The sequence below is a fragment of the Buteo buteo genome, chromosome 15 (assembly GCF_964188355.1).
Source record: "Buteo buteo chromosome 15, bButBut1.hap1.1, whole genome shotgun sequence".
Lineage (NCBI taxonomy): Eukaryota > Metazoa > Chordata > Aves > Accipitriformes > Accipitridae > Buteo > Buteo buteo.
The window spans coordinates 10423619-10495707 of record NC_134185.1 but is presented as its reverse complement, the minus strand read 5'-3'; the positions used below and the strand labels follow the sequence as shown (position 1 = coordinate 10495707).

At 43.7% G+C, this 72089-nt stretch overlaps 1 protein-coding gene across 1 annotated transcript; it reads left to right on the top strand.

The window, feature by feature from the left end:
- Positions 1–20452: 20452 nt before the first annotated feature.
- TBX18 (T-box transcription factor 18) lies at positions 20453–47451 on the top strand. The gene is made up of 8 exons (XM_075046551.1): positions 20453–20971; positions 21853–22036; positions 23618–23719; positions 26632–26803; positions 33294–33461; positions 34646–34710; positions 38333–38427; positions 41008–47451. The coding sequence occupies exons 1-8, from the start codon at positions 20701–20703 to the stop codon at positions 41730–41732; spliced, it is 1782 nt and encodes a 593-aa protein (XP_074902652.1). The 5' UTR covers positions 20453–20700; the 3' UTR covers positions 41733–47451.
- Positions 47452–72089: the final 24638 nt, after the last annotated feature.

The window sequence follows — 72089 nt, the reverse complement described above, 5'->3', positions numbered from 1 at the left end:
TTAACTGCCTGTTAATGAGTGCAGCATGCTTTCTAAAGTCCAAATCTGGCAATTTGGATGGAGTTCAACAATAATCCCACCATACTGATATGCTTTGACAAACTACCAAAATGCCTATTTGTGGTCTTCATGGAACAGTATAGTCAGTAACAGTATCTGGTGGTATCTCCACGTGTATATGACTTCTATATGATTCATGGTCCAACATGAGCAATCACTGCAATACCTGTAAAGTCATGGAGTAGACATATCCGATCGCTGTTTGTCAATGGAAGTTGTCGCAACACAGATCAAGAGCTCATTTAACTCAGAGAGCTAAATTTTGGGAATAGATACAGCATTGAATCTGCTCCTAGTTTTGGTTCCATGGGAGACAAAGAACTGAAAAATTCACATTTCCTCAGAAATGTCATGAGTTGAGCTGTTTCTCCTAGATCTCCATATAGCAGAGAAGAATGCCTGTGGGCTGACAGTCTTGCACAATATTTAATACTTGGCACTTAATTCTCAGGAGAACAGTTAATTGCATTTTGCTTTCTTCAAGTTTGACCCATAATCCTGCTAAAGGCAGAATAAAGCTGCCCCATGGCTGAGAGGGACTTTTCGAGGTGCAGGAATGGAAGTTCCACAATATTCCAGCTGAGCATTCCCCTCCTTGCAGACAGCACCGGGATACTTCGAGAGTACCAACCACGAACTGCCATACACAAGCACATTTCAACGACAGCATCTGAGCCAGACTCCTAGCCTCCCCGAGGAGTTTACAGGAGTGTGATGTGCACTTTCAGATGTGTTACTATTGCTACCGTCTTTATGCAAGTGTAGGCATACAGCTATGCATGTACGACAGGTCACTGGAGTAAACAAGCGCACAGGGGTCTTGAGACAAGTAATTCTTATTAAGGAAAAAGGGGTTTTACCTCACTTGCCCCTTTTCGCTCTTATAGGACAATAGCTAGAGTAAATCTGCACAACAATAGAGTCAGATTTCTAATCACAAACTAATGTCTCCATTCTCAGCACATCAGATGGGGAAAAAAAATTCTGTTCCCTTTCCCATTGTTGGCCTCCGACCAAGTTCCATGTGGGTCTAATACTGCACTCTTCATTCAAATAAGAAGAGATTTATCAAAGTAAGGATCAGGACTTTTGTCTATAAAATCAGCTGGTTCCCGTTAGAAGATTCATTCAATCATGATGACATTTGTGATATCTCCACCAAAATCAGCAAAACTCATTCCTTTTGCTTTGCAAGATTCATCTCATTGTATCTTATCAAAGTCTTTTTGTTACTCAGCCCAGTGACTGTAAAGAATTATCAGAAAAAAAAATTCTGGAACTGCTTAAGACTACTGATTTCATGAGGGGGATGGGATGACTGCATAGAAATCCCCTTCCAAATTAATAGCATTTGAATCCTGCAACAAATGTAACACAATAAAATTGTCTCCAATATTACAATAAATTTAATGAGCCTTAGAGCAATTCAGTCACAATAATAAAATGCAGAGTCATGCAAATAACACTAACAGTAACAGACAAATTCTAAGAACAAGTATTGCATCTATCTGAGAATAATAATGGTAAGAAGATGAGAAATTAAATCAAATCAGAAAACAAACTTTCAATGGAAAGCTTACCATCCAGGCATTTTATAATTTAAATTATGTCTAAAATAAAAGTAGCAAGAAAATGTTAAGTATCCTATTATACTATTCATATTTTGATTTTTTTTTTCAGTTTTATATCTTCCATCTTTGTTTTCAATATTTAGGCAAAGCTTCCTGGGAATGCTTTTCATGCTGACCTTATTTATCATTTCTCTTCTGTTATTTGATCCTAGGAGGTAAGAAATGACAGTAAAAGAAAAATAATGGGTCAGTGAAAGAAAAAGAGAGAAAAAACTATCTAGCTTTAGTCCCATTTTCTGTAATATTATAGGTACTCTTCATTCATGAAAAATGGGAGATAACATGTTATAGTTCCTAGATGCTTTTAAATCCTGACTCTACCAGTTCACATTCAAAGAGTACCAGCAACGTTTTTGAGAGGACTGCTACCGAAGAACAAATAATATCTACACTTCAGGAAACAGAATTAGTGTCCTGAAACTTTCTCCAAGAAAAGGGAGAACATTACCCCCTATCTTTATGGGTTTCTGAAGACACATTTAATCCATGAGCTAATTGATTTATTTTGGCAGGAGAGCTGTCATTTTCTCTTTCTTTTTTTTCTTTTTTTCCCTGTAAAACAAGCAAGGCTATCAGGATAGCTTTTTAAAATGTGAAGATCTGCTTAATAAAATCCTTTGAGAGTAGTTGGGACACAGATGTTTCTTATAATTATTAGTTATAGCTTAAGATAAAACGATGCTGGCAAATTAGAAGTCTGAGTTTTATACTGTGTACCTATTAAAACTCTGTTAGTGACCTCATCCAGCAGTATGCAACAAATGTATTACTGCAAAGCATGCATGAAATATACCACACATATGTAGCCTGATAGTTGGATGACATATAAGCAATGCAAACATTTGCACTCTTCTTCCATGGGGGAAGCGTTTACTTCTGCAATGTAGAGCATTTGACCAGTTAATATCCCAAAGTTCATCCGGTAGGAGAGACGATGTTTCTTTCTTTTTTTTTTTCATGGCAAATATGTAAAACTTTCCCTGTGGATGTTTTCCTATAATGCATAGCAGCAAAGCTTATGTCGCTCAGCCCTCTCACTACAGAAATAGGACAGCACTCTCTTGCTGTCGACCAGCACAACTGGCCATGTTAGACCTTGACCTTTGGAAACAGGTCTTCAGTATTAGCCGTCTTGCTGGCGCTCAGGGATCTCTATCACTGATCAGGACCTGGCTCTTCCAGGCACCTCACACACACATAAGAACAAAATTTTTGCTTCCCTGAAGAGTTCACAGGCTTGAGAAAGTCATTTTTTCCTCAGCCAGCCAGTGGTGGCTGGTGCAAGCTCCTCACCAAAGGCAGGTGCACATCTCCCAGCTGTGAGCAAGGGCACGCAGCCTTCGGTTCCCCTCGAGGCTGTGTTCTTAACTGCTGCCCACAAATAAGTCTTGTTTTCTCCATTTTTACCATGTCAAAGCTCTGTAGCTGTAGCTCCCTGATTTCCCTTTTTTTTTTTTTTTCTCATTCCCTTTCAAACCCAATCGCTTTGTCCCCACAGAACTCGTTTAAGCCATCGGGGTTTTAAATTTAGCCCTGGTAGAAGTCAGAGGGTAGATTTCCGTGCCCTCCTCCGGTGATGTAAGGCTAACCTCGGGGTCCGCGCTTCCAGCTGAGCCCGGCGCTCGGTGCTCAGCTGGTGCTGATGCTCAGCCGAAGGAAAGCTGAGCGCGCCAATTTTCCCATGCCCTCAGACTTTGCCTGCCGAGCTGCCTGCAAAGCCTCTCTGGCCTGCCTGGTGGCAAGCACTGCAGTAAACAAAAAGCAAATTCAGCATGGTCAGTTCTTGTTTAATCCTTATGTATCAGGAGCCCAGGCTCCAGGTGGTGGAAGCCAGGGCAACCCAGTCCATCGAAGCACGGCTGTGCCAGGTTATGTCACCTGAGGACCTGGCACCTGGTCTCAGGAGCCTCTCTTGAAGTTCACCAGGAGATTTTCAGCCAAAAGTCTTCACATTCCCTTTCCAATAATGGCTGCTTTTTCCACTGCTGAGAGCAGAGTTCTCATAAAACATGTGCTCTTATTATTATGGGACAGTAACGCTAATATTATAGTAGTACCCAGAGGCCTGGAACGAGGTCCCATCACGTTGTACGCTGAACAAACATAGCCGTGGGTTTTGGCTGAGGTGTCAGCCCTGCCGCGGCAGCAATCACTGCCACGTGCCCGCAGAAGAGCTGGAGGTACCGAGGGGGAGGAGACCCCCACGACAGCCAGGTAAGTATGCAGCAACCCTGTCTGTCTTCAAATACTCACCCTTTTGTGCCCTGAGGGTGGGTTTTCACCCTCCTTCTTACAACCTAAAGAAACCTACTGGAAAAAAATCTTATAAGATGCAACATAAGACAGAGGGCAACACAGGAAGGTCGTCATGACCCTCGTAGAAGAAATAAGAAAATATCTGATCTGTGTACCACCACAGGCTTATTTGATTTGTTTTTCAAGAGAAATACTTCAGTCATGAGCTGGCCCTTCCAGAGAGACTTTTAATGGCTTAGGGTAACCAGTAACTGGCTTACGCTCTCTCCTGGGGTGCTGAGATCACCCTTTCATATCCAAAAGGCAGTGAGAACGTACACGCTCCCAGGTCCTGTCTCTCGGACATGCCTTTAAAAATTGTACGGTGCCCTGCAAGCAAGAGGGTAACAGGGGAGATGTCACCCGACAGAGCCTGTCTGAAGGAAGCTTTCCACGGTTCCAATACGTGATCTGCTGGAGAGACATGGGAGCCCACAGTTCCTTGGTTTGTTCATTTATGTCAAGAATTCAAAAAAATACATATTTCATTAGCTTTAACATATTTAGTTAAATATTTAACTATGTTAGCATGAGAAAACTCCAGTTAGTGTGCCAGTTGGTTTACTGGAGAAGTAATTATCAATTGATACATGCTCTTTATCAGTACTCTCTAAACACTACATGTTAACTGATGTAACATTCCTCAAGCAAAATTTCAATCCCAGTACTGCTATTTGCTGTCTGCCCTGGGGTACCTGGAGGCTGTCCCCACACTTCGCCATTCTGCAAGGTACTCCACAGGCACATAATGTTTCGCAGACCCTGTTTCAAAGACTTTTAAAATTACGTTCATGGTTTCTGGACTGGATTCTCTGTTAGTTTAGATTGGCAACCCTGCATTGACTTCAGTGGAAGTCTGGTAATTTACACCAACTGCGAATTTGGATCTTTATTTCTTCTTCTTTTTATTTCTGAGGACAGATTGGTTTATTTTAAAAGCTGGCTGCTGACTAGAAATGTGTGAAATAACTTTTTTTGCTGCATAAATATTTTTAAACAGTATTTTCAGGGATTTTGCAATGAGTTACATGAAGTTGGCAAAGCTCTGGTACCCTCTTCATCTTGTGCAAACAGGATTATGTAAAGAACAGGCCTTTGGGACATTAGCATGTTCAGACAAAAAGAACATTAAAAAGCAACTTTTTTCCCAAAGACCCTTAACCTTTCCCCATCCTGGCCCCTGGAGTGACATTGCACCATCCAGAGATGTTACCTGATTTATCCTGACCACATCCACTAAATTTTTTTTGTAACCCAGATAGGACCAACTGGCCAGTTTAGGCCTTGCGTTTGCCATCACTGCAATGAATAATTAATCTCATATTGTGAGTCCCTCAGTCTATAAAGCCTACTCCAAATTCAATTAAATTTCTAAGTGTAGGCACAAAGCCATCTAAAACTTGTTTTTCCCTTGAATTTTATAGGTTTTGGCCTAGAAAGCTGGTCCTCTGGCCTGGTAGTTTTTCCCGCATAAGGGAGGCCTTTCTCTTTCTTCGTTATTCAGAATTACCACGAGATCTTCTTAGCAGTAAGCACTCACTTAGCCATACACCTCCCCAAAATATTTTAATGTGATGAAGCCACTGAGCATTTCTAAACATGGGCACAAATATTTATGACCGTACTGCAAATGGTTCCTGCATCCCTTTGAGCATTGTCTAAGGCCAAAACTCATAGCCAAGGAATCAAGTTTAAAAACTTGACATGAAAATCAGGACTTGGCATCTGGTCCTCGAAGGAGGGCTGCACCCCTGCTGAGGCTGCAGGGATGCTTTGCCTTCTCCAGCGCTGCCTCTCGCCCAGCTCTCTGCATATGCCTTGGCATCCTCTCTCCCATCCAAGGTTTTTTTTCCTTTCTCACCGGTGTTTTGGGGAAGTCAGTCCTACTCTGTGCAATATCCAGTCTCTCTCCTGCTGCTGAAGCAATTTGCCTCCTCGGCTCTAACCACTCCTGTTCCAGGTTCCCAGTTAGTTGCACACTGGTATTGCCAAAGTAAAAAGATAATGATTTGGGCAACAGCAAGACACGGACACCACCATACACCTACATGTATGTGGGATGTCTTTGATGCCTCCTTTGAGCTTGAACTCCTTTCGTTTCCTCATCTCCAAAGGCTGCGGTGGGCACGGTGGTGCAAGGCTGCGTGCGGTGTTGATGGCTCCCTCTGGCCTTCGCTTCATTTGAGGACCCTTGCATTGGCCCACCTCTCCATCTGACAGCAATGGATGCTGCTGCCTGACCCTTTCCACCCACCCCAGATCTGCCTCTCGCCTGCCCCCGCTGCTCAGCCCCATCTCGCTTCGCCCTCCCAGCCCTGAGGGGCTGCTTCCTCGGTTGCACACTGGTTCCTCACTCGTGCACTCCCGTCACACGCATGCACACACGCAAAAAAACATCTGCTTCTGCAGCTCTCCGCCCGCCCTCCTGCTCCCAGTTCCCCCATTCCCAGCCTGGGAGCAGGGGCTGGCCGGGAAAGAGGGGTGCAGAGAGCCTGGGGATGTGCATCCCCCTGAGCTGCTCCCTTCTCCTGGAGGTGGAGGGCAAGGCACGAGGGGCCAGGCGAGGAAGGCTTCCTCCCAAAGGCAGAGCTGACATTTATAAGAGGGCTGGAGCTCTGCCTTTAGATCTTTTCCTGGCTCTGCTCCCGAGAAAATCATGTCAGTGAGAAGAGCTGGCAGCACCGCTGGCTCCCCTCCGGCTCCTCAGCCCTGGACGACCCGCTCAGCGCTCGGCCCTCCGGCTTCTGAATCGCGGCTGAGCTGCACGTGGAGCTGGCCGTCGCTCCCAGCCTTTGCTTTACCCCTCCGTGCGCGGCTTCTATGAATCACAGGTGTTGTGCGTTTCCCTCGAAGGACTGAAAGGAGTTTTCAAGAGCTCCAAAATCACTCAGAGTTAATGGGAGCTGGGAGCCCAAAGCACCCCTGAGGAGCTGCGCTGCCCCAGCGCCGCTCGAGCCCTGATGTGCACTGGAACTGGGATTCCCAAGTCACAGGATGCTTTTAAAAATGTGTTTCGCTCTCTCACACAAGTAGGAGCCAAGAGCTTGCGAGTTCTGGTCTTGCTTCTGCAATTAAACTGTTCTGAGCCTTTTAGGCAAGTCACAATCCTACCGAGCCTCTTTCACCATCTGTAAAAGGGAGATAACAACATTTAACATCCTTCCAAAATAAATGTTAATAAGACTTCAGCAGCTTATGTCTGCACAGGGTCTTGAAGATACAAGGCACTGGGAGAGCATTATGTGTTGTTGTTACTAATTGTGAATATCCTTCGCTTTAGTTTGTTGTCAATTATTATTAAAAGTGAGAATTTGTGATCCAATGTAATATTACTCTGAAAAGATTTAGTATCTTTCACAGCCTGTAAATAACTTCGTTGTATTTGTCTGATGCAGAGATGGTAATAGGAAACAGATTTCAAAAGTGGTGCAAAAAGGAATGTGTGGTTATTCTGACAATATAGTTTTCTTAAATTTAAACCTGATAAATAGGCTTTGGGCTCGTATTTTCTCCGAGGAGAATATTTTTAAGGGAGGCAACATACATGAATTCCTTAATTGGAACATAAACATTAGCACTATGTTTCTACCCTTCCATTCATTCTAATGAATAAACAGACACATGTCGGGGCTTTAAACAACACTTGGCAAGGCAGTGTAGGGAATTTGTTCACAAATTGCAGAAGGAATCTGATGAAGGTCTTTCCGCTACCAATTTTTCGCCCCAACAAGTGAAAAGTGACCCATGCATTGCAAGGCTAGACACACTGGTGTCTCAGAGCGCATCATGACATATCAACTGTTTACCAAAAACATTTGTCTTCATTACCATGAAATACCTATCTGAAGCCATCTAAAATTTGGCAAATGAAAGGTAATTGAGCTGCAGTAAAGACATTAGATCAACTGATCCCCTTGTGTGGGAAGTTACTCAGGGACAGGAAAGCTCTGCTCAATTTCCTTCATCTTGTTCCTTTTTTTTTTTTTCCCCCTCAGGGATGCTAGATACAACCACTCAGGCTCTGCATCTCCAGCATGAATATTGTTCCCCCCCCCCTCCTGCTCATTCCTATGGATTCACACTGCCATGGGCTTCCCTCTAGTGGGGGCTAGCCCTAAAGATCAACCTTAATGTAAAGGGTGGAGTAGCTCTTGGCTGTTGTGCCATGAAGAAGCCAGTTCAGGAAATGCAGAAATTTTCTCAGGGATATGGGATTGCTGGTTTGGGTTTTCCTCTTAGAGATTTCCATCCTCAGTTAACTGAGTCTCCATCCCCTAACACCAAAGGGTTCCCAACCCTTCTGGGTCACGGTGCACCAGCTGAAGGATTGTTGATGTTGCTGTTCTTCTCCTTTTCATTGGAGCGAGTAAGCACACAAGTATGGGTCACTGATGCAAAGCAGCCAATTTGTCTGCGGAAAATGAAGTCTGGACTCTTTCTTCCGTGGCTGAGGTTTCTTTTATGCTCTCAAGCCTCATAAAGCCACTGTGTAGCTCCAGGTGTATGTATGGTTTTGTGTGTTTTTAATGCAGCTTCTTAGAACCTTTAGATTAAAATCCATAATATTTTTCTAATATAATAGCAGTTTTGGAAGGGTCAGCTCTAATGAGTTCTATTATAGTTGGTAGCAGCTCTCGGCGTATGTGGATCTGTAATGGAATCTCAACTTCCGTGGAGCTGAAGCAGATAGGAATTTCTCAAAAGAACAGAAAGGAGTGAGAATGCTAGTCTTTTCCATATTTCTAAGCAGCCAGTTATTTTGGAATCTATTGCAGATGTATCCCATTAACTGTCAAGTTACTTAGTAAACCCACCAAATTACTGCACACTCACTCAATAAAAGTGCTAGATATATAAAAGAGCAAGGAAGTTCTCAAGGTTTTTCTTAAACCTCACTAGGAAAAAAAGAATTGTTTGTTCTTTCTTTCTTTCTTCCTTTTTTTTTTTTTTTTTTTTTAAACAAGGAGTACAGCCAGGGAAAATGAATGTTAAAAAACAAGCAGCACAAAATGAGGGCTTACATTTCCAAACCTCGACATACCACATGTGCCTATAAAATACAGGAAATGGGTACAAATGTGAAGCTGCACACAGGATTAGAGGCACATGAACACATTTAAAGCAGGTGGAAATAATGTCAGCTGGAGCTGTAATGTTAGGTTTGTACCAGGGGGCAAAGCGTAGATGGGGCTATGCTGCTATTAAAGTACTCTCGATATAATTTTCTGAAAAGAAATCATAAACACAAACAATTTCTGGCATCCTTAAACAAACATACAGATGTTAGTTGCATCTCTTCCCATTGCTTTTAAAACAGGAAAGCCTCCAGGCCTTCAGCTCAACTGCAAAGCCTTCCAAATCCAGAGAGCTACTTTGTCAACAAAAGGAGCCTTGGGGAACATCACTGAAGTGACTTCTTTGTCAGCTGGCGTTACAATATCATGGGAGGCCAACATATGACATCAAGCTATTGGGAAATCTGTCGCCTGGTGCTAAGTTATCCTCAAAGAAGCGTGTCGTGCATTAAAACCCCGACGGGATGCAGACAGGACAAGAAATAAGATGGCCTCTACTGCCCCCGCAGACTCATCCCTGCAAGATCAGGATGGGCGGGTGTAATCCTGCGCAAAAATGTCTCCATTTTCCCCTACCAATTCCCAGTTAGGACGCTTTGGGGTAAGCTACGTCAGGAAGAGCCCGGCAGGATCAGTGCAAGGTCTACAGAGGAAACATTTGCATCTCTTTTCGGATAATCCTACCAGCAGTGAGGGTAAAAGTAACTTGTCGTTAGCTATGCCCAAGGCTACAATCTCCTCTCTGAAGATCCCGGGGGTAGCTGGCGAGAGCCTGGCAGCCGGGGCAGAGGGCTCGGAGCTGGCACAGAGGCACAGCAGAGGACGGTCCCGACCCTGCCTGCATCCTCTGGGATATGAGTCGCTCTGTGCGCACAGTTGGTAAATTTACTGCATCCTGTGCCTCTCCTGCCAAACTCCTGCTCACAGTGAGGATCCAAATCAAAGACTCTCCTGCCTCTACAGCCCTGCCTCCTCGTAGCAGCTTAGATTACACATTTTCCACGAACTAGAGGAGCACCCATATCCTACGGCTTAAAAGCAAAAACTCAAGAATTGCCTGGGTCCAAAGAAATTTGTGTTTCCAAAAAAGACAAAATGTGAATGATTTCAGAGTCTGGAATCCCTTCAATCGATGCCTTCCAAAAGCAACCCTAGCCCTGCATCCAAAATCTACTGAGGGAGAGAAAACAAGCAAACCTTTCCCACTTCTGAAGATACGGCATACTTGCTTCAGTGCCCATTAAATGAGATAGTAAGTTTTCCTCCTCTCTGCCAGGTTAAACTACAGATACTCCTTCCCATTCTCTTGTACTGTCTTCCAGAGCACAAATAAAGCACCATCTGGCCCTTCATTAACTCTATTTGATTTCCTTTGATCTCATGTAAACGATGAGAAAAAGATCTAAGACTCGCTTCTCCTCTTTAGACATGTGCATAACTCACATCAGTGTCAATGGGAGTTAAACATGCCTATGGAGAGGAAGAAATAGAAACCACTCTGTGTTTCATCCACTGCAGCATCTTTGCATTTGCAAAATGGAAACAAACTGGTCCAAAACCTAATTCCCAGATCACATTCCTCCAAGTCTGAAAGTGGACCTTAGAGAGGATGTAGAAATACCAGGATACTGTGACAGGACACAATAGGGTAGCTGATGTTCTTATTCATAAAGCAAACCATCTCGGTTGTCATGAATTCAAGTGTCTGCAGCTCAAAGGAAAAGAAAAAGAATAAAATTTAAAATGCATTTTGAAGTTTTCCACAATTTACATTATCTTCTCTTTATATAGAAGACAAAAATTGCTGTCAATTAAAGCCTGAGGTCACAGAGCCTTCCAAAGCTCCTCTTTTATTTGCCCCCCTCCCCTTCTCAAACCGCACCATCATTCTCTGGCTGAAGGGAGCAAGTTCAGCATTATCTTCTCTCACTGCTGGTCAAGTTTGTAAGGGCAAAAGATGCTCTCTCTGTTTTGCCTTGGCCAAAGAAGCAAGAGATCTGGAGAGCTGGCTGTTGTCATTTAACACCCCACACTTCCTAAGGCGTGTGGGGAAGTTTGTGCCTATATAACATCACTGCTGGTGAAGGTCAGGGGGACGTGCACCCCCAGGAGAACTGCACCCACCCAGGCAGTCGTGGTCAGGCAGGGGGGCAGGGATGCTGCGTGCCCCCTCACATCGCCTGGACTGGGGTGCTCGGCGCAGGTGCTAAAGGAGGCCTTCACCCCAACCTGCACCAGGCCCTGGCACTGCGGTTCCTGCTTTGTCCTGCTGCCAGGGGGTTTCTCAGCCCCCATCCCACCCCTCAGCATCCCCTGCTGCCCCTTTAGTGAGGCTTTTCACGGATCAAGTGATGGATTTAGGGGTGAACGAGCCTGATGAGAACTGACAAGTCTGCCCAAGAGCTCATCAGTCTAAATACCTGGTTCCTTCCGCCCAGGTGAAGTCCTATATATGCGTGTGCGTACATTTGTGTATATACACTTACACACACATATATATAAGGAAGGTCTGTTTCTGCAGTCTGTCCCATCCAGGTGTTCCCAACTCGAGCACCGACTGCATAGCCCAGGCACTGTCGCAGGACGCGCCGGGCGCTTTGCTGCCGGACCAGGACCAAAGAAAAGCGCGGGAGAGGGGCTGGGGGGAGCGGAGACCCTCGCCCTGCGCACAGGCAGTGGCTGCGGGGGGCTCCGTGGGTGCGCAGGCGGGCACGGCCCACGCCTGCCGAGCTTTTAGCTCGTCCCGCTATTCGCTGGGAGCCGGGGGGGCAGCCGGGCCCTCCCAGACGGTCCATTTCATTTCCCTGGTGTTTAATGCGGGCTCTGATCTAGTGCAATAATCAATAACCATCCTTCAGCCTTTGAACACCAGGGGGCTGAGAGGACTTTTCAAGACAAATTCCTCGGGCGATGATGTATACTTCACACTTACTGTGCACTTTCCACTGAGAAAAGAGAGAGAAAGAGAAAGAAAGAAAGAAAGAAAGAAAGAAAGAAGAAAAAAAGGGGGGAAAAAGAGGGGGGGAAAAAAATCAAAGGAAAGAATTGCATTTATCTACGGATACCAATGGGTGACAGAATCCCGACCATGAGGCGTGCCTCTATTTAACGGAAAGACTTTAGTCGATATACATGGGTGTGCGTGTATATATGTTTATACATACGTATAGATTTATATTATTATGTATGTGTGTATGCATATACACACAGGCATTTGTTTATTTCTAAAAAGGCGCCGAGGGGCTTTACACAGGCAAACCTTAAAGGAGAGCGACTTTAAAGCCCCACTTCGCGACACGTAGCTGGAGTCTCCGCAAGCGCCTCGCCCTTGCCCCGCTCCCCGGGTAATTACAAGCAGAGTGCTCGCACAGTTTTTAATAACTGTCTCCCTTTCAGCACATCGAAAAAGCAATATATTTAAAAGATATATTATGTATGCAACACTTGATAGGGAGCTCGGGGGAAATGATCTCCTGGATGTTACTCTGAAAGTATTTTGGTCTGGCTGATTGCAGAGGAATTTAATTTTGACGAGCCAAATCCCTTCTTTCAGGTGATAGGGGGGGATCGGCCGGTGCTCGGGGGCTCGGCCGGCACCCTCGCTGCAGCGGGCGAGCGCCGGCGGCGGCGTGGGGAGAAGGGCGGGCGTGGGCTGCGCGGCAGAGAAGCCCCTTGGATGGCTTCTTCCAAAATCGCTGCCCAGATGGAGCTCAGCTTTCTCCTGGAGAAACAAATGCCTTTCTACCCCTAAACCCTATCCGCCCGCCTCTTTTCTCCGACGGCTCCCCGCAAACGCGCTCGCCCGCCGCCGCCGGGGTGTCCCGGCCGGGCTTCGGGACGCGACGGCCCCGTTCCCACGCGGAATCCCCCCAAAAACGGGCAGGCGGAGCCGAGGGAGCGCGGCCGCGGGCGGTGTCGATGCCCCGGCGGGGAGCCCCGGCGACATCCCGGGGTGCGCGGTGCCCCGTCACCCTCCCCCGGCGTGGGCCGGGGGTGTTTGCGGGGAGAAAAATACAATAAAATTAAAAAAAAAAAAAAAAAAGGCAAAAAGCGAGTGCTTCCCCCCCCGGGTGCGTGGGTTTGCGCTCCCCCGCGAGAGAGGGACGCGCGGGGCTGACCCGAAAATGCGGGGGTGAGGGTCCGAGGCGAAGCCTTCGGGCTCCCACCAGCCCCGCGTTCAGCTGCTGGGGTGAAAACCAGGCGGCGAAGGTGCGTTTCAGTCAGCGAGACATTTCAATTCCCCTCGCATATAAACACAGGAACGGCCTTTCAAGAAATTCAGACAACTTTGTAAAACACCATCCACTCACACGTTCACACCGAAAAGAGCAGTAAAAGACTATGAGTGTAGGGTCTGGATTTTATATTTTCCTGTCCTCTGGGGTCTGGTTTTAGATGGAGGGAATTGTTTTTTATTTTAGGGATTTTTTTTTTCCTTTTTCTGTATGGGGAAAGATTAACCTTTCGAGCCGAGAAATACAGGTGCTCCCAGGAATTTCTCCCCCCCCCCCCCCAACGCACACTTCTAGGCGAGAACCGCAGAGCCGCGTTCTGCGGGACAGCGAAAGGGAGATTACAACGTTGAAAGCTAAAACAAAGGGCTCTCGTATTTCCCACTGAGCAGTACCGGGCTAGTTATGGCAGGGAAAAAGCCAAGTCCTTAGCAAGTGAGAGAAGCAGGAAGAAAGCCAGTTCAAGGCGGAGGGGCAGGGGCTTTCGTTCAGAAATCGATCTGCGCTTGGAACAGGAAAAATTGACTCTTCCCTTCACATCTGTCCGCTTATTTCGGTTTATTTATAGCTGATGGGGAACTATCATCTTTTCCTTCCCCTCCCTGGAAACGGGAAAAAGCCCTGGTAGCTCTCTCTCTCCTACGGGATCGGCTTTCCCGTCGCTGAGAACAAGCGCTGCCGGCGAGACCCGGCGGCGGCCGGTCGGGGCTGGGGGCGGCCCCGCGCACCTCCCGCCCCGGCCCGGCAGGACCCCCGCTCCCCTGACCGCCCCCCGCCGCCGCTCTCTTTCTTTCCAACCAGGCCTCGTAACGCCTGGAGGGTGGCAGGGTCGCGGTTCGGGGGAGCCCTGCGAGGCGTGGAAGGGGAGGCCCGATCCTGCAGTCAGACTCGCCTAGCGCTCAGAGGAAGCCTTAACTAAGCGGAGGCTGTAAGGTCAGCTTCTAAGGCAGCCTACTGGGTTGTTTTGTGGCCATAAAGTCCTTAAGTAACCTTGCATGTAAAAAAAAAAAAAAAAAAAAGAAAAGGAAAAAAAATAGAAGCCTGCTTTGACATGGTTCAGTAATAAAACAATCGAAAAAGCTAAACCTCTCCCACTCGGGCGCTCCAAGAAGGGAGTTTGCAATTAGCTGCAAAATCCCCCTGCGAGTTAATGACCTAATTTGTGAGGTATAAATTCACTAACCGTCTCTGCTTTCTTCTTTTTCTTTTTTTTTATTTTATTTTTTCCCCCGGACCTCCATGGAAATGTCTTTCTTCATTTGTTTGTAATATACAAAAACTATGACTGCGACACTTTGCCGCGCAGTATTCCAAGAACGGAAAATACTCGCTTGGGTACCCTTGGCTTTGTAAATAACTGCTTTGCCAATAGATGGCATAGTGTCCTTTCCATTGTGAGGAAGCTCCGCTTCCCCGTTTATTTACCTTGCTTGTTTGTTTCGCTCGCAGCAGTTTTTTTTACGCGTAAACGTCTCTTTGCATTTCCTTCCCTGGAGTACAGAAAACATAGGTATCTTTAAAAAGGTATATTGCAAAAATTAAAATTACAGATGTAATACATACTGTGAAACCTATAAAAATGCGTTTACAATGGTTACTTAAAAAAGAAATTTATAACTTTCATATGTACCTTACTCGTGCAATATGCAACTGCCATATGTTTCCTAGTTCCATAATTCAGTTTTTCCTGGACAGCTGGAGCAGGTAGTACTTCTTAAAGTACATTTCATGTAATATGAGAACTAGCCCTGACTAAAGACCGAGGGTTACCATAAAAAGACACAAGCCTTGCTTAAAAAATGTTGTTTAACTACACATCATTTCTTACAATGGTATGATATAAATGTTCCCGTAGACCCACGTTATGATAAAACGGGGATACACCGTATCTTTTTACTACTGAAATCCCAGCCTCGCAAACATAAATATTTCCAATTAGTGACTCTACCCTAAACTATAGTGATTTAAGGCTACCTAATTTAATTTAATTTAATTCCATACATGTTTTCATATTTTTCCTGAGACAATAGTGAGAATACGAGTTAAATTTATAGGAAAGCAATAAAAAAGTAAAGCCAGAGGTTTCTTCAACCCTCATTTAGCGTTCGAGAATGTTTATTTTGTGACCGGAGTAATGAAAAGGCAATTTTTAAAAATCGTTTGTCTGAAACGAACAATAAATGTAAGTGGGAGCGTCGTATTAAAGACTGGAGATTTCCTTAAAAATTGCTCATACTCGTGGCTGCGTAATTCCAAATTAAGGTAGTAATTTAAGAGCTATAAAACGCAGTCACCAGAATATTTATAATTTTAACACGGGTGCCTTTAAACTGCGTTTTCAATTCTTTAATGCGATTCCTCAGCATTTTCGCCCGTCTGGAAAGCCGGTCGGTTGGCTGCGCATGTATTTCCGTACGCTGATCTTATTTATACTCCGCAGCAGGGGAGCGAATATTTTTTTCCGCAGTTTTAAAACGAGACGTGAGGCTGCGGGGGCACCGGCCGGTAAAGACGGCCGGGCCGAGGGGGCTCGGTGGAATGCGCGGGGAAAGGCCGGTCGCCGCCGCGCGGGAGGGGACGCGCGCCTGCCGGCGGACCGGGCGCCCCGTCGGCGGGCACGGCGGGCCGGCCCCGACCCGTTGGCTTCCTCGGTGCGCGGTCGCCCCGGCGCAGCGCTGCTGAAGCGGGGACAGAACGTGCCCCGCCGCACCGATAAGCCCTCCTCGAACTCCGCTCACGGCGGCCGTTTGAGGGCCGCCGTCGCGCCGCCGTGGCCGCGCTCCTGGCAGGTTAGGCTTGGCTTCGGGGCGACCGGCGACGGCCGCAGCGAGGCTCCCTGCGGTCCAGGTTAACTCTGGGTCACCGCAGGCGACAAACGGCTCCGTGAGCGGTGAGGGCGCCGGGGTTCCCCTCGCTTCCCCGGCCCGGTTCCCATTCCTCGGCTCCTGAGCTAGGAGCACGGAGCGGGATGCTGCACGCACCCTGGTCCCGGCGGCTGGGGCCGTGTCGCCTCCGCCGTCCCCTTGTTTTGGGACCCGCCAGTCGAGTTCGAGCCCGGGGAGTCTCAGGTGTCGGGGAAGCCGGTCCCGCTCCCTCCCGCCCCAGCCCGGCCGCGGAGTGTCCGGGACAGGGCCCCGGGACGGGGACCGGGGGCCGAGCCCAGGGTCGCCGGGACTCCGCGGGCCTGGGCCCGGCGCGGGGTTGAGCCGGTGCCGCCCTGGCCGTGAACCGCGCTCCTTACGCGCCCGCGGAAGGCGAGGCACACGAGCGGGGCCAGGCTGCGGAAACCGAAGGAGAGCCCCGCCGCCGCTCCGGAGGGCCGTTCCTGCCGGCTCCCTGATGCCACCACCTCCTCCGCCGGGCTGCAGCCCGCTTGGAAGCGGAGGGAGCAGCCCGGCCGGAGGGACCGCGGCAGAGCGGGACGGGCAGGCTGTAATACCCCGCCGCGGCCAGGGGGGCTGAGGGGGGCTTGCCTGCCTCTTTTAAATTTAAAGCTACGCTCAGACCTTCTCTCAAGGCTGGGCTGGAGGTGACCTGTATCTCGGGGAGAGTGGCTTGCCGTGGGACCCCACTACAGGAAAGCTGGAATTGCTAATTCGCCCCCAACAGCCCTCCAGTCCTCCCGCTCAGCCGCAACCGCGGAGAGCAAGTAAGAGAGACGGGGGCGAAGGTGCGCTTGGGGTACACGGAAACAGGGCTTACACGCGATTTTCTCACCGGCGTCTGTAATTTTTGCTCCACTTGGTAACGTTTGACCGCCTAGCCCCCGGCAGCTACCTGCTGTCAGTTTTACACGCCACGTCTCCTTAGGGTGAAGCGATTAGGCTCACTGGGGGGAAAAAGCGGATAATGATCTAAATATGTTTTCCTTAGTGACCGCTCCTATGGTCCCCTGCTGGGAAGTCACAGAAAATCGTGTCTTTGAAGAGAAAAGGACGCCGTGGATATTTTACTCTCTGATGGCACCCGGCTTTAATGTTCGCGAAGATTTGAAGAAATCACACTGTGAATGGCAAAACATGGCCATAACCACCCCCTAAATGTCACTGGAGATTTTCGAAGGGACCGCAGGAAAATCTCTTTCTGGTGGAAAACAGTTTAAACATTTCACCCCCCAGGAAGTTTAAATATGCGATTCTCCTACATCAAATAAGTAGCGCCTCACCCAACTGCCTAAAAACCCGGACTGCATTTGAAAGTCCGGAAATAAAAGTAACCCCAGAAAGGTGTTTTGAATATATATATTATTCCATTAGCAGATCACTATATATAGAGATTCTCCTCTCTTTCATCATCCCATAAAAAAATTAATCGGACAGACATATGGATCACAGGTTGTTCGATAAATTTAAATCCACCCAGTTATTTTAAAAAGTCAAGAAATGAAAACAACATGCCACATATCAACCTACAGAAATCTGGGGGGGGGGGGGGGAATCAACAACAAGCGCCCACCCTCCCGGAAAAAAAAAAAAAAAAAAAATCATCCGGCGATTTGTCCCTCCGCCGTAGGACGGGCAGGCTGCGCGCACCCCGCGGTGGGGCGCGCAGCGGTGCGGAGCGAGGGGTCGGGGTCTCCTCCGCGGGAAAGCGCGGCCGTTGGCTCTAGGGGGAGGGAAAGGAAGAAAAACCGGGCAGGACCGACATCCCCCCCCCCCTTCCGTCCGTGCCCAGAGGCATCCCCGGCTCCCTCCCCGCGGCACCCCCGCCGCTCCGGCTCCCTCCCCGCCTGTGCGCCGAACCCGCGCTCCGCCGGCGCTGCCCCGCGGAGAGCCCGGCGGAGGCGGGGGGGGGCATCTCGTAGCCCGTCCGTCCCCCCCCCCCGGCAGGTCCCGGCGGCCTCTCGGGGCCGAGCCCGCTCTCCCCGCCCGCTCAGCCTCGGCCTAAAGCCCCCGGACCCCCCTCCGGTGTCCCCCCCCCCCCCGTACCGCTCGCACGCCGGGCCCCGCCGCCGCGGAGCGCACCCTCCTCCTCCGCGCACACCCCCCCCCCACTCCCCCCCGGTCCGCTGCGGCGGGGGTCGGTACCTGCTCCCGCGGGCCCCGCCGGGGCCGTCGCACCGGTGGCAGGGGGCGCGGGTGGCCCGGCGGCGGGAGCGCGGAGCGGGGCCGCGGAAGGTGCCGTCGGAGGTGGGCGGGCGGGAGGGGAGGCTGCCGGGTCGCCCTCGGACAGATAACATCCATTTCCTTCCTTCCTCTCCCTATCGATCTCATCCCCACCGCGACGGCGTTTACACTCTCGCAAGATCCTCTAGCTTAGCACGTTTCGATCACTCCCGCACATCTGATTTCCTTCAGATTCAATCACGGCGGGAATAGGCAGAGCAGACAGACTTTAGACCACGGAACAGTTAATATGTCCCAGATTTAACGTAAAGATAAACTAACTCCACAGCACTCTTCGCCGGTGACAGGCGGTGGGCATTTTCCGCTTTCCTATCGATTCAGAGCGACAGCCACTGCGGGGGAATTTTTTTCGTAGTGGCGAATTTTTCTCAGACAAATTGCCATCTCTTCCAATGTGAGAGAGAGTTAGTGCTCCTGCGGCCGTTTCGGTTTTGTTGTGGGTTTTTTTTTTTTCTTTTTCTTTTTTTTCTTTAATCAATTATCTCTTTGTCACATACCTATATTTTCACGTCCGGAAAGCACTTCTACAATTTTAACGCTGATAACCTTATTTGAAGGGATAATTTATCTCTAGGGAATATTCATTAATCAGCCCCTTCCTCAGACTCTCTGACGAAGCAGCTATTGAAATTAGGGATAAATTTGCATTTTAGGGATAGGTAAAAGGCGATAGTGGAAACGGTTACGTCCCCTAAATGGCAGCTATTTCCTTTTTAGATTACGATCAGAAATCTCAGCTGTGCCACTCGACGGCCCGCACAGGACCTCCGAGGCTGTAACACAGACAAACCACACCGCGAATTTCTCTCTCTGTTGCCCAAACCAGCGCAGTCATCCTGTTCCCCGAAGCGGTGAAATTTGCCCCATGATTTTTTTTACAGAAGGAGGATTTCTATTCTGTTTCCCTCAACGGAGCATGTCACCCCATTTAGTTCTGCGGAAAAAAGAAATGAAAAAGGAAAAAAAAATTATCTCCCAACAAGAGGAAAAAAAAAAAAAGAAAACGCAACAAAAAATCTGAATAGCTTTTTCGTTTCCCTGGGCATGCAAAGAAAAGGATATCCGGCTCCAAATCTTTAACAGTCTTACTCGCTGGACAGATACGGAAGGATTTTCCCCGTAACTATTCTATGCACCTGAATATGGTTATTATTAAAGTTGCTGCGGCTGGATGCCTCGATGTTCGTACAAGGTTCGGTTTAATTCTCTTTTTATTGCAGCTTCAGCGCCTAATGGGTTGGGTTTAACGGGGGCCACGGGTCCTGCGCCGAAACCCCTCTGCAGCCAGTGTTCGGCTAACAGCGCGATGAACCTCCGAGCGCAACAGCTGAATAATACTAATAATTACTAATCCCTAACAGCAAGAAAGGGCACAACGTCATTTTTATTATTTTTTTTTTTAAAGTCCGAACGGTTTTCCCGAGCGAAACGCGGCGCTCCGGGAGGGCCCCCCCCTTCCCTCCACGTTTCGGAGGGAGCCGGGGCTCCCGGCCAGCCCGCTCCCCCCCCCCCGCGGGAGGGGGAGATTGCGAAGTCCACGGGTGGGTGCGTGGGGGGAGGGGGGGGTGTCTCATTAACGTTTATTGCGGGGCGCATCTGCCGCGGGGCTCTTTCGGCCGGGGGGGGGGCGGGACGGCGGGACGACACCCCCCCACCCCCACCCCCGACACCAACTCGAGTGGCCGGCCGCCGCGGCGGGGGCCCCCCGGTAAGGCGGCGGGCCGGGGCCGGGGCCGGGGCCGGGGCCGAGGCGGCGCTGATTGGGCTGCGGGCGGCCGGGCCGTGGCAGCCCCCGCCCCGCGGCTCCGCCCTGCCCCCGCCGCCGCAGTGACACTAATGAGCGAGTTCTTCCCACCGGTCTCCTGCTTGGAAGTGCTGACAGATCAAGGCAACAAATTTCAATTACAAGCCCTAATTTGTGTCCGCAGAGCGTTTGTTACCCATGTCAGTCCTGCCTGGCCCATCAGACGGGGCAGAACGTGGAGGAGGAGGAGGAGGAGAAGGAGGAGGAGGAGGAGGAGGGGGAGAGAAGGAGCGCATCTGCAGAAAGGAATAGATTTTTTTTTCTTTAAAAAAAAAAAACACCCCCCCCAAAAAAAAAAAAAAACTTGGCTGATAACTCGGATTTAAAAAGAAAGGCGAGGAAAAGCCCCAGCCCCTTGCCTGCGCGGTCGGGAGGACGGGAGGGCGGCCGGCGCGGCGGGCCGGGCGCGGGTGCCGGTGCCGGCGGCCGCGGCGCGCCTGGATGCGCGGGCTGTAGGTGGGGGGGGGGGGGGCGGGCATGGCCGACAAGCGGCGATCATCGCCCGGCACCACCATGAGCCTGAAGGCTCACGCCTTCTCCGTGGAGGCGCTCATCGGGGCCGAGAAGCAGCAGCAACAGCAGCAGCAGCCGCCGCGGCAGCCCAAGCGGCGGAAGCTGGGCGGCGAGGACGAGGCGGCGGAGGACGAAGGGGGCAGCGGCTGCTGCGCCAAGAGCTCCCCCGCCACCGCCACCGCCGGCAGGACCTGCGGCGACATGGAGCTGGGCTGCGCCGCCCGCGCCCCCGCCGGTGAGTGCCGCCCCGCGACCTGCCGCCGCCCGTCCGCCCCCGCCTCTCGCCGGGACTGCCGGGCGGCCGGCCCGCTCCCCCCGGCCGGGCTCCGGCTGCCCCCCCCCCCCCCTTTCCCCAGCCGCAGCCCCCTTTCCCCGTTATCCCTTCTGCCTTTCCACGCTGCATGCGCACCCACGTCCCGTCCCGTCCCGTCCCGGCCGGCCGGCGCTGCCGCTTAAAACCCGCCGGGCTGCCCGGCGCCCCGGCCGGCCGCGGGTGGGGTGGTCGGAGCAAGAGCGGGGGGTTTGTTTGCGAGGAGGGGGAAAAAGCGTTCGTAGAGCACGTACGCGGACTGCTAGGAGTGCATAGGCGACCGTGCGGGGGGGTGGGGGTGTGTACATATATATATATATATATATAAAAAAATCTCGGCGTATCTCTTCGGCACGCACCCGCACGTGCGCGTGTGCCACCGCGGGCGGACGCGGGTGCGTTTCCACGCGGCGGGGGCAGCAGGCCGCGGCCGGCGGCGCTCACGCGAAACGCGCCCAAACGAAACGCGCCGCCGGCCTCGCACCACGGACCCGCTGCCGCCCGCTTCGACCCGGCCCGGCCCGGCCCGGCCCTCCGCGGCCGGGACCCCCACTCACCTCCCCCCCCCTCCCCGCGCGCCCCCTCACGTCCTGGCGCGGCCGCCCGGCACTCGGGTCGCCCCCTCACACACCCACCCCCGTCCCGGCGCGCAAGGCCGCGGCCCAGGCCCGGGCCCGGCGCTGCCCGGCACCCCCGCCGGGCTGAGGGAGTCGTCCCCGCGTCCGCTCCCCGCCCCGGTCGGGGGGTCCGCGATCTCTTCCCCCCCCACGCCCCGGCCCCTCTGGCTTCCTCCGCTCTCTCCGCAGGCGGCTGCGAGGAGGGCTTCCCGGCGGCCTCCCCGCCCGCCTCCCCCGGCGGCTCCCCCAAGGGTTCGAGGCCCGGTTCGCCGCCGCCCACGCCGCAGGCGCCGCGGGTGGACCTGCAGGGCGCCGAGCTCTGGAAGCGCTTCCACGAAATCGGCACCGAGATGATCATCACCAAGGCGGGAAGGTAACGGGAACCCCGCGGGGCCGCCGCCCGGGCTCTCCCGGGGCCAGGCGGGCACAGGACGGAGGGCAAAACACGGGGGGAACCCCCCCACTCCCCACCCCACACCCCCAAATTTACGAGGCGGGTAGATGGCGATCGTTTTAGGTGGGCGCGGGAGGATGTGGCGTTTGGGGCTTCCTGCTCGTGAGGGCGAGGTCTGGGAGCGCCGTGGGTCCTTCTGAGCGAGGGGAGAGTTTTTCCCCCTTTCCAGTGGAGACACGTGGTGAAAACCTGGGTAGTATAAAAAGTATCTGAACTTATTAGAAATTACAAAAACATATTTTATTGAATCCATATGCTACCTTCTACGTTTTCAGAGAGGCTTTACTAATGATTGAAACGCAGTCTTAAACAGCACAAAGCAACATTTGTCTTGAGAGAGTCCAGTCGGGGAATTTCTGTTTTATCTTACAGGTGCACTGAAATAACAGCGAAAACTAGTTAACCGCAGTCAGGTTTACCCTCCTGCTTATTCAGAAATAACGGAGATAGGATTTTTCTTTCCAGTAACGACTTTTAATTGATTTTTTTATATGTGTGTATATATATATATTTTTTAAGAACAGCAGCAAACGCTGAATAAACTGGAATGGCTTTCAGGTTTATAAAATGCAGAAAAGTACCTTTCATTAGCTTGCAGTCAGCTCGTCACTAGGACATTTCTTTTTTTTTTTTTTTTGGCTTCAAGAATGAACTTTCTTGATGAAAGGCATGCCAAACGTGAGCTAAGAATGCATTTTTATGTTAAAACCACCGCGTCGGTTAATTACCCCGTTTTCTCCGTGCAAGGATCCAAGTCGTGAACTTTTGGTTTTTGTTGGGAGTTTTTCTGAGTGGCTTTTTTTTTTTTTTTGAGAAATTGCCTCGTAGATTCGTTTCTGCTTTCAATAAAGAAGTTTTACTATACCTTTCAAAGACAGAGTAGCTCTTGCACTTCACCTTTAGTAAGTTGCAGACAGGAAGTCCCGTCTCAATAAAGACCATATTGTTGGGTTACAGCATGGCACGTTGGCTTTTATAACTGCATCCTTGCGGTGTTATAATTGTATCACCGTGGATTTAGCTTTCGAATTTGCTGCTACAGAACTGATACACCGTTTAGCTGCTGTCAGTTGAAGCTTCAGTGGCATTTTGCATTTCTGTAAGTATTGCTCTGCCTGTGTGGAGGTGGTGTTTGCGCATCTCCAGAAATAGATTTCTAGCTAATATCTCGAACGGGCTTTAAATGCGCGTACTGCTGAAGTAAAGTCTCAAAACCAAATGATTTACTGTCTAACAATAAAGTTGAAATGATGTGGTAATAGCTGTACTCCCAAAGCGTATCCCAAAACATACGAAGCATTGTTCGAGTAAATGCACTTTAGAAATCTGTTTTGACATATCGAATGGGCCATTTCATGGCTATGTAACTATAATCGTCCAAAAGGACTCTGTAGGCTAAAAGGAAGAACGAGAAAAATCCCACGAACTGGTTACTTTTCCTAAACAACTGTTCCCGAGTCTGTTTCATATTAAACATGACCTCTCTCTTTCCATGTTCAGGCGGATGTTTCCCGCAATGAGAGTGAAGATCTCAGGTTTAGACCCACATCAGCAGTATTATATTGCTATGGATATTGTGCCAGTGGATAACAAAAGATACAGGTATGGTGACTTTAAGGCAAAAAACATATGATGCAAGCCATAGGGAGCTTGGCTATTGGAAGAAAACATTAACACTATATAAATTAGCAGAAGGTCGTGTTTAACTCTCCCTCGGATTCCTATTTTCATCCCCATGCATTTAAAAAAAAAATTGTGCCAAGTATGCAAAAACAACTAAAATTGCTGTTGAAGCTCTTTATACATCTGCCTTATGTTGTGTAAGTTCAGGTTTTGGCTTTCAGAGAGTGCAGTTCTAGTGCGGTCAGGAAGTGTTATCATGTTTTATTCCTCATCAGGTCAGTGGGAATCATCTCCTATTAACAAACACATATGAAAATGCTCATTTTTCTAGTGCTAAATGGCATTAACATTAATTAATAACATTAATAGCACTGATGTCTGTTTTAATGGCATATAAGCTTTCTTGGTCATGCTTCAAATTGATTATATAATTTAACGTAAAAGCTGTTTATCATTCAGATACTTGGTTGCTTAGATTCACAAAGGGTAATGTTTCTAGTTACTGTTTTTTAAAGAATTAATGGGTTATTGTCTGAGGAATAACGTGAGGAACAAAAGTAGTTGTTCTTTGAACATTCGAGAGTAGGAATTATGTGCTGAAACTCTCACTGTTTGGAGGGCAGTCATGTTTCGAGGCAGCTAGTTGGACTCTGCTGAGACCACTGGTCCTGTAGAAATGTTTGCAGGATTGGGCCCGCAGCAGTTATTATTGTGAATTGTAGATGTTTTGTAGGTCTTGCTTTACAGATGCGAGCTTGTGCTCCATAGTAGCCAGGAGGACCCTGGCCAAGTAGTTCAGGGGAGGCAGGATCAGGTCCTTACCAATTGCTGGTTTGATTGTTTCAACCCTATACTTAGTATAATGTAGGGAAAACCGCTGCAGATTTAATTGTAGAACTAGGAATATTTCAGACTAAGACTAAAAGCTTGGTTCTGCAGGAATGCTGCCTTGTTTCCTAAGCAAACACTGCCCTATGTTTTTTTGCATGTCCTTACCTCATTGACTGCAATTTTGTCCTTTTCTCCTGTGGTGTAGAAGACATTTCTTAGGACCATTTTAGATTTTGTGTTTTTCAGCAAGGTGCAGATACCAGTGCTGAGGAAGTCCAGTACATACAGTTAGGGGAGGCTTTTCTGACTGTACCATAGCGGAAAAAAGTGTTTCTTTGGACCAGGGCAGTGCAGCTCAAATGAAAGCCCTTTTCTTGCTTTGTGTGGCATGTGTGCATTTACTTAGCAATCTAAGCATATCATTCCTAGAAGGTCTGAGCAATTCCTTAATTCTTAGAAAAAGGGAGGTAATTATTCCAAATGGAATAAAAATGTTAATATTTAAAATTAAAAAGAGTTACATGGAATATGAGTTGTTTAACCCTCATTTCATTTAAAAAAAATACAGTCGTAATGAGCTGCATTGTCTGCCCAGTGTGATACGTGGTGCCCAGATAACTGAAGTAACTGAACAAAAGTTGTAGGAAGGGCAGTATTTTCTTAGTTAAATTTCTGTAATCATGTACTAGTACCACGCCTTTAACCTTCCCACTAAATATTAATGTTTCCCATGTTTTACTTGATTCCACTTTTCATTCTTTGCTGTGCAACCTATGATTTTTTTTTTTTAATTGCTGACTGTTATTTTAACTTTGGCTGTTCGTGTACAAACTGTCATGCAGATGTTTAGATATGAAAGACACAACAGCAGTCACATAGGGAGCCTAGTCTTTAGCTGTCATAGCAGAGAGCAAAATTAAATGGAAATGAAGAAAATTACAGCTAGGTCTAGACTTCTAGCAAAATTGGACCTTGTTGTAAATACTTGGAAGCTGAAGCTGTTGCTCAAAGTATTTTATGTGTATTTATGACTTTATTTACTTTTGTAGGGAAAGCATGTACTTAGTACAAACCAACAAATATCAAATAAATGAAGAATGTTGCAAACAGTTGACTGTGTGATCTGGGGTTGAGAATTTCTCTCTAGGAGAGAATTTCACCACCATTCTAGATCTTAGTTTTAGACCTTGATAGGAATTGTACAGAGCAATGCACGTATTGGATCATTTTGTTTCCATTTCCAATTATGTTGTTTGTCTTTTTCTAATAAGGAACTGAATTGTACAAACAAATTATTTGATAAAGTCTTTCTTGTTTTTATTAAAAAATACAGCTGAATTACTGGAATTTTACTATACTTGAAAAAAATACCTTGAAGTTTTTAATCAGTGCTTTTTAAATTGCCCTGTGAAGTGTCTGCCTTCAAAATAAGTTTTCTACCAAAGCAGGCACTATTTTTATTAGAAAATGACTTTGTCAGTATTGGCCTATCAATTGAAATATGGGCTGTGTTTTTTCATTTTTAAGCCTTTCTGCAATACTCTTCAAGAAAATTAATACGGTCTTGCAGAAATAGCAAGAGCATAGTTTGACATGGTTTCTTTATTTTTCCCAATCATAATGTTCTTTCCCTTCAATAGCTTTATTTATAGACTCTTACATTAGACTCAACATGTTAAATCTTCCAAATACGGAATTACTACTCAATTTGATAAATGAAGGACTAGATTCTTCGCTATTTGCTGATGCCTATTCAGAGCAGAGCCATAGCAATCAATGAACTGGCACTAGCTTAGAGCTCAGTGTGGAGCCTAGTGTTAAGGCTGTTACTGATTTTAAGAAGACTAAGGTCAGATCAGAGTGTTGTTTTTAACCTTGCTGTTGCAGACACCAGAACCACGTTTTGAAACTAAAAGAATTACTTTTATTTATTGTCTTTTTGCATTTTGTTAGTTGATGGGTACTTGCTGTATGTAATGGGCCCTAATTTGTTAATACTGAATGGGTCTGATAAATTATTTGGGGTTTTGCGGTTATAGGTATTTGTTTTCTTTTTATAGGTATGTTTATCATAGCTCCAAGTGGATGGTGGCTGGTAATGCTGACTCCCCGGTACCGCCTCGTGTTTATATTCACCCCGATTCACCCGCCTCCGGGGAGACGTGGATGAGACAAGTGATCAGCTTCGACAAACTGAAGCTTACCAATAACGAGCTGGACGATCAAGGGCATGTGAGTACTTGGTCTTCTGCAGTATTATATGTAGGTACATTGCTCAGCCCTGGAAGACTCTGACGTTCAGCTTCAGGGTGCCAGAAATAGGCTTGACTTTTCAAAGCTGTTTTGGAACTTTACCGTCCAGATCTAAAATCTGCTTACTTTCTGCTCCGATAATTAACTGCTTATTAGAGCCTGCTGTTTTACTCCCCCCTCAAAAACAGAACTCCTTCTGCAAAGTAAGACTTTACAAGGCTAAATTGCCTAATACGAAGGGGCAGAATTGCTCTCATGTTTTCCCACCGAGTGTGTTACTTGCAACTTCTGCTACGATCAAAAAGGACGCTTAAATTCACAAGTGGCTAGAAGAAACATTAATAGTGTGTAATAACTTCATGTGAATAAAAATACACTTAACTATTTTCTTAACCTAAACATTTGTGTGAAATCCCATGAGGTGTTAATAATTGCAGTCAAAAACGAACAACATGGGAGCTGGGTTTGCTCCGATAATGATTTATTACATACCTTATGAAGCAAGACCCTTTCACAGCTGAGGCTCATTACTTCTGAAAAAACTGGCGAAGACGTATGCAGTATGAGTGTTCTGTTTGCAAGTTCTAAATTGTTTAGTTATGACATTATCTAATGTGACAAAATGTGTTATGTTAATATTTCCTTTTCTCTTCAAAACTGTTGAAACATGACAGATGTAAGCCAGTATCTTTCCAGCAATCCCTAAAATAGTTTTACTTGACACCTTAGGAAATAATTAAAAAATGAGAATTGTTTTTAGTCAGGGTGAAGTCTTTAATTTTGCAAAATCCCCTAACTAAATGGCAAATGTTGGCTTCCTTTCAGAAGGATCATCGAGTTCCAAGTGGTAGAGTTTTAAGATGTTGGAGGCTAGTTCTGAGACAGGATGTGGATTCCATTGTCCTTAGCGTAGCCCGATTTATTCACCAGGATACTTTCTCCTTCATGGAAGGGAGTGAAAGAAAATGTACCTGGCACAGAGTACAAAGATACTACATGCATCTTTCAGGATAGTTGTAACACTGTGACATTAAGCCAGGTATTTTATCAACACATAGTCCAAGTTTAAGTATGAGATTTTTTTTCCCGTTTGTGTTTGTAAAAAGGATTAACGTGAGATGCCGGTCAAATTGTGCAGGAGCTACAACTTCTATGTTACAGAGGCAGGAATAGAGGAAACTGGCTGGACTGAGCTAGCAAATGTGGTAACAAGGATAAAAAGCCTCCCTTTCCTATAATACTGTTTATAATTTTATTGCATTCTGCCTTAAAAAGAACGTGGGGGTATTCACATCTCTTAAGTTAGCGGGACTTCTCTTCAGGCTCGTAAGAAAGACATTTTCTATTGCTCCTTTCCAGAACTACAGTTACGGGGTCTCATTTGGCAGTGTCCGCTTGAGTTAAGGTTAGCCCACGTAGTTCCCTTCGTTTCCCCTGCCTTCGTGTATTTGTGACTCTTCTTGGATGGGGGAGTTGCTTCCTCTGAGTCCTGAGTCTATCATAAGGGCTTTAAAAAGTGAAGTGGATACGAACGGGTAAAATGTTGCTTTTCCAATGGAGAGCAGGCCGGCTGGTTTTTGTACTCACGCATTTCAGAGGGGCGATACGTGGGTACTGTGGTCCACCCCTGCATTTGCAGTCGCAAACTACCCTGTGATAAAATCTCAGTTATGTAGAGAATTGTATTGCTGTATTTTTCCATCCCAGATCTTAGCTTTGTTTTTATTCTGAACTGAAACCTGTGTAATGTACACAGCACGCCATTATTCATAATGTGGGGGGATATAAATTTTCTGGTCTTTAGTTAAGTGTTTCGATTTGGAAACTAGTGAAGCAAAGCCCTAGTACAGTGATTTGAGACACATTGAACTGATTCAGAGCTATGGCAGCGCCCCTCCTCCCCAAAATGGAAATTTTAGCATTAAAATAAAAGGACAAAAGAAGGATGACTGTAAAATAATTTCGTATTTCTCAAATCTGGGAAATTGCAAACATGTCATTCATAATTACCAGAAAAGGCAAAAGCAGAAAGCAGAAAAGTGTCTCTTCCAATGGGTACATTTTTTCTTTTAAAGCTATGGTAGTGTGGAATGCTGTATTGAAAAAGCTATGTAGCCTCTGAATGCCTCCAGCAATAATGGAAAACGAATAATCATATTTTGTGATGAATATAAAAACCAATTGTTTCTCATAAGCAGGAAGAAACCATTTTTCTCAAGAGGGTACCAGGGAAGGGATGGGGGATTGCAAGAGCTAGGGGTCAAGGCTGCACTGTCCCTCAAATACTTGTTTTTACATCAAGTGTTCTGACTCTCCCACTGCTGTATGGGAGATGGAGTATATTTTAGATGATTAGAAGGTTAGAGGTTTTTTCCCCTCCTTCTTGGGCAGAATGGCTCAGAGAAACTTCGGTGGGATCTCCACACTCTGCCATCGCTCCTCCGGTAGTTCAAGCAGTGTCGGGTTTTAGCTGTTGTTCTTTGGGTGTGCTTTCCGTGCTGACTGGTTCTGGGGCTTTAATCCTTCTCAAAATTGTTCCTTTTTATTTCCCGTGCTCCTCAGAGGCGCAAGCTTTTGCAGAGTTTTTCTGTTAAAATCCCAGGGCTAGGTTTTGATCTTGCAGGTGTGGAGGTAGGGAGCTCGCATGAGATCAACCCAGAGCCCTTTACCTATTCCAGAGTATTAATTCTCAGAATCAGTGAGAGAAGTGACCCACGTCCATGGGAGCGGGAACAGTATTTGCAAACAGACGCTAAGGTCGTATTCCTGTGCAGTATTTATACTGTGGTAGTAGTTCGCGGCAGCCAGCTCCCCTTGCATCGCGTTGGCCTGGGATTAGCTTCTTGTGAAAGGAGATCAGCCACCTCTAAGACGACTTGCTTCGCTGCTCGAACGCTTTCTGGGCTTCTTGCTGCCTGCTGCTATTTTAATCAGTATTTTGAGTGGGAGTTTGTGACGACGTAATTTTATAGCGCTGTTCTGTGAAGAGATTTTGAAGTACATTTGCACGTAGGACACTCTCTGATACATGGGTTCCACTTGCAGGCTGAGGAGATCAAGCAAAATTTGTAAGGATATGTTTTCCTTGTGTGTTTTTGATCTCAAAAGGGAGTCCCAGGGTGAATTCCCTACTTCGGAAAGATTGTGTGCTTATAGAGGCATTAAGGCCCGATGGCGTCATTAAGACACATACTGTGGCATTTGTGTCTTTCTGATTTGTGATGGTAAGGAAAAGTAAACCTGCATTTTGCAGCTGACACTGAGAAGTGCGTGGTCTGGGCACTCTTTGTTAATGCCTCTAATCCATCTCTCATCTGTGGAGTAAGTGCTGCATTGTAAACGCAGTCTCTCCCTCTGGCTGGTTAGAGCTGGCTGATTTTTCTATTTTTATGCAGTTTTTAATCTGAATTTCAGTAGAGGGGAAAAGTCAATATTTTTGATGCTGTTTTCCATGCTTTTCAACTGAGTATTTTTTGATGCAGAGCAACATCTTTTAACTTTTAGTGAAAATGGGGCTGTTAGCGTGTTAATTGTTCCTTGGTGGTTGGTTCTTTTTTTTTTCCCCATTTGAAAGTGGGGTGAGGCTGAAAGCAGAGGCAGACTGTTACTCTGCCCAGACTTGGCTCCAAGTAGCAAGCTCTGCTTACAGTCAATGGGTAGTTATATGTTCTTGTCACAATGAAAAGCTGGGAAACATCAGCATTTGCACTTGCAATTTTTGTCTTTGTGAAGAGGCATGGTCCTCAGCCCCACACACTTTCCTGACTGCAGAAAGCCTGAATGCATGGGCTTTGCAGGGAGGATAAAGGAGGTTTTTTGGCAAAAAACAGCGGCAAGGTAAGGACCGTGCCAGTGGTGGGGAGGTGGCTGTGTAGTCTGTGCACCGCTGAGCTGCCGGAGGATTAGCATCTCCCCTGCAAAAGAGTATCGGGCCCTCGCTTGTTCTGGCTGTGATGGTTGTGCCACGGTGGTGCCCGAGCTCATGGTCAGCTCTGAGGCCTCATCATGGCAACATCTCTCAAAAGCCGTATTGCGAAGGGAATCCCAGCTTTGTGTATCTGCAGGTGCGTCGGCCGCCTTTGCTCTGCCAGGCTGTTGCCTTGCCCTGCCGCTTACCTGTGGGCTCCCTGCTGCGGCACCTCCTGTCTGATAACGATGTCTTGACAGCTGCTGTGGTCAAAGTGTAATTTTACCTTTGGCGGGAGAGGTTTGTTCCCCCACGAAGTGTTTTCGTCTTGCCCTTTTAGGGATTTATAGAGAGAGGCAGGCTCTTCAGTTGTGAGTTGAAAGTTATGCCAGTTGGTGTTTGGCATTTGGTGGGACTTGTTCGGGTTGGGGTTTTTTACTGTTGGCTTTGAAGGGTACAAAGGGAAAGTTGCTACCTCTGCAGGTAAACTGTTAGATCCCGTTTGTGCTGTTAAATGTGCAAGCACTTAGCTTTCTCTTCACAGTAGCTTTAGGTGATGCTTAGATTAATAGAGCTAAACGGTTTTTGGAGTGGGTGTTGCATCTCCCTCTGCTTTTATGTCCTATCTTCATAGTGTTGCTCTTTAATTCACCGGGGCTCTGCAGTTATGTATTTTTTAGAATTCAGAGTCCTGATCATTAACAAAGATCCCGTTGTACAAGGCACGGTACAAAATCCAGAAAAAAAAATATTCTTGCTATGGATTTGCTAATCGTCTAACAGTGTGTCAGCACAGGAAATTTCAGTATAGCACAGAGCCAAGCCAGGTTGCTCTTAAGAGCTGACAAGGATCAGTTTAGCTGTAATAGCCACCCAGATAAGGAGCGGGAGGTGTTCATCTCTATGCTCCTGTGACTTCACTTGTTCTGATACATGAGCAGAACTGTTCTTAGCTGCCTAGGTTATCATTGCGTACAGTCAAGTCTGCTGTGTAGGCAAGTGGTAGTTTGCACTGCAGAGCTGATGGGGTGAAATAACGGGTGGGAGCAGAACGTGGCATGCTCCGTGGCACCCAGGCAAATGGCAAGGCACAGAATAGCTTTGAACAGTGGAACGGAGCTTTTCTAGATCATTTTTTTCTGTTGCACTGGTACCTCCCCTGGTATCGCTGGGTGTTCACAAGAAAATAGGGTCGGGACTGTGCTGTCCTCTCTACATTTTCATTTTTTAGATCTTTGCCAGCGGAGAACTGAAAGGAGTGTTGTGAAAGAGAATACACATTTGCATGATAAAAATCTTGCTCTGAGCAAGATTTCAGAAACTGGGAAAAGGCTTCATATGAGAACATCCATAGGGCACTCCCTGAGCAAATTAATTGGAGCCTGTGATGTCATTGTCAAAACCTTACTTACAGGCTAATAAAACCCCTGATTATCCTCTAACTTGGCTTATCCAAAACGGGGTCATGTCATCTGGCCAGGACCAAGTGTATTAAACTAGCCAAACGCTAGTTTATCCAAATGAATGTAATGTCCTCTATGTCATTTGGATGAATGAACTTCCACGGTGTCTGGCATAGGGGCTCTGTCGGGTGCCTGAGCACATGCACATTCTGAGGCTACTCAAGGAGCAGGAAATTAAAAAGCTTCCCCTGAATGTTGATTAGTGGTTCCACAGGCCAATAGCCATAGGACTATTTATTTATTGAGTTACTCATTTCTTAGGCCTTCCAACAATAATAGTTGAGCTTCCAATTATTTTTTTGTTGAAATCTTCTATTTTAGTAGTGGTTATCTGAAGTGGGGTAAAACAGAGGAAAAATTCTGTATTTTAAATCTCCTCTAAAATTTGGGAGCAATAGCAAGAGGTATTTTTGTGTTTAATTTTATGCACCGTGAGTTCATATACCTCTCATTTATAATTTATTCTTAATTGAGGTTTTGTATGCTGAAAGGTGTTTGTGTATTGATATTCATTGTGTTATGAATCTAGGGTTATTAACACTTTAGAGTTTTGGATTTTGGTATTACTTTACTCTAAGTCTCTGCTTCTTCAGAGTGTGAGAGTCTCAGCTTGTGTTCAAAACAAGTATGTTTCCAGCCTTTGAGATATCAGGAAAAAAATTTCTCCAAGCATATCCCGAAGGTTCCAAAAACAAAAGGCAAATGCTGCTGCCCTTAATCCTGTTAGATCAAATCCAGGCTCCAGTAGAAAAAAGTGACAAAACTTTCCTAATTCCAGTGGGACCAGGACTTCACTCCTGTTTTTTGTTGGTTTTTTGGGGTTTTTTTTTTTTTTTTTTTGAGTCAGTCTCAATTGAGCCAGTCTCTGAATTTGGAGCTCCTGAGTGGTAATTTTTAAATGCTTAGGGTTGGCAATAACATAAACGCACAGGGATTAGACTACTGTAATAAGAACCTTCAGAGGTTAAAGAAAACATTTGATTTCCAGTAAGTGGCATGGTAAACACATACCGTAATCTGTTCCAAAAAGCTATTAGTCCTGAAACAGCAGGGTGTCCTTTCTAATAAATGTTATCTTTTTCCTTTCATGACTGCATAGATTATCCTTCACTCTATGCATAAATATCAGCCTCGTGTCCACGTCATCCGAAAAGACTGTGGAGATGATCTGTCCCCTGTCAAGCCTATCCCTTCAGGAGAAGGGGTGAAAGCCTTCTCCTTTCCAGAGACAGTTTTCACTACTGTCACAGCGTACCAAAATCAACAGGTAACTTGGGCTTTCTGCTTAGCACTTTACCGGCTTTTCAGAGTAGACCAGGGAAATGAGAGATAGGAGAAACGTGGATACTTTTTATTATACCACTTATTAAAAAGCATTGTCTAAACCCTTTTTGTGTCATGAGTAGCTCTTACTAGTAGTATTGCAGCAGCGCCTGGAGGCTATAGCTGAGACTTCAGGGCATGTGGGCTAGATGCCGCATGTAAAAAGTTGTTCTTATTGTGGTGATCATACAGTCTAATTAGCATAGTTACTGTTGTCTTAATTATAAATACAGCATTGAAACACAAGGCAAAGAACAGTCTAATTTTTAAAGGTGTTTTTGTACCTTTAATTGTAGATACATGTCTAGATAGAATTTTTAAAGCACTTTTGTTCCTGACTCCAGTGATTTCAAAAATCCCAGGACCTTAACAGAGAAGCTGAGGTCTGAAGAAAGTTGCAGTCGTTTTCATTAACTGCATTCAGCATATATTATTAATGGCAATTTATCTGGGTCCACACAGATTCAAAGTCAAAGTAAACTGCAGGTTGTGTGACTCCAGTGTTTGGCTCTTACTACCACTTGCTTAAGTATTAACATACATAGTGACACCATAGTTAGTGTTGTGACATTTTGTTAATTCCACGTAAGTTATTGCAGCTATATTTTTGGAAATTGCGTACGCCTTGCTATCTTTACAAAGAGAACAGCAGGAGGGCCGTGTAAATACTGAAATATAATTATTTCATACCTATCCCATTTATTTAAATAAATTACAAGTATTTTAGGGGGTGTGTGCTGTTGTTTTTATGGAGGATAATAGTCTAGAGATAATCTCTCTCTTCACATTTCCTTCTTGACCCATACAGAAATAAAATTTAATTTAAATTTTATTGCAGTTAGGCTGTATACTCTCTTAGGTGAAGAATGACATTTGCCAGAAGATTTTTCTCAAGAATTCCAACCTGCCATTTGGTAGCATTAAATACCGATTAGCTTCTCTGGGGATTTGTAAAAATAATGGTCAGAAGGCTGGCCCTTGTTTTGCTGTGTTTCAGGACAATCATCTTAAACCATACAAACATGAAGATATTTCTACTCCACTGTCAGCTTAATTCTGTCAGGATAGTAATTTGATGTGTTGGTTAGCCAAATTTGCAGGTAATAATTTCTTCAATCATCTTCACAGATAACTCGTCTGAAGATTGATAGGAATCCATTCGCCAAAGGGTTTAGAGATTCGGGACGTAACAGGTAGGTGTTGGGGAAGGAGGTGGGCTTGTTACTGCTGACAGAATCAGTTTGTGGAGGCTGGTAGAGGGGACTACCTGTATTTACAGACAAATTAGTCTGGGGACTGAGACTCCCTGCTGGAGCACTTAGGTTTCCCAGTAATGTTCTCTGTGGTGGGCTCCTGTTCCTACTCCTCTAACTATCTAGGTCAAGAATGGGTTGGCACATGGCTTGACTCATGTACTCGGGTTTCCTTTTGGTGGAAGCGGCAGCATACCACGAAGGCTGCAAATGGAAATAATGCATACTCAGGTCTGTGATTTCAGGCTGCTCCTGAAATCTCCTCTTTCTCCTGGCTGGAGACACAAATTGCAGATGCCAGTGTCAAACTATAAGCCCAGGCTTTCTTGCACGTAAGTGGCATTTCGTATGCATGAATGGCTCGTTGTTTTCTCTTAAAGGAGGAGAAACTAAGCTGCCTCTTACAGTAACCTTTCCTTTAGTACACTTGCCTAGGAGGTGGGACACCTGTGATCAAGTGTCTCTTTAGCCTAAAGAGATTTAAATCCACTTCCTAGGTGAGTGCCTTTCCTACTAGGCTATAGATGACCTTGAAATGGGCCTGGTTTCCACCTTTTCTGTTGAGGTTGGACTGCTTAATTGCTTGTTCTCTCTTGATCCATGAATCTTTCAAAATAGCAATGGGGAATCTGAGTAGTGCAAAGTGGAGACTTGGGTCTAGTCCCTGCTGCCAGTACTGATGACGTATTTTATCCAAAGACTGTTTAATGCAAAATACTTAAGCCTGTTATGAATTGTATGTTAAACCATTTCAGCTAAAAAAAGCAGCATTTAATTGTGGTGCATATTATACATCAGTTCCAGTGACCACATTGCGTTTGGTGTCTACAGCTGCTATATTTATGACCTAGCCTTGCAGAGAAGGGAGCAGGCTGTGTGCTGGTAGGAATGCTCAGAGAGTATCTTTTGGTAGCTGCTTTATTGAGCTTCTCTTTTAGCAGAGGCTACAGCATTAAAGCCTGTTTTGTGCTTCCGCCTGAGTGACATAAATGCTGAGACTGGACAGCAAATGAGAGTAGTTTTTAGAAGATGAACAGTTATAGAAGGGGTGGGGTAGTTGTAAAGATTTACAGGAATTCATTGTAAGTATCTTTTCAGCTTGCACTCTGCATTTGCTGCTGTCTAAGATTTTTGTCTTCTAGCAAGAAACAAATTAAGTGAACAGTAACTTCCAGATAAATGCAGTGACTGAAGAAACGAAACATGCTGTGTGTACTTGGGGAAGAAAAGAGTAGCCATACATGCCTTATTTGACAGCTCTCCGTAGGCAATGTCTCTGCTATGCATGCTTTTTGCAGAGCTATAAAATAAGTACTAAGAAGTCTCCTAAGAAGTGTGAAACTCTGACTCCTCTGTAATTTCTGAGTTTAAGTGGAGTTAGAATTTTTTCGATAATGTTATATGAAACAAGAGAAGATGCCCTTGAAAACAGGAGGAAAGAATCGTTCAGACACCAGTTTTGAACTGGATTTAACATGACAGGACAATCCTGGACATCCCCTACCTGAGGATAATGTAGGTGCAGTAAGAGTACTATATCTGCAACCATGCAAATCCAGTTGTAAGACTGGGGATATCCAGAGAGGTTTTTTGGTTTGACTGCTAGGAGTAAATTTGGTTCGGGCATTAGAAAAAAAGCAGGATATTTTAATTGAAAGACAGTTACAGTTTATGGAAATGGATTAGGAGGCCAGTCCTGTAGGAAGGGCCAGCCTCTGTAAAATGTTTCAGAACTGGCTTTAGGTGAGGTCTGGATGCTTTTAGTGTAACAAACACACTTGTTACAGAAGTGACTCTGCAAACTCTTGTCCATTGCAAATTGACCTTGGTGTACTGAAGTCAGTGTTGCTGTCTTCTTTGATAGGCTCTGTGGTACTGCATAAGTGTGTTTGGGAATGCAGCTCAGGTTTTTAATTGTTGAGGAAAATTTCTTTTTTTTATTTAAATTAGTTGTTTACTCAGTTGATTATTAATCTACTCTGTTGCTAAATATTGAAATTAAATGTTAAGATTCTGTTATCTTCATTGTTCTGGCTGGTGTGTTTATCAGCAAGGCATTTTAGTCTGCAACAAAAGTGTAAAAATATACTGTGGTACCATTGTATATCCAACTTTTCAATATTGCTTTAATTATTGCAGCTATCTCTACTCTGCACTGCTGCATGCAATAATTCTGTTTAATTAAAAATATTCCCTTTCAGGTCATTCCTGTTCAGTCCCCCAGGCTATTTTATAGAAATCAGTAGCTTCACCTTTTAAAAGCATTCCCTGTGCATTTGCAAAGCGCAACAGAATTTATGTGCTGAGAATAGTTTCATTCTTCAGTTAGGCCTTAAGTTTGACCCTATAAAAACTTTTACTCAGGAAAGGACCAGAATTTCTCCCTTTAAATACTTCAGGAAAAACATAACTGTTTTGTTAAATAAACTTGGCCATTTGATAGCGTAAATTAGGGTGGTGATAAAATGTGGAAATTGTTCGAAGGCATCTTGTATAAATTATCGCCTTGGCTGCACTCCTCCAGGAGGCGGCTTTTATCTTCACTTTAACTAGAAATGAAAATTCACCATTACTGCAGAAAATGAAGGCTATCTTTTTAGTCCAGGTTCAGCTAATAAATACTTTATAAATGTTTCCTGACATACATTTGTGATCCTGCTGGAAATGCAATGGGGAAGAAGCAGTATCAGAAGAACATGTTGGTAGCTTCAAATTGGGCTATTTGCATAATTTGAGTTTACAGAGTGCTGCTGCTCAAAGGCAAGGCCACTTGTATTTGGTGTGTGCCTGATTCTGACACTTAACAGGCTTTTGGGGCCCAGCAGCCAAAAATAACAGCAAAATAATACCTCTGAGGTGCATTATTCTTAAAATTATGTCAGAAAACAAACGAGCCTTTACCTTCAGGAAATAGAGATTCTTCTGAATACTGTCTGCCGTGATTTTCTACCCAGTTATTTCTACTTTGTCATGACACTGTTGAAAGAAAATGACAGAAGATTTTTAGTTTCTAAAGGCATTTTGCTCAGCACGTAATAACCAAAGCACAAATTATTTTATACATTTTAGTAGCAAAAGAGCTGTACACCTATGCCTTGCTCATGTTGTAAGTGTGATTTTCCAACTCCATTGGTAATGACTGGGAATCCTGTTTTAATGGAAGTTATCAGTGGATCACCTTTGTTCTAGGCAGAAATAGGAAGTCATTCCTCTGGCAGTTAGAACAGTTGCTCTTAAGGAAATGTTATACTAGGAAAACATTTAACGTCATTTTAGCCAAGTATCCCCCATCAAATAACCCTCCCAAAAAGGCCGAACCCATTGAAATAGAGAGCCAGACTCGTGGAATTGGGAAACTCTTTGCGTGCTGCCAGCCCAGTGGCTGCAGATCATAGTGATCTCATGGATAAGGATGTAAGGCTCTTTTCTAAAAAGCAAAATGAACTTCAAAAGAATCCTGAAATGTTACTACTTCGTATATGTTTCTGAGGTAAAGTATCCACAGACATGTGACAAAATACAGCTTGCTTTCATGACACCATGATGTTTTTGTTCTAAATAGAATGGGACTGGAAGCTCTGGTAGAGTCTTACGCCTTCTGGAGACCTTCGCTGAGGACACTTACATTTGAAGATATACCTGGGATACCCAAACAAGGTAACGATCTTCTTTGTGTTCTTTCAAAATAAAAGTGCATGAAGATAAAGATTCACCCATCGTGCTTTATGCAAGTCCAGGTAAGTGTGTCACTTGCAGAGAAAAAGCAACCAACCAACACCAGTGCAGGCCATCACCTCTCATCAGAGTTATTCTAAGTTAGAAAACTAATTCTAACTTAACCACTGTGGCAATAAAAATGTTAGGTTGGAAAGATGAATCAGATCACATGTGGAGGAGAATGCTGGTTATTTAAGGATGGAATAACCTATTCCTTGGCATTATGCTCTGGTTAGATACACCAGGTAGAGATCATTTATAGATGACTTCTGTTGTACACATCCAGACTCCAATGTAGGAATTACTTGTGTGTTTAAGAGAAAAAAAAAAAGGAGTGAGAGAAGAAATGACCTCTTAAGTAATGAATAAATAGTAGCAAGCTTAATTGGGTTTCTTCCTTGGAAAGCCTTCTTGATTCTTAAAGACCTAAAAATTGTTCAGTAAAAGTCCCAACAAACTTTATCTGCATCCTAGAGCTTGAAAGAATGGACCTCCTCTCCATTTTGCTTTTTCCTGCTCCCCAGTCCATAACCTCTTGGTTTCCGCTTTCCCATCATACAGGTAGTGCTGTGAGGGAGAGGGATATTTAAATGGCCTGTTTGGACAGAGAGGGGAGTCTCTGTACTCTTTTCTGAGTTCCTTTATTTCCAGAGTACCCCAATACATATAGAAAACCTCTCACCCTTTTCCCAACTAAATCAGGCATACTGCTCCTGATTCTTCACATTTCCTGCTACCAAATTTACAAACATCCTACCTGCTTTCTTGATAATGTATTGCAAAGTCATTAAGCATTGTCAGAGCAAAAATCCAGAAGATACAGAAATACACAGAAATGAGTTTTGTCAATTTCTCCTTAGCCCACTCTTTTGAGAAATCTTGAGCATCAGTGCTTGATGTGGGCAATTAAAAAGGAGTTTTTGTGCCAAGTCATAGATATATTGGATGAGGGTTGGCAGAGTTTTGGGTGGGGCATAGGGGTGAGGGACAGTCCTCATAAAAAAGGCCTGGAATGTGAAGTCAGCATCAGACGTGAAATACCTTGTCAGACTGTGTAAGACTGAAAGGCACCTCACTGGGAAGTTAATCCATCTAGGAGACAGACCAGCTGTATTGCCCTGTTTGTATGTAGCAGCACTGTTTGAGAGCAGGGGAACTGCTGTCATGAGCTGCCCGCTTCCTTTTCTTCTGTTGCCTGAGGTTAAGGAGCTTGTTGAAGTTACTGTTGATGTTCAGAGGATGGGAACTGGGATCCTTGCAAAATCTTTAGTCGTCTATACCTTGCACAGTAGGGTGTTTTAGAGACTTGCTGAAAGAACCCATTAGAAATTTGTCCTGGTTATTAATGCTGGAAGTGCCCATCTTCAGATAGCGGAGGTGTTGGCGTAGATTTGAAGAAAAATAAGTATGCCTTGCACCAGGTTTTCTGGAATGTGGCAGTGTCTCATGGTGCTTTGAGCTTGTGGTGTCCCATCAACAGAGCAAGAAGCAGCAGGCAGAGTTCACTAATAATGTATTTTTCTTTTTACTAGCTTACCTGTGAGGAAAACCTGTTAACTTATTGACATCATTTTGTATCTCTTTGCAGCATCAAGCTGCATTCAGAAACAGGAGAGTCTTCCTTGTTAAGTGCCTTCCACCTGGGAGATGGTGAAGGGCGCAAATTAGTTTTTCTATGCTCGTTTTTCAGGGAGATACAATCTCTAAGAAAAGGAAGTGTTTCTTGCAGCTGGGAAACTTTCAGTCCTGAGAAAAGGCTTCACCTGTAGCAAGCAGTGCATTTTCAGGAGCATTCAGCACTGGTATTTGTCATGTAAAAAGTTCTGATATCAGTAAATGAACAGTTTGCAGTTTGCTGCAAACCTAAACCTCCACCTACCTGTTCCAGAAATGAAGCAGCCATGCACAGTACTCGGCCTACGCTTTTCCTGAAGTTGTTCTGAAATTTTTTTCTCAAGTTTTTTTGGTTTGAAGTTGGAAGGTTTTTTTCTGAAGTTTTGTTCTGAAATTTTGTTCTGAAGTTGTGAACTTCCCTGAACCTGTTGAACTGTGGGAGCCTCTATCATTTGAGTTAAGGAGCCTATTCCTGACAGTCAGGCACAGATTGCTTGAAATGCACTCGGGTTTACCAAGAGCATTGACAACACAAAATTTGTCATTTTGAAGGAGGCTTCCTGTGATGTGGTACGCACTTGGCTACATCTTAGCTGCCATGCAATTTCCTTCCAGTGTCAAATAAACAGTAGTTAACATTTTGGGCAGGAGCTCTAAGTATTGAGTGATGGTTGCGAAAGCATAACTTACGATCTCTTTCTTGGTCAGGTTGTTTCTTTAAAAATATGCATGTGCCATACACACACACCCTCACACAGCCGCTGCACATGTATGTACAATATTTTTTGAATAAATTTGCGTCGTGTTTCATTTCGAGGGTTGTTAAAAAAGACGGAGGTCTCGATCTGTTGCCTAGGAAGTGAACCTTTCCCAATGTGCTTCTTACATTGTAATATTCTCTTCCAGGAAACACAGGTTCCTCTACTTTACTCCAGGGATCCGGCAGTGGAGTGCCATCTACCCACCCTCACCTTTTACCGGGTTCCCCTTGCTCATCTCCAGCTTTCCACCTCAGTCCCAACACTAGCCAGCTCTGTAGCCTTGCTCCAGCTGACTACACAGCTTGTGCCCGCTCAGGCTTGACCCTGAACAGATACAGCACTTCTTTGGCTGAAACCTACAACAGGCTCACAAACCAAACCAGTGAGACGTTTGCACCCCCGAGGACTCCCTCCTATGTCGGTGTGTCGAGTAGCACAACTGTGAATATGTCTATGAGTGGCAACGATGGGGATGCATTCAGCTGCCCGCAGACTGGCTTATCTATGCAGATTTCAGGGATGTCTCCACAGCTCCAGTACATCATGCCATCCCCATCCAGCAATGCCTTCACCACTAATCAAACCCACCAAGGCTCCTACAACACGTTCAGACTGCACAGCCCCTGTGCGCTCTATGGATATAACTTTTCCACATCCCCTAAACTGGCTGCCAGTCCTGAGAAAATCGTTTCTTCCCAAGGAAGTTTCTTGGGGTCCTCGCCAAGTGGAACCATGACGGATCGGCAGATGTTGCCCCCTGTGGAAGGAGTGCACTTACTTAGCAGTGGGGGGCAGCAGAATTTCTTTGACTCTAGGACCCTAGGAAGCTTAACACTCTCGTCTTCTCAAGTGTCTGCACATATGGTTTGATGAAGCCTTTAAGTAAAAGTACAGTATGTTTGGTGTCTACAATGTATTTCTTTTGGAATATGAAAGGACACTCGATGTAGCTTGTAAAGTGTGTGTATATATAATATGAGAGGAAGTTTCACTGAATTTTTGACTTGTTTGTGGCCAGATTATTCTCCTATTTTGAGTTACACAGTTTGCTGCAGCGCAGACTGCTTTAGTTTTCTGGTATAATACACTTAGTTGTATAACACGTTGGGACATATGCAACAAATTAAGTAAGACTTCCTCCCCTTTCCCCCTCCTCTGTTCTAACCCCTTTAAAGAATGAAATGACACTTGGAGTATTAAACAACACAAACAAGCCCACTTACATTTCCTATAGTACTAGTGAGTTTCTTTAAAACATTCATACAATGATAAGCTGATGCACCAAAGGCATTTTACAAGTTTCTTCTCTGTTATAAGGGATATGAAGGGTATTTGGACTTTTAAGCGTTAAGCATCAAGCATCCAGCCTAAAATAGAAGTTTAGCTAATGGATTATTTACAAAGTAAACGGAAAGATTAGTTTGCCTTCTCATGATATGCTGTTTTTAGCTTATCAACGGCACAGCATTCTCACTAGGATTTTTGGTTTTTTTCAGCATTAGTCTAGTTTTATGATTAGGTATTTGAAGACAAATAATGCATATTCAAACTGTGGTGATAGGAGTAATTTAAACGAACAGCAGAAGCAGCGGCATTCCTTGGTACAGAATGAACTTCAGGGTACTTCATTTTTGTCAAAGGAAGGGCTTGATGCATTTTTTTCTCCATAAATATTGCCTTTAAGACATTTACTGGACAGTAGGATATTCTAATGTATCTTTGTTTTTGTATTTTTACTTTTTTAAAGGAAAATGCAGGTTTGATTTAGAAAAAAAGCAAGCAGAATGAGAAATTCCATTATTGGTTTTACCCGCTTGTGTGTGTGTGTTGTGGTTTGGGTTTGGGTTTTTTTTTTTTTTAATAAGGGCAAAAAGTCCTACATCCTCAGTATTTCATAAATACATTGCCTGTATCAATTAGGCAGATGACCCAGTTTGCCCGTAAGTGTTTCTGGAAGGAGAACTTTGTCGTAGCTGCCTCCCTTCTGCTCTGTTTCTCAATCAGTTTTTACCCTGGAATTGGAGACATTCCCTTCCTTCCCAGTTCTGGTTTTAAATGGCACTTGTAAGAACGCAGATCACAACGTGCTCCTGACCAGGCTTCTCCAGAGTGACAAGGATATGGGGAGACACTTGTCACGGTGAAATATCTGCCTTCATCTGCACCTGCACAGACCCGGTGTGCATCACTCCTGCTGCGAAAGCTGCCTCAGCTGCCCGCTTGTCGGAGCTGAACCATGGAGTTTGTGGAACAGATTTTAATGCTTGAGAGAACAGGTCGTCTTCAACAGTACACTAAACCTCCTTTATACTGTGCAGGTGATGTAAAGGCATTATAAAGTGGGTGCAGTGTAGTTGAAAATGCAGGAAACTGGTCAGCATTGAAGGAGAATAAGGCCTTTCAGATTTTACATTATTCTCTGTTAGATTTTTTTGGTGAAGGTGGATTGTCGTGTTTCTCAGGAGTTCCTATGTCTCTTCTGGCAAACAGTGGGCTTAACCACTCCCACTTCAAGAAAGACTCATTGCAGCTAATATTTCTTTGGTGGGATGGAGATAATCCATGCAGAAACAGCCCTCTCGCTATCTCCTCTTACCATTTGGGAATAGAAGAGAAACCACAGCAGTCTTTAAGCCTGTGCTTGGAGAAGGCTTTATTTCTATTAGTTACATATTTGTTTATGTTAGAGAAGACACATATAAAGTTCTCATTCAAAGCTGAAAAGACAAGAGGATGCAATTGAGGAGATGTGGGTTTGCTTCTTTGCTGTCTCAAACTTCCCAAGTGACCTTGGGCAATTCACTCAGCCTCTCTGTATCTAATGTCTTTTATTCTGTAAAATGTGATAATAGCACTTCTCTGCCTCACAGGAAAGGGTGACAGTACATTGAAGATGAAGATCTAATGTACTGTGGACAGTACATTACAGATGAATGGCTAGGTAGTGTTCATATATGAGGATAACAAAGAGCATTCGTGTACTTCAGGTCTGTCGCTAGTTTTGGCATTGCAGTGTCCTTTGAGGCAGACCTCCTAGCAAAGACCTGCAGTGCTAAAAACACTACTCAAAAACCTCACACTAATGATTTGTGAAATGGTTCTGAGATGTGTAGAAGATGGGCAAATTTTCAGTTATGTAAATTGTCATAGCTCTATTGGTTTAAATTAACAAGAAACGTGTGTATAGTTAATCCTGCTCTAGCCAAAACTTTGAAATGTTGCAGTTGGACAAATCTTTAAATGGGAAGAATGGTACAATTAATCTGTACTTGAAAAAGGATAATGATCCATGTCATCTTAAGGGCTGTGACTAGGTAGAAATGTGGAAGAGCTAAATCGTGCATGTTCCTAGAAGGGGAGAAAAAAGGGTTGTGCATGGATGTTCATGGAAGTGCTCCTGGCAAGAGTATGTACTTTATCGTCTGGGAATTTTTTAGAACTGGTCTCTTATTTTTCCTCAAATTATTCTTATCATATAACCACACAATATTGTTTGAAACATGTGTGCCTTAAAATTTGAATCATATTGTAAATACTTACTGGTGTGTCATTGTGAAAAGACTAGCTTTTTATCAATATAGTAAATGCTATATATGCATTATATCTATAATTATATATCTGTATTTTACAAAAATGCCACAGAAAATATATTAAAGTGTGTATTCAAACACTTTTTACTACATTTGGAAAATTGAGGGGCTTGGGCCTTTTTTTTTTCTCTACAACTTAGCAAGACCAAAGGAAGTGACTCTGAGGTAAGCTCTGAAATTCAAAGACTTAGTACAACAAGCTGCAACGATCTAACTAGTCCCCAATTCTTACATGGTTCAGTTTATCCATCTGCTGTTGAACCTCTCTGTTATTTGTATGCAAAGGTCACAACAGATGTTGGGTACAAGGAGATGCAGAGGCTGGTAGCAGAGCTGTAAGGTTTTTACGTGGGAAGAAGGGACCGAGCAGCTTGCTGGGCCCATTAGCCAGTGGTGGAGCTTTGCTGGTTCCTCCTAGCCCAGCTCATCCCAGCTGCCCCATATCTGGGAGATCTGGGCCAGATCTGGGAATTTAGCACTTCCATGTGACCAGGTGCTCAAGCGGGAGCTCGGTACTTTGCATATTTTCTCTCTATGGTCTTGTGGTCGCTCTCTCTCTGTTCTGCTTCTTCTAAATGCAAAAATCTGTTGATTCCTAAGGCACAATTTACAACCTCTGATCAGCTGGGTATACTGTTACTCAGCAATGAGCAACATTTCTCCCCCCAGAAATACTGTTATGCATAGTGGCCTTATTTCCTATTGTACTGCAATAAATGGTTCCATGTGATGTAGGGCACAGGGCCTGCAAATCTGATTACTTTAGAGACTAGGGTTTCATAGTCACTTAACACCAACATTGTTGCAAATGACCAGAATTAGTGCAAGAGAAGTAGGCACGAAATGCTTGATCATAAATATCAGGCCTTGAGAGAGAATGAAAGCTTCTGTTTTTAATAAGAGAAGAGCCGTTTTTGGAGTAGCACAATCAGACTCAGACGGCTCATTTCTGCGTCAACAGAGGACAAAAGGAGAAACTTTAAAATTGTGGAAGGTGTTGGCATTAATGCTAGCAAGTCTATACCATGAGTCTATACCAACAGGAGGAACTTAAACCATCATCAGAACTAGCTCACAGGTTCTGTGGATATATTCTTCCTGTAAAGGTGATGTATCTAATGAGTCTGTATAGAAATGTGTTTAAAAAGGCTGAAGAGTAGCTACTTCTAGAGGTGTATGTACCTACTTCACATGTGAAATTACTATTTTGTTGCACTCTTTGGAATATGCTGTCAAACTCTCATGACATCAGTGTTTAAGTTTACTTCGAAGTCCAAGTCTTAATGTCAATAACTGCAATTTATCATAATGAGGCAACAGTCTTTGTGGACTGACTTTGCACTTCAGCTGACAAAATATATTGACTTGTCGGTTGAGCTCTTCATTAATGTGATCCTCAGATTCAATATTTCACCTTGTATTTGGCACAGAGTTGTTGATATGTCAATTTAATATATGCAAAACTACAGGAAATGTTATGTTCCACCATATTCCTCAGTTTTACAGTTAATTCAAAACACTGATGTGCCAAGATGACACACACTTTAGGAGGTGATAGTTTTATCTGTTGTTTATATTAAATCTGAATCTGCTTCATCTGAAAAGGCTACAACTAAAGCTTTGTACCGTAATTTTCTAGGTCTTTCCTTGCCAAACATAACCTGCTGCAGGCTGGCTGAAAGCCTGTCCCTTCTTGAAATATGGTCAATGTTCGAGTTGCTCCCCACCTTTAGGCTCTTGGCTTGCAGAAGCACCAGACAGATTTGCAGGGGAAGAGGTCAGTACTTGCTCCACTGTTTGTTGTTGCCCTAAAGTACACTTCTATAGCAAAGACTCATTACCCACGGTGAAGTAAATAATCCGACTAAGTGTCAGCCATGATGTTTGTATCAATTTTAGAATTTAAAGTCCATAAAGTAAACATTTTTAAGAAGCATCAGTGAATCAGAACATCAGTATTGCTATCAGAAAATCCAAATACTGTGGGCAAATAGAAACGCTCTCCTGAAATTTATTTTTCTGTCACCTTCTGTTCAGAGGTGTATGACCCTTAAATAGTTAGTATCTCACATCTTCCACTCCACTAGAATGAACATTAAACCTCCAGGAGCTGGATACATTTCCAAATTTTTCCTTTGTGGCCTTTCTAAACGTTGGCGGTAACATCCAGATTTCAAAACAAGCACTCGGCCTCCAATTCTGCAGCAGCGAATGGCAGGAGAAGTGGAGATAGTACAAATGGACCCTGCAGTCCCACCGTGCGCTTTTGAAGTGTCACAGGTGCTGTGACAGCACCCACCATGTATAGTTCTATCTAAATCTATCTCAGCGCACCTCTCACAGGAGTCTGTACCCTAAAACGAGAACTGACATCAAAGGCTGGTCAAGAAGGATAAAGCATGATGTGAAAATGCTTGTGCTACCTGAAAGCTGGACTATTGCAGTGAATGTGAAGTGTAGCCCCCGCACAGACTTAACCTACACCAGCACTGCAGCCACTTCGACGGTGCTGTGCCCTTATGTTCATTTGCACACCACTGGGTTTTACTTGGATGCTCTAATGCAGAGCCAAGAGTGAATTTAGAGCATATTGGAGGAAACCTGGACTCCACTGTGGCCAGTGGTAATGTTGCCACTGACTTGAGCTTTATGGATCCCACATTTTCAGAGCCTGAGCCATCGCCCTTTCTGTTGCTGAGTGGTTTACCCATGCAGCAGCTGTAGTCATACTGTTTTCAGGGATGGTCTTCTGGCCCTTTGGGGTGTTTTTCAGGTGGATAACTGGCTTTTTGCATTCCACATGCTCATATATTGTGCTTTGCAGTTTTTGAGCCACAGTCTGTCTCACGCTGAAAGATAAGACAAGGCTGGAACTCGGTGCTCCCTCCCCCGGAAGCCTTGCCGATGGATGGTGTATTCCCTTCCACTGCAGATAATTGACTATATATTTCCCACAATGTTTTTATTGTATTTCACAGAGAAAAGTAATAAAAATAGAGGCTGTATCACAATCAAAGCAGTGTTTCCATTCCTCAGGCAATATTTTTCACTAACCCAAAGGAAAACACCTCCCCACCCTTTCCTGGTTACTATACTCGGTATATGGTTCTCAGTAAGAAGAAAACCAGATGCCATATTTAAATGTAAGATGGCAGAAACCAGAAAACCAGAAAAATGGGTCCCAATTCAGGGAAATGTTCCTGCATAGTCTTTGTATTCTTTGAAGTGCAATATGGACGCTAATGTTTCCAGAGACATCCGCAAAGACCCTTTGATACGTCACCAAGTAGATCGCTGTTTGTGTATGATAAATGCCTTGTTGACACAGTGTGCGCTACAGATTACCTGCCCCGTACTCAGGCGGGGCCTTGTCAGTGCCACACAAAGATGTGCAAGCAAATGCCGTTTATGTGGTTCTAGTAATCCTACACAGAAGTGTAGCTTCGCAAGTGTTAAACAGACCCCACAGCTATGTTAAGAGACCAGTTCTCAGGGAGAACCGGTTACGTGCCAAGCCTATGCAATCTAGTCATCCTCGTGGTGGTAATTAAATAGCATCTTACAATGAATATAAAAGCAATTAATCTAAGCAGGCATTTATTTCACTTTGCTATAACTGAAAAGGATATATTAATTTCCTGAACATTCTGGGAGAGGAAGGGGACCGAATGTCTGGGGTCTGTAGTATTGAATGTTTCAGCCCCAACAGCATTTTTTTTTTTTGTGGAAAGAGGGAAGCATTGGAAAACAAAATTTAAATGAAGAGAAGGCAAATGAAGCGTGGTCTATGAGCAAGGAACCTTTAGACATCAAAATATACCATTGCAAATGTCTAAAAATGGTCTGTCTGGTGTCACGTCCTTGCATTCAGCAAAGGACAGAACTGTTACATTAAGGAGTGAAGTGATCCATGATACCTTTAACTTATGAAATGTTGGGTAGAATGAAGGCCTTTGTTTGGTAAGTTAAAGGCTGAACTACTTAAAATAATCTAAGGTTGAATGTCTGCCATTCTAAGTCTTTAACATTCTGTTCTTTTTTCTTTTTTTTTTTTCTTTTTGAAACATACTATTAGCAAAGATGAGATGATGCTTAAAAATTTCCAGCCAGATGTGTCTCCAAACATTCCCAGAGATGAAGGATATTCAAATGTAGTTTGGATTCAACCCATTATATAGATAAGTTTGTTTTATAGCTGGCCGCAGCTGTGAAGTTTGGATTCAGATCTGTAAGTCCCCTAAACTTTGAAGACTGTAGTCAAATCTGTGGTTTTGGATTTGAATCTCCAGTTGCTTGTTGCGTCAGACTGTCATTCACATCTGTTACACCGACAGCTCAGTGCAAAACTCTGATACCAGTTTCAGACTCTGCAAAGTTGAACCTCAGAAAGGCCACTTCTCAAGCACACTGTTACATATGAGCAGCGACAGCCCCTTATTGCAGGTCTGTAGGTTAACAACTCTCTACATGCCATCTAATGGCCATCGGTGACCCACCACAGAGCACTAGCTGGTGGGTCACAGGTTGTTGGCTCCTGCCCTGCGAAATATGCTTTACATACTTCCTTCATATTATGTTTCTGTGTAAGCGACTGCTGTAGCTTCCCACAGGGATATTACATGATCCTGTGTGGAAGGAGAGAGCGTTGGCGTAATTGCAAATAGGGTGAAAGCTGGTCCTTGAGGCACTCTCTGAGGGCTTATCTATACAGCGTGGTTGCTGAGAAATAAACTAGGAGGTGAATTTACAACACCTCGGCTCCACAGGTGGGCACTCTTAACATGCAGTAAGCAAGTGGAAGGTACTCCGTGTGGAAAATAAGAGGGAAAATACTCCACACAAGCAATGTTCCCGTGAGGACACAGCGCTGTGAGGCTGAGGTCCCGCAGTTTCCCTCTCTTGTTCGCTCTACAGGCAGACCTTAAGACTTCAGCCACACTGTAAAAAATAACAACCCACAAATGTCTATCTGGGAGGGTGTCACTGGTTGTCACCATGGCACAGACAGCCTCACCAACTGCAGTGACGGAGCCACCCATGGTAAATGCTGGACAACTCTTCTGACCTGTTAATAGTTGGCAGACTATTTGATGACAGTTGCAAGAATCTGATGCACAGCAGTATCCTTTACAGCAGTTTAATCTTTGTCATCAAATCCCCCAGCAGCCATGATTAATAGCAGCACTTGAGCTTGTTTTGAAAGTTGTATATTTGGCAGCTATGAACTTTGATCTATGGTTTCGCTTTAAAGAATCATTATGACACAAACTTTTCCTGTAATCCTTCCATCTAATTAAACCACACACAAATACTATGTGGGGAAATATGCTGCTATTGATACAAGCTGTGTGTTTATTACAATATTTTAGGCACTTTATTAAAGTGGATAGTTGTTCCCAGCAAGATAGTAGATAAGCTCCCCCAAAACAATAACATCACCCAGAAAGAATATATAAGAGAATTTCCCAAGGCCAAATTCGATTAGAAACTTTCTTTGTTGATTAGCACTGTGCCCTTGAACTCGTTAAGGGCTCAGATGTTTTAACCTGAGCTAAAATTACTAGCACTTAATGAATCCAGCCTACTAATGTGTACTTTTCCACAAAAAGTTTGCCTTTGTTCCAGATAGTCAAGGGACTTCAATGTCTAACATGATAGTATCTGTCCTCCTGTAGTAGGTTGTTCAGTATTTGAGTACAATTTAATGGGGAAGTTTTCAAAGATCCAAGAAAATTTATTTTCATATAAATATTTTAAACCATGAACCATCCATCTTTTTGTAGCTGAATCAACAGTAAACCAGACATTTCTTGCTGGATTCTATCCTGCTATACACCCTGTAGTGAAATTCCCATCAGGTACATAAAGGTAATTTTTTTCAAGCCTAGAATATGAATTGTGGATCAGAGTCCCAGCAGAGTTTTCTTCCAGGGCTAAGGTGCAGGGCTGCATAGTCTAGACTGAGTTGACTTGCTTGTGTATTGCATCTTCGTGACCCCAGCATTCATGCAGAAGAGGGTTCCTTCCTCTAGAGCAAACTACCCAGGTTGTGAGCAGCAGTTTTATGGAGCTACCTGGAACCTCTGGAGTTTCTCCTAATTGGCCCAAAGTGTGATCTGGGTGCCACAAAACAGAGGTAACAGAGGTGTAAGTCACCATCTTGAGGTTCCTGCCGCTGCTAGGTCCACCAGTATTTATATTTGCCGATCACCATCTTTTCCATATTTTCTGGGTAGACTTTCAGCCAGCTGGCTTTTGCCTAAAACATGACTCCTGTCAGTCCTGGTTAAGCCCAGTGACCATGGTTTCTGAGTCAGTTGGAAAGCAGACAAAGTACCAAGTATAATAATTTTCCCAAATTGTCTCACAAATTTCCAGAGACTTCATATAAATGTAGAACAGCTGAGGCAATATGAGTGATCCCTTAGGGAATTCACAGCTGAGTGCCCTCAAGCAGAGGGAATAGCTGCCCATCACCACGCTCTGGACTTGATCAGAAAGGAGTGAAACAGAACTGCTCTAATGCAATTCCATCTCCTCGTGCCAGGTTCTCCAGTCTTGGTATTAATCCCCTGTGACGAGCTGTGTCCAAGGCTACCACAAGACTAAGCAGAATTAGCAGGGACATTTGTCATGTGTCTGTTGTCATGAGGGAGGCTGGATCAGTGGCCAGAAATGGCCTTGACCTAACCTGCTCCTGAATAGCTGGATGCAAGTTACTTGAGCTGTTGTCCTTTCTTTAGTGGCTCTTCTTTGAAAAGCAAAACTTGCTCAGGTGTCCTGGAATCCCTCGTACATCTGCACAACCAGGGCTTTGCGTGACAGTCGCTGGCTGGGCAGAGTGGAGGTGTCACACTATTCTCAACCGGCCCCAAAGTCTTGAGGGTAGATATAGGGTCAAAATGTATTTCATATGCAACTGGAATGAAGTTTTGTATAAAGAGGTTATAAAACCTCATAAGGACTTTTTACTAGATCAAGGGCCGCCTCTTGTTCTTATTGAACTCAATGGGAATTTTGCTACTGACTTCAAAGGAAGTTGAAAGGAGGCATGAGGGGTTGATTTCCACTACTACATGTGTGCTTCTGCACACCAAATTTGCATCTGGAAAGACTGTGTTTTAGTTGGTTTTTGTTGCTGTAGTTGTGGCGGTTTTTGCTACTTGAGAGTTTGTATAAGCACAAGATCTGCTACATGCAGATTGTCCACACACAAGCAAATAGCTTATTTCTGTTGTGCAAAACTATATGTCTACTACACATTGCATACATGCAACATACACAATGAAAAAAGGATGCACTCATCTACCTCATCTGAGTGGCATCATTCTCCTGGGAGATTAAAATCTCTCCTAAGCACATAATGACTGCTGAAGCAGGTTTTGCATTTATCACTGTCAGCTGTATAAAACCAAATCAAATATAAATGAATCCTTTGCAGTTCTTTTCCCAGGCTGCAAAATGGAAAGCTTCAGCTTCAATTCCATAAGCAGGCATAGAGCAGCCTTAAGACCAGATTCGAGAATCCAAACAGTTGTCAAAATGGTTTGGAACTTACTTTAATTTAAACCACTTCTGAGTGCATACTTTTCCATTCTTTCTCTGCAGCAATTTGCAGAGGATGAGATTTATCAACTACACCCAAACACACTACTTTAGGCAAGAGGGCTTCTTACACAGGAGTATAACTTAAAATTTCAGTGGTTCAGAAACAGGCATGAAGTTGTTAGAATGGGGGCACAATTTAAAAAGTAGTGATTCAGTATGAACAGGGGAGTGACCTTGGAAATACCTGGCAGTTCCGTACAAACCTTGTGTGCACTAGAGGCTCCCTGGGGCCTAAGCAAAATCAGATTGAACTCATTTCTGTGTCAGTAATAACATATTCTCTCTGCTTTACAGCTGATTGAGACCTTGCTGCTGATAATTTTCTTTTAGGGATGATTTCATAAGCTGTAGATCTTCATGTTAGGATACACTACTGCATTGAGTGCTTCAGTAATTACCATCCCATTCTTGATATTTACACACTCTTTATGAATCTAGATAATGCTACTATTTCATAGATTTTTATATACTTCAGATATTAGAAAGCATTATGATAGCCTTCATCAGTGATCTTGTAACCAAGCCATATGTATTTAATTCCTTCAACCTTCTCTTGTGAGAAGATGCCAGGGAGACCAGAAGGCAAGCTGAGACAGCATCTGTATCTCTGAGTAAGGATGTAACAGAAAGTAGAGTGGTTGGGTCCTCTCAGCCTCTCAAAAGAAAAATGCTCTGCTTGCTCCTCCCCTCCTGCATGACTCTTTTTCTGGATTACTCAAACCATGGGCATGGAGTAGAAGATTGCTGAAGCTTCATAGAAGATGACTACTGCTAAATTGGAGTGAGTTCAGGGACTAATATGAGGCGTGTAGTGGGAGGCTGACTGTGTGGATACGGAGAGTAGCAAGTAGGGAGGCTTGGTGAAAGCCTACACAACCTTGTGGTAAAGAGTTTGGGTAGTCCCATAAAGCATTAGCACCTGGTTGCTGATGAGAACAAATCCAGTTTTCTGAGCTGACTGATGTTTCTTTCCTCTTCATGAAAAATAGGTACTTAAGATCTCACACTCTGAAGCTAACCCAGTCAACTTTTCAGAATAGGTTTAATACATTTTGTTGTATTTGAGGTCAAAGGGCTTTGCTGCAGCTGCAGCTCAGCCAAATAATCTGGACCTGTTGCAGGACTTACTAGTCAGAGCTCTGATTTGTGTCAGGTGTAGGTTCAAACCAGATGTGACAGGGATACTTTCTGGTGTTGAAAGCTAGGGAAGGTGTCCCACACTTCCTGGGAGCTTAGCCTTGGGCAATATATACTGAAGAAAATAGATTTAAAAGGCAGACAATAAAAAAGTGACATTGGAAACTGAGTTATAATTCATCTAATAAACAGAAACATCCTATACCATGGTTGTGGTTGTGCCTAGTGTTGATTTTTTTATGCTTTCTGTAAGGCTTGCTTTATGTCCAGGATTAGCTTTTCAACGTCCAGGAGTGATAAGGGCTTTTGAAGGGATGTAGGTAGCTAGCCATAAGATAAAGGGCACAGAGCAGCTACTAGATTTCTTTTCATTAAAGCAAACATAGCTACCAAAGCTGAGAAAGACAGTGTCCTGGAGACAGGCACGGACACAGAAGCCCGATTTGGAGATCCACATATTTTAAAAGGTGGAGTTTGGACTAAGAAGCCTTTATGGTTGAAGGGAATGAGTGGACTGAAGGGATATCTGTGCATATAAATCATCAATACACAAAAGTTGGAGCTCATGGTATCACAACTGGGCTAGGCTTGCCTGTCAACTCTGGCAATGCGCAGTGCGGGGTGAACAGCTAAGGACATAGCACGGATCCTCATCACCCATTTTGACCTGATAGGAAGATATGTCAACCAGAGCGCTTCATGCCATTTTGTCATAGGGATTTATGCCCATAGGTCCTGGTGGGACCTCATAGATCCTCACTTTGCATTGACAACAGTGTTTCAGTGTAAAATAATCAGTGACTGAGAATACTCTGATGGACAGTTTCATTGCGACAATTAACAGGAATTTTCTCACATCGCTGTGTTAGACTGTTTTTTAAAGCAGTTCAGGCCACTTGCTCTTCACTGAGAGTCCAGTACTGCACCCTGTTTCCCTAAATGTCAACAAAAAGGAGGAAGTGTGTGAAATACCTATATGTAACTGCCTGCTCCTTAGAAACCCAGAATACACTCTGCTTATGTAAAAGCACAGCACAGCTCTCTTCAATAAGCAAAACGACAACATATGTATTTAAATATCAGAGCCTGAATGGAGTCTGCTTCTTTTCCCACACCTCTGTAAAATCAAAGTTTGAAACCCTGTAGGAGCTCTTTTAAAATATCCTGGCTTCCTTGCTGCAGACCATATGTTGTTTCAAAAACCAGGACTGCAAACTCGAATAATTGCATGACTTGCATTCTATCACTGTAGACTGTGCTCCGCTGGCTTCAACTGGCACGGTTTGGTAGCTGTTACAGATGCCACAATTCATTGCTTTGAAGTCTGCACATTAAAAAAAAAAGGGGGGGGGGGGAAAGCTTTCAAAAGATTTGCCTGACTTTCTGTTATGAATAAGTCGACATTTCGCAACATCTGTCATAGTCCCTGCCACTTCAGCTTCCTTCTTCTGCTCAGGCTTATGTGTTTTATGTTAATACTGGAGCAGCTGTGGATTCACGCTCCGAGTGAGGTGCAGCAGAGCGGTGAGGGCAGGTAACTGCTTTCTCTGAGGCTCAGGCCACGAGGTGTTGCCTTGCTCCTGCTGACACGAGGTAGGGAGCAGAGAGAGCATGGATATTGCAGTAATATCTGTCTGGGAGTAAATTGTCATTATAATGGTCTGCAACAGCCTGTCCTTGCAGAAGAGGCTCAGATCATCCCTGAGGAGCCTGCAGGTACCCCCAACCACTTCCCAGCACTGCTCAGGCATTTGCCCCTTCTTCTCTAGTGCTCTGAACGAGGTGTGATGGACAGCTGTGGCTTGGGTCACTGGGCTGCAGCTGAGCTTCTCCTTTTCTTGCTGTGTGGAGGCTCAGGGCAGTGAATCCACGCTCTGCTCAGCCCCTCATTGTGACTAGTTCAAGTGTTACCATCAGAGGAAATAAGCCTTCCCTGTGCTGTTTCTTTGGTTATTGATTTTCATATTCCTAGATGCAATCTGTATAACCTCATTCAGCTGTTAAATGATAGGACTCAGAGAGAAAAGCGTGTCCCAGGTGGACTTGCTACCAGCCTGTTTTAATAAGTTTTTGAAAATAAATATTGCCAACAGGAGAAAGCAGTGCTGTCAGTGATAAGATTAAGCTTTAACTATTAAAGCACTCGAGTACTAAGAAAAAGCGCCTTCACTTTAGCAACTTCAGCTGGTTCCCCAGAGAATTTGCAATATGATATCATTTTGCGCGCAGTACAATTTCCCCATTAAAAAAAGTGACGCCAGCCCCTCCTTGGCATGTTACTAGCAGGGTTCCTCGCATAGTGCTCATGCCCAGGGAGGTGCCCTGGCTGTCTGCAGCGCCCTGGCTACGCCGAACGTTGGCTCTTTCATTCAGGCTCCGTGTGGAATAATTCCACCCGGGTTGTTTTCAGGTTTGAATTTGGGGGCTGGAATTCATCACCTCGGAGGCTGCTTCCCCCGATTCAGTGGTGTGTTCGATCACAAGCATCTGTAATCCCTGTAATCCATTTCACCCTGCTCGCCTTTTGCATGGAGGATGGGAAGAGAAACGGTCTGACTCCATAAAAGCACGTAACACTGCCTGTGACCCTGCTTAAAAGCCAGAGGAAGGTGTCCTTGAGGCTATTAAGAGGAACTATGTGACAGCTCTTTACACTATTATTTTAAGTATCAGCTTCAGCTTCCTTATTCATTTCCAGTGTATTTTTGTTTTGTTTTGTTTTTATTTGGTAATAATATCCTGAGCACGGCACTCATCTGGTTTAGCTGAGGTGGTGCTACTGAGGTGGGGTTCCCCCCTCCTCTATACTGTTGGTCTGTTTTATAGAACATGGGAAAAGGGTCAGGGCAAACATAATTAAAATGCCAGCACATGAGCAGATTTTGTCCACATGTTCTTAAGATCTTGTTGTTCTCGGGTTTGCTGTTTCTATGCACCAGGTGTTAAGACCAAGTTATGTTAAAGGGGTTTCATATTAAAAAAGTATATTTGATGTGGTATATTATTAGCTGGCAGCAGCGCTGTCTTATCCTAGCGAGGTAAAATCGAAAATTTTTGCATAGCACTGCACTTTGCAATCTTTTGCAATGAGAAGCATCTAGGTCTTGGAAAAGTGAATTCATTTCAGCAGATACTGCTTTGTCTCTCCCCTGTCAGCCATGATTTGGGAGGGTTTCTAAATCTTTGCCACTTGAAATCCCATTGAGCTGAAACTTGCCCAAAAAACTGTCAGCCTTGTTGCTTTTTTTTCTTTAACATGCTGTTCATTACTTCCATATACCTTCTCCCACAAATAAAAAGTGGCAAAAAAAAGGAAACAAAGGACTTTTTAAAAAAACTACTAAAAGACAGATTTCTAACTGGTGGTGATTTACAATCTTTGCAAACAATTAGGCTTCAGTGAACACAGAGATTTTTTTATTTTGATGATTAACATTGTTAAAGAAAAATATTTTGAAGCCTTGAGATATTGATGTTTGAAAAAATTAATTAGAACCATGCTGTGTTTTTCATAAGGATGTGATTGTCTATCATGATGCTTGCAGAAGTTCAGATTTAAAATTGAAAAACATTTATCCAGGATCCCTTGTTTAACTAAGAATCAATGTAAGAGGCAAGCATGAATGGAAAAGTAGTTAGAGGTAGAAGGGAACATTTTTCTCATGTAAAATCCTTGAGAGAAACCACCTTTGCTCTTGCTCCTGCCCTTTTTAGTTAACAAGATGCCTAAACTGGAGGTCAAAGTGACACACAAAAGTGATTCTCTGAACAACCAGGGTTAAGGCTCAGCTGCACCACTGTCGTTATCTTTCCTGCACCTTCTAGGACACCTTCAGGAGCAGAATTTGGGGGGTGGGAGGAAGGCAGGAATGAGGATGGAACAATGTAGAAATAGAGTGAAACGTGACTATATCATACATGCATGAATATACCATGCCTGGGTCATGTCACTTTGTACAAAGGCAGCCTGCGAAACATGAACTGAGCAACTACCGTTTATCAAAGACGGGAGTTTGCACATACACAGGCTTTATGCATATTCTTCATAGATATCTACAATGAATGAACTGGTTGTCTAGTTACTACGTTAGAGCCCATGGCAGAAAATTGAAACTTCTAGGTTTCCATTCCTCTTTTTTCCTCAAAGAAGGCATGTAATTTAGGTCAGATAAATTACTTTCTACAAGCACCGCTAACTCTCCCAGAATTACAAAGGGGACCTAGGGAGCCCAGCACACATGTAGCAAGATGTCTGTAATTAGGTGGGACGAATCTTATCTAAAATCATTGTGCTAATGACTCTGACTTCCCCTGAATCTCCTTGCATATGTACAGACATCATGTTCGACACATGGCAGCCCTTGTGCACACACACGTAGCTGCTTCTCATTTGTCCAAGATTTGCTCCTTCCAGCCCTGTGGTTTCTTTGGAAAAGGAAGCGCTTTTCTTTTAATGCTTTGCAAGGTGCTATCTGTTAGGCAGAGTGACATTTATACCTGTGCCTGCAGCAGCACCCTCTAAACTTGGCAGGACTGGACATGAGCCCTTTCTGTTTCTCTTCATGAAGTGACACTCGGGAACGTTTTGCTCTCAGTGCTGGAGGTGCACAACTGTCTGTTCAGAAATCTAAAACCTTAGTGTTTTGAACATCAGTTGAGGGTTAATTCTTCCGGCACTGCAAAATAATGCTGGTAACACAACTTAGCTGTATCTGTTCTGAAAGCAGGCCTTGACTCTTGCTGGTACTCCATGCTTCTTTACAGACCTGAGAGCAGAGAAGATCCATAATCTCAGCAGTTAAAATGCCTTTCCTTTGTCAAAGACCTCAAAGAGCTGTAGTATAACTAAAAACTGGGCATAGGCCAGTATCTCCCTCTCTTTCTTGCCTTTTCCTTAAACAAAAAATTGAGCTATACCCCCTCCATACTGACACAAAGTTGTGTTGTTATCAATATCAGAGTAGCTAACATAAAGTGGATAGTTGTTATTTCACTTGGTGTAACTCATTAGCAGTAAAACAGGCCTGTATATTTACTTATCTACGCTGAAATAAACACATTGTAGCAGTTGTGACTGTTATAGTTAAGACCCAAGTGAAACTTCTCATTACAGTTTCCACTTTTATATCTAATTATAATGTTCTTAATCTCATACCAACTTTTCTTGGCTGAAACATTGTATTTGCACTCATTTGAGAAAAGCATTCATGGTTTTATCAGTCATGAGTAATGTAGTCATTTCTATTTCATACCAATATCCACACAATCTTGCCTTCATATTATATATATTATGTTTACTTATAAAACTTGTTATTATTTTATGTAAGTACATATACATATTTACACATATGTACACAAACACATAAACTGATAAGGAAAAATATTTCAGCATTAGGCTTTCAAAGAATTATGAAGTTAGAACAGAGTGAAACGTTCACAATGAAACTTAAAACTTTACTGGCTATAAGATTTCATTACTAACACAAAACTCAGTCCAATACTTTGCTCAGGCCAGGGTCAACTTATTTTTAGCAGGAGGGATGGTCATGTAGTTAAAATACAAGTGAGAGTAAGGTTTTATTTTCAACACAAAAACTTCACACTGCTGAGTAGCTTCTAAAAAAAAAGAAAAAAAAGGAACAAGTTCTGTCTATTGGCAAGAATGAAACCTTGCTAAATTCAGTGCAAAAACTTTGGATTTGCCTTGATCCGTGGTGTATATGGGAAGGATCTATATGTTTGCTTCTTGTTGTTTCTTCCACTGCACAGTATCACTACTTTATTCTTCTACTGACATTGCAGGGGAGAGGTAGGTGTAAAATGGCTCATCCATGCACTAGCCAGGAGTATTTCTTTAGATACAGACGTTGGCGTGGTTAGATTCTGCATCCTCTCTCCTTTCCCATGTGAGTGTGTTTGTGCCAGTGAGAGGGTTTTCAGAGAAGAAGGGGTGTTAATGCACACACAGTTGCACCAAGTTCCTGAATAATCATCTTGGAAACAGCTCTGCAGTTTCAGGAGTCATCTCCTCAGGCAGGAGGTAGGAATGCTTCCTATTTTAGTCAGCAGCAGAGCTGGAGGTGTGAATGAAGAGAAAAGTTCTTGCAATAGTAGTCACAGCACACAGTTAGCATGAGCAAATCTCACAACCAGCATACATTTACATGATCATTTGCTGCAGGGATCAACTCGGAATAACAAATTAATTTCTAAACTTTATTTGTAAGTGGGATTTCTAGATATCTAGAAACAAAAAGTGGGTATAAATAAAGTAGATCTTAGAAAGATTAAAAACAGAAAGGGGAAAAGCAAGTGGGTTTTCCCCTGTTAATTGCTTCATGCTCTTCAGTAAATAATTTATTGTTATAAAAAAAGATAACTCAAGCTAATAAAACTAGATAAAAGTTGATGACTTTGCTGATAGATCTTATATGTGAGAGAAGTTGAGAAGGGAGAATGAGTCAGTATCTCTGTCATGCAATAGGGTTTCAAAACATTCATCATCAGGAATTAGGTTCTTGCATCTCTGAAGCTGTTACACAAGTCTCTGACATTTTCCTCATAAGGATTTTTGAAAAATATATACACACATTGAAATTTTACACCTGCCATCGGTTCCCTCCCCTGTGTGCTGGGGAAAACAATACATCGTGAGCAGAGACATTTTAAAGTCCTTTTATGGAAAGACCATCGTGCCCAGTATTGTGCTAATATTTTCTTAATCTAAGCAGATGTTTGAACAAAGTTGTAAGACTGCAGCATCCGCGGCTGCTGGGAATTGCCCTGTTCCAAGGCAGAATCATGGAAAGTTGCCATAAGGAATTATTCCTCCGTGAAAATGAAGCATAGGTTTGGAGGTGACAGACTACCCCTGAGGAGAAACAAGGAACCCCTGGAGAAGTTCTTTTCTTTGGCAGTTGGCTTTATATGGGTTAGAAGCCCCCCTGGGTCTTCTGCAATTGTTCCAATGGGTGGGAAACACAGTTAACATTTAGGAAAAGCAATTTTTGACTGCCAAAACTGCAGTGTCTGACAGTTTTGCATCCAAGCAGAACTGATGAAAATCCAAATATTTGTGGATTTTGCTTCAGATGCAAATATTTTGTATAGCTTCAATCCCAAATTGAAGTCCCAATGGAATTTTGATTAAAACTCCTGATATTCATACTTCAGTGTTTCCCTCATTTCAAATAATGTCAAGCTGAATATTTCTTAATAACTTTCTGAGTGGATATACATGTCAAAAATATTTTAGCCTAGTACATGTTTATAACGTGGTATGTGTTATTTTCAAAGCTGGCTTCAGTGAGATTTTTTTATGCAGGGTGTGTTTTATGGCCAAAATAACAAGCAGAAAATATGATTATTTGCCAGGAGGTATCATTCAAAGAACCAAACCGCACACTTCTTGGCCTTGGGTCAATCGTGCTATCAAGTGCCTTATACAAAATCAAACTCTGGAGCAAAAAAAAGTCACAGTTTAAAACAACAGTCAAACTTGTGATGCCGTTTGGATTAGCAGAAAGGATATTGCCAAGGCTGAGTAAGTATCACTGTCTTCTGTCAGCTAAGTAGACACAGTGGGCACGGCAGAGCTGATCACTGGAAGGAGAATTATACGTGAAGTGATCTCAATTTTTAAAAACTATGCCTGTATTTTGCGTAATATATTCAGTGATTACAGATACGAGCCTTCATATTAGTTCTTTGAAGCACACAGATCAGGAAGGTTCAGCAGTTTTGTCCTTGAAAATCCAGAAAACTTTCAGCAAGGTTCCCTCACCAATGCCTGCTAGAGAAACTAAGCTGCCATGGGATGAGAACCAAAACTCTGACATGACTAAATAACTGATTAAAAGGTAGGAAAGAAAAGGTTAGGAACGAAAGGTGGGGGGGAAGTCATGAGTGAAATCCTGCAGGATCTGTGTTCTGGTCTGTGCTGCTCAACGTGTTCATAAGTGATATGGAAAAAGGAGTGAATAATGAGGTGACAAGGTACACTGATGATAGTAAGTTATTTAGGGTGGTAAGGACAAGGGCCTCTTCATGGTCAAAGAAGGACCTGACAAGATTAAGTAACTGAGTGTGTGAATGATATTTGATGTAGGTAAATGTAAAATAATGCATAAAAGAAAGAACAGTTCTAGTTTTACCTATTCAGTGGTGGGCCCCGAGGTCTGCTGCTGCGCCTTTCATAAACGAAATCTTTGCGTGACAATACACACTTCCACAGAGACACCATCTCAATGTGCAGAAGCAGTGAAGAAAATAAATCAGTTGTTAGGCACTGGTAGAAAACAGAGGACAAAAAGTACATATGATTATGCCACCATACAGCCTGCGGTGGTGGTGTCTGGAACGGTGCAGGCAGTTTTGGCCTCTCTGCCCCCACAAGGCTGTAACAGAGCTGGAAAAAGGTCTGGCGAAGAAGAGCTGTCAAAGTAGGACACAGCTTCTGCGAGGAGTGACTGAGGAGAGCAGGAGACACCTGACAAGAGATACAGTACTGCTCTCTAAAATCATGCTTCTCGTACAGAAGGCAACCCACTGTCTCTTCCAACACAAAGCCAGTCAAAACAGAGCAATGAGACCTTGTATGAAACTAACGGGTGGCAAGTGTGAAAGAAACAAAGGAAACACTTCCTCCATAAATCAACAGTAAACTGTGGAACACCTCGTGACTGGGTAATTTGGATGCTAACAGTTACTTGGGTTGAAAAACCCAGTGGAAAAAGAAATTAAATAAAACCCTACTGAAGGCATGTAAACACAAAAAAAGCAGTTCCAGACTAGAATACTCCCTAAACTACAAACAACTGGGGACTGAGGTTGTATTTGGGGGAAATATTGCTGGAGGCTTGCCCTGCTCTTGCTGCCTTCCCTAGTTACCTGCTACTGACACTCTTGGAGACAGGCCGCTCAGCTAGATGGACCTCCGGTATGGCCCAGTTGAACTACATTTATATTCTTGTATTTGCAACTCATGATCTATGTTAGCTTGGTTACACCTCAGTGGACAAGTGAACCTTTAACTAGGAAAAGTAAAAATGGTCGCCTCCTCTCCAAACTGACAAAAACTCAACAAGTGTTTCTGGTGTAATTTTTGTATAAGTTTAGCTGAATAATGATTTACAATCAGAAAATGGTTTGATGGTCACAAATGTTTCCTTGAGCATTTGAATTTCACATGGAAAACCAAAGACAACTAGTGTGAATCCTTCCCTCCATGCTCAATAAACTCACCTTTGTATTTCTCTTCTGCACCAAATGACTCCAGTGTTTTTAATCCTGCTCTTAGAAAAGCAGCTGGAATACTTCCATGGGCCACTGTAAAAACTTTTGTTTCTTTCTATTTTCTGTTTTCTACTAAAATAAAATCATCTTATATGTCAAACTGGTTTGAGACACACTGTTTAGTCACATCGTAGAAAGCTACATTAAGGCATTAGTTGGGCAATATTCCTTATCCAGTCTTTCTACAAGCCTCTCCCCTGTATGAAAAGAACTTGACCTGGCAATCACAGAGCACACAGGAATGACTCAGTCCTGGAGAGTGTACAACAAACAGGAATAGCAGCACTGCCATCAATCCTGACAAAAATAAGAAATTCACAGTCGTTGAAATGACAGACATGAACACTGTTCTTGCAGAAGAGATAACAACACTACCAACCAGAAAGAAGAGCAGCAAGAGCAACTGTTGCTAAATACAAGGGGATTTTTGACAGGCTGTGATGATAAGGGATTCTCAGCTGGCAGGCAGACAGAATGCATCCCTGCAGAACATCTTCAAGTCAGGGGATGCCTGTTAGCCAAAGTGCATGCAAAGGAATAGTGTGATGCAAAACAGGAGTGAAAGATAGAACTCATGTGGCAGAAACCATCACCAGGGATGGAAATTTTAAAAAGTAACACAGCCTTGCACCACTGTGAAGTCTGTACTTGAACTTTTCCTAGCCAAAGTTGCCTGCTGCAACAGAATCTATTTCTGACACTTCTGATGTTCTGTGTTTATGCTAACGGTGCTGTCAGTCACAGAAAAACTCAAAAATTATTAGGAAATCCTGGGCTATGAAGCTCCACTCCACCAGTTCTAATTTGACTGTCGTCAATGGGAGACATTTGCACTTAGTATTTTTTCAGTTGCAAATGCCTTTTGTTGAAACTAAACATAATCCAATACCATTTTCTTTGGGTTGTTGCTTGGAGAAAAAATAGGATATTTTGCTTTTTCCATCTGTCTTAAAATGAGAAAGTTAAGCTGAAGATCTCAATATCTTTCAATATAAGAAAGAGAGAGAGAAGGAAAAGAAAGACTACTACCAGTAACTACTTCCTTCTCAGTTCTAGATCTAGTTCTCAGATCTAGAAAATGTGTTAACTGTGAGATTCCCCTAAAGCTCTGTCTCTCTAGCTTATCAGAAAGAAATTACAAGGTCACTTAATTACAATTTAGGGGGAACATAGCTCTGTTAAGAGAAAGATACAAATGTACAGCATCCTTCAATGACTGGAAGCCCAAGAAAAACAATCTGAAAGACGGGAACCTAGTTGACCATTGAAATAACCAATGTGATAAAGGTTTTCTTCCAGGAAATTTTAAGCCAAGGCTGGGTATTTAGCTAGAATACACATTTGATTCAGTGCAAGCTCTTGAGCTTCAAGCAAAAATTCAGTCAGGAAAATCCTGTATCATTGAGGGCCTGAAAAGCAATGTATTCCTTTTATAGGTAGAGAAAGGTAGGATCCCTAAGGTGAGTCACACTTATGATTGAGAATTGGCACCCAGCCTGGCAGAATCAGCTGTTAAATGGGCTTTTTGGGAGTGCTCAGGGGTCTCAGGCAGTGCAAACAGCAATCTGAAGCCCACACTTTCAAAAGTCCTTGGCGGTAGCTTGAGTACTCCTCAGGCCAGAGGTCTGGTTCCAAATAAGGAACTCCAGCTTTGTGCCAATCCTTTTCCGTTTCAGAGATCAGCTCACCCTGACAATATCCGATCTCCTCTTTTTCAGACACCACAAGGGCAACCTTCTGTGCACACCCAGCCATCAGCTTGATCAAACTGAAATGAAGAACTTCTGAACTTTTAGTCACTTCCTCACCTAGCAGAGAAATGACAATGTCCTGTCTGAAAGGATGGATTTAGCCAGATACCAATGTCTTTTTCCATTTTTTAATTTTTTTTTTCCCCCAACAGCCTCTGGTTTACCATTTCCAAGAACCTACTTTGGCTTCTGGAAGAGCTCTGTTTTGCCACGTAGCAACAACAGGAAATAATATGTAATAGGTTTACAATTATAATAATTCCCAATTTTGTATTGCAAGACTAAATGGGGGGCAATAGTGACTTATATATGGTCCTAAATTGTGTCTCTTTGGTCTGGTGATCTATGCAAGGTGAATTTACTGAGGTATGGTCTGTCCTGTGTTGGAAGAATACCTAATTAGAATAAACTGCTACAGCTGGTTTTAGATATCTCTTCTCCTTGCCTCTCTGTAAAGAAATCTTGAGGACAGCGAAATTGAGAATATATTGCAAAATTCTTGCCTTGAAAAACAAAACATTTAAAGCAAATTTATCTGAAGAGAGCACTGGGAGATGTGAGATGAAGAGAGCACTCTTCTGATGTGAGCTCCTTGGGTTCCCAGACATTAACTCTTTTTACTTCAGCATTTATCAGTAGCTGAATCTTCCATAACTCTTAAGAGTTCATTCTTCCACTTCCCATGCAAAAAATAATAGAAAAAAAGAAACTGTTCAGAAAAAGATTATGACACAGGCTTCCTACCATCACAGCTATGTGCTAGCTTCAGCAGGGCTGCTGGTTGTTGCACTTAAAGCACGCTGACATTTGCTGATGCCTCTGTGAACAACTGGCATGATTTGTGATCTGCTCTTTGGGCAGGTGAATGGCAGGCGAATGCAAGCAGTGCACTTCGCTGGTGGGTGCCTGTCCTCGCAATCCGAATCCCTGGCTGATATAAGAGAGCCAGTGTATCGCCATTTCTGCTCTTTTGGCTGCTGATACCACCACCTTCTTAGTTATTTATTTTTAGCTGAGACTGAGAGGAAAACGGCAAAGCAAGTTACCCAGCAGATTCACATACAGTTTTCTACCAGACTGTTGGAGTTTGTCACGCTTGATATCACCTGTGGATTGCTATTTTGCAACGTAAGAAAGGAAGGGAGGAATGAAAGAAAGACATAGGATATTGGAAGCAACACCACCACATATGACCTTTCAGATTCAGGTTCTGATCCTCTGCACTGTTACACTAATGTACAAGCAAAGTGCATTTACATTTCATTCACATTCATTACACATGACTGGAGAATGTAGTCATTCATTTTCAACAAGGTTATTTTGCATGCAATTGCCATCCTTGGCCAGAACTTTTCATGTGTGGGAATAAAAACACCAAAACCAAAGAAAGGCAGGACAAACAGAAAAAGACACGAACATGTGCCCTGCCCAGCTTCATCGCCTGTGTTTTCTTTAGCACTTGTCAAGATGAAGAGGAGACTTTGAGTCATGTTCCTGCAAATCTGCAAAATGCTGTTGAATTCACTGAATCTGGGTCAAATTGTGGGATTCTACGTGTCATGAGATGACTGAAGCTCACAAACATTGGCTCAGTTTCAGAGTCTCAGAGCATGAAATATAGAAGTATGCCTAGTCATATTAGGAACAAGCTTCTAAGGACAAACTGAAAGTACACAACAAGCCGAACTCTTGCTGGGAAGGGAGTCACTGTTTCCTCCTTACTGTTCTGGTGCAAGCCCTGAAATGGCTGAAGTCTCTGGGAGTTGGAAGCTTGCTATTGACATCTATTGATGAAGAGGGAGAAAAGCAGCTCAGGCTGGCCTGAGAGCACCATGTATCCGGATGGATAGGGCCGGGAGCCCTTTGTGAGCATCTGCTGGTAAACAAAGGGAAGCGACTGAAACAGCCCAAACTTATTTTTGTCTTTTTTTGTGGCCTCATTTGCTAAAAGTGCTTCTGGGTAGGGATCTATTCTGAGACTCCGTTTTACTTCATAAGAATTAAACTCAAAGATCAGACCATAAAAACCTACTATCTACAGCTAGCTATGTGGATATAATGTTTTGTCCTGTATGCCATTCAGTTTATATCCTCTTTAGGTCATCAGCTCTTATCCTAAAATGTCACACAATACAGTAGCACTACTTTGCCTTTTTCTACCAGAAATTCAAATCATTTAATAACCAGCACTGTGATTCCACAGCACTTACAGTGTTGTCTTATAATGGCTATGTACATACATAAATCCAAGCTTTCATTGTGTGTACACACTGCATGACCAGGGGATCATTTTCACATGTAGTTATTTGCTATAGTTCCCTCATTACTGTCTAAGCGTGGTTTTAGTTCATTTGCCAATTTTTCAGCTTTTCAAGAAGAAATGTAGGCAGGAGTTACCATCAGGTTCCCATTTCTAGTGATTCAGTTTGCCCTATGTCATAAAACTCTTTGATACACATAAATATGCTTTCACATGCATGCAAAGAATTGTTTTCAAAGTACAGCATGGTCCCACAGATGAGGAAAACTGCCTGAACATGCTTCCAAACACGGACCGAACACAGTCCTGCTGGGTTTGACTGCAGCTTTTCACAAGTTAATAAAGTTGTATCCACTTACACCAGGTCTGAATTTAGCCCTAGCTTTCTTGAAAAGAACAAACAAATCCCAACAACAGCAGCGAAACCAAGCTTGAATGTATTAAACAGCTATTTAAACCATTAAACAATATGGGCTTTCTTGTGCATCAGCAGGGAGCTAAGCTTGCCCCAACAACACTCTGTGATGGATGGCGGTGCATTCGTGTCAGCTCAGCTGGCAGGTCCAGCACCTTTAAGGAGGGTCATGCATCTTTCCCGGTATGTACCGGTTCGTACTAGGCTTGGAAAAGTTCAGAGGGAGAAAGCAAGCTTCTCAGATCATAAGAAGGAAGACTTCCATTTTTGCCCTTTAATTGGACAGATCCTGAGGTAGCAGGGCAGTGCACTTCACCTAAACTCAAGAAGAGCACCAATAAAAGACAAGGTAAGAGATGCAGGGGGATATGTGCAATTAGCAAGTCCACAGAGCTGCCAGAAGCCCAGCTTTTTCTCTGACTCCTACTCCTAGTCTTTTTTCTTTTCTGCATCTAATGAAGTTTCACCAGTTTTCCAATGCTAAATAATAAGGAATAAGTACCAACAGCACAACAGAAGCCCTCTCTTGAAACTCTTACAGCAGATTTTGGGAAGACTCTTAAATCTACACAAATCCTAACATGAAGACAATGGTAAGCCCCACTCATCATATTCATCCTAGGTTTTTTCCACGTCAGTCTTCCACCTCACACAGGGCCATGTGGTTGCTTTAGTCAGCAAAGCAAACTGCATGGGTAAATTAGGATGCTAAAAGCACAAAATAATTAAACCACCCCACCTCTTCTGTGAATCACAATTGGCAAAGTAAGGACATTCAAATACAAAATTGTTTTGTTTTGTATGAATCAAAATACAAATTTGAAAAACACAAGCATCAAGTTATATTTTGTGTTACTGTGAAGCCTTCAGGTCTCCTTGAAGTCATGAGGAACTATCCTCTCTGAAAAGTAGACATATACCTTTAGAGGTACTCTGAAGAGGTGCTGCATTGTAATGTAGGCAGAAGTTGACAAACTCCTTACGTCCTCCCAATCCCCTCTGTGAACACCAGCTGCTTTATGTATAGACAGAAATATATGTTTCTGTCTATATATGTTATAACTAGACGGTGAAATTGGACAAAAGTACTTGGGCCACCTATGCTTTTGGATGCAGCACTGAAATTCAAATGTCCTATGTTTAATCCATTAGCAGAAGAAGATAACTGCCTTTTTATTAAAACTTGGCAATCTGTTTCAAATTAATATAAACACTGAGAAGAAGAGTATAAATTCTTAGTGAGCAGTGCTCCAAATGTACATTTGATTAAAATGATGCATCTTCAGAGAAGTAGACTGTATTTATATATTTTGGATGGAATGCTTGTATTTTTTGGCAGGCCCACACATAGAATTTGCATGTTAATATGCTAGTATGGATACGCTCTTTTTAAGTAGCACACATCAGAACTCATATTGTTTTCTTTTGAGTTCCTACCACAACACCACTGACTGTAGGAGGTAGATGAGGCTTTTAAGAGAACCTGTTGAGTTTCACAACTTCTAAAACTCATTAACCACCAGCCCGTGTAAAATTTCATAACATCTGAAACATTTAACACCCATGCCCATGAGAATGGAAACCTAGGAAGGGGTAAGAAAAAATGACTCAGGCATGTCTATCAACTAAATCTATAGATCATAAATTCACAATACTTTTCATTGTCATTCATGCTACTGGCCAAGCAAAAGAAAAACATACTCGGAGACTGACAGAATTCATCTAATAGCATGTTTACAAGGCATGACTTTTTAGTTTTATTAATCTTTCTCCTTAAAACTCTGAAGTTTTATACTTGGAGTTCATTTGTTGTTTCTGAAGACAAGAGGATTCCAGAAATTTAAAAACCCAAAGTATAGATTTATATCATAGCTTTCTCCAGAATCCACTGCAAGATACTAAACACAGCCCTGTTTTAATTTTCTTTCTTATTTGCTCAGATTTTCAGTAATAATAATAGTAACAACAAAAATACTACTAGCTACCCACAGATCATTTCCATGTAGACTTGGCCAAGAGAGATTTTTTGATTGTGCTCCTTAAAAAAATAATACTTAAAAACCTCAAAATGTTCCCCCATGTGCTTCAGACTGAAATGCTGGAAATGGCTAGCCTTAAAAATAGTAGAGCAAGATTTACTTTGTAGAGTAAGATTTGCCCATCAAGACAGATCTGAAGAAAAGTTGGATAGATATATGCAGAATTAAGGTATGAAATCGGCTACTTCCTGCAGGTGCCTAGGAACTTTTCTGCTTTTGAACAACGTCACCCATACCAGTGAAGTTCATGATCACATGGCCAATACTTCGGCGCGCTGGCAGGAGCACGTGCTTCATTTTGCAGTTCCAGGTACCCAACCTGAGTGAGTGTTACACAGCAAGAGTCAGCACTGGGCACTTCTTACAGGCACACTACTATCTTCCACTCCAAGACATTGTTAGGAACAACATCTGAGTCTAGAATGTATAGTTGGTTAAAGGCAAACAGTAAAATTTCTGAAAGTAGGACAGGAGAAGGAAAGGAAGTCCTCAATATGGCCTTTATGGCCTCAAGTTGCGGCAAGGGAGATTTAGGTTAGATATTAGGAAAAATTTCTTTACTGAGAAGGTTGTCAGACATTAGAATAGGGTGCCCAGGGAATTGGTTGAGTCACCATCCCTAGAGGTATTCAGAAAGCACATAGATGGGGTACTCCATGGCATGGTTTAGTGGGCATGGATGATGGTTGGACTCGATGATCTTGAAGGTCTTTTCCAACTTAAATGATTCTATGATTCTATGATTCTATATATTCAAGGGATAAGTGGAATGAAAATTTTTCTTACACGTGCATGCAATTTCCAATTACTTCAGCCACACCTGAAAGGGTTCTATTTAAGAGCTAGATACAATAAAATATCTAGGTGCTTGTAAATTAAGTGCCAGACTTTAAAGAGGAATCCAGCCCCATAGTCAGGTACAGAAGTTTGTCCAGTGGTAGAGAGAGGTGCACAATGCTCAGTGGTTACAATTCCCTCTCTTCAGAAAATAGGTGCCTGGCTGGGAGCTGCAAGGAGTCACCTGTGGCCACCTGCATACCTGGCATCCTCTTACACAGACAGTTCCACAAACACAGTACCTGAAAAAACAGGCACCATCTGCCAGCCCTGCCTGTCTTTTGGTACTATTCAAGTATAACAGCCCTTGTTCCTGAAGTAGAAAATTGAATGGAAGGTTCAGTGCCTTGCTCAGTCTTCATGAGCTCAAATTTCCATCTCCCAGGAAAGCATCCTAATCACAAATAGAGAGGTGCCGTATAAATGTGAACAGCTTCTGAGTGAGAGGAATGGAGATTTTGGACCTTAATCTGCTTGACTCTGGCCGTGATTCATATGTCATTGAAGGCGAGGGGGAGAAATTAACGCAAAGTCCCCCATCCAGCAAGGGCCTATGCACATTTCTGGCCATATGTGGGTGCTGCTTGAGTATCTGAGGTCAGACTGGAGCAGGGAGGAAAGACGATGGGGCTCTTCAGGGTCCTCCCACAAAATTACTTCTGTCCCTGTGAGACGTCAGAATGAATTGCCGCTCACGGTAGATTGTGCAGCTGTTCAAACTATGATTGTGCTGCCCTCTGGGTGCTGGGAGCTTGGCTCTCTCTCACTCTGAACATGCCTCTAAGCAAGAAATTCCCAGATAACAGTGGTTAGATAACACACCAAAGTAGCTGATACTATTTTTTTAAAAGGTTTTATCCCTCTTCCCCTCCCTTAATCTAGTGGTTGACATCTTAGATATTGAGACGCTTGGGGCAGGGCCCACGTGGTCCTATTTTTAGAATGTACCCAGCACATTAGACGCCTGATGCAAGCCAAATATGTTATTATAAGTTAGTATTGGAAAAAGGTTGTTGTTAAGAGCAATGCACTTCTGAGGTTGCCAAGCAGGCTGTGGGGACTGCTGGACGGTACACAGCAGATTTACCTCCTCCTGCCCAAATGCCTTCTTCCATGTTTCAGAAGCTAGGAAAGTGGCCACTCCACTGAAGATACTTGCTGCATGACTTCATGCCTGTGAAACTTCATCAGAGTGTTTACCTACTTCCATCTCCTCAAGGTTGGAACAAAAGGGATCACTGGCTTCTTCTTAGCATTTCTTCCTTCTTCTCAACATCCTGGCAACTACAAATTAATTTTCTGTGTCCCCTTTATGCAGTCCCAGCCTCTGGTTAATGATGCTTGGTGAGGGAAGTTGCTTCAAAGATTGCTTCATGAATTTAGTTCCTTCTGAATTTCCACAACAATGACCCAAAATCTTTCCTTTTTTCAACAAACTCATTTTAGACTAATGCAAACCCTCTCTCAACTAGGTAAATCTATTTATTTTTTTAAACAAGCCCTTTTTGCTAAGATTCTATGAATTCTATCAGTCAATATATGTATTGATAGATATATTGATTTTCTATGTATCGAAAGCTTCTGAGACACAGCTTTGAGTGTTCATGATACAGAAGACTATTAATGATCTTTTCCAGGCCTCCCTTGCAACCTTATCACGCAAACAATGTTTTCTATTCTGTGCTTAGATAAATTGCAGAAAGCATACCTGTGACACTTTGGAAAAGATGCAAGAACTTTTAACAAGAATGCTTTTAATTTCTGATCTACATGTTTGTGCCAGAAGAGATTTACAGAGCTGGAGGCTTTCCAGTCAGCAGGGACTATCTACGTAGAAGAGGAGAGTAAACAGAATTGCCGTTCACACCTCTCAAGGACGTTACTCTCTGAAGTCTGTAAGATACAATAATGTACTTCCAATTTTTCCTCCTATTCCAAGTCCCATTTAGAAATCAAAGGAAAAAAAATCCCACAAATAATATTAATTTATAACTATAAACCTCTGACTTAGAAACATAGACACACTTTTCGTTTGTGGTATCTACCCCTATGTGTCTATTTGCTGTTTCTCTTCACACTTCATAAGAAGATATGCAAAGCTTTATTTGGATAACTAGTGTTGCTGATTTAAATGCACTGGTCTCAGGACTATGTTCATTTTTATTTCTATCTCATTTAATACCCCTTACACTAGTATTCTAAAATACCTAAGCCTGTATGTATATATTGCATGTTTTATCCAGCAATTGCAGGTCTCTGATCTATTTTTACCATGTAGATCTGTGATACATTACAT

Excerpts from the sequence above, each read along its gene's own strand:
- TBX18 (XM_075046551.1), top strand. The coding sequence starts at position 20,701 with ATGGCCGACAAGCGGCGATCATCGCCCGGCACCACCATGAGCCTGAAG. Across the intron at positions 22,037-23,617 it reads ATCATCACCAAGGCGGGAAG|GCGGATGTTTCCCGCAATGA; the intron begins GTAACGGGAACC and ends TTCCATGTTCAG. Across the intron at positions 33,462-34,645 it reads CAGCGTACCAAAATCAACAG|ATAACTCGTCTGAAGATTGA; the intron begins GTAACTTGGGCT and ends TCATCTTCACAG.